The 71,445-nt window shown below is 47.7% G+C and overlaps 4 protein-coding genes across 4 annotated transcripts in view; 3 read left to right on the top strand and 1 right to left on the bottom strand.

Annotated features, from left to right (window-relative positions):
* LOC119382936 (serine/threonine-protein phosphatase 2A regulatory subunit B'' subunit beta) overlaps positions 1 to 2,248 on the bottom strand; it is a 16,704-nt gene extending 14,456 nt beyond the window's left edge. The window contains exons 1-2 of the mRNA XM_037650853.2: positions 2,091 to 2,248; positions 290 to 380 (exon numbers count right to left, since the gene is read on the bottom strand). The gene's annotated coding sequence lies outside the window, so the exon portion shown is untranslated. The remainder of the gene's footprint in view (positions 1 to 289; positions 381 to 2,090) is intronic.
* Positions 2,249 to 31,863: 29,615 nt separating this feature from the next.
* Positions 31,864 to 52,154, top strand: LOC119381577 (uncharacterized). Its single transcript, XM_037649352.2, has 9 exons — positions 31,864 to 31,915; positions 34,047 to 34,132; positions 35,363 to 35,603; positions 37,274 to 37,359; positions 38,101 to 38,232; positions 41,421 to 41,517; positions 44,067 to 44,313; positions 47,830 to 48,061; positions 51,952 to 52,154. The coding sequence occupies exons 1-9, from the start codon at positions 31,872 to 31,874 to the stop codon at positions 52,152 to 52,154; spliced, it is 1,368 nt and encodes a 455-aa protein (XP_037505280.2). The 5' UTR covers positions 31,864 to 31,871.
* An 8,345-nt stretch (positions 52,155 to 60,499) lies between these two features.
* LOC125757342 (uncharacterized) lies at positions 60,500 to 65,816 on the top strand. Its single transcript, XM_049412830.1, has 4 exons — positions 60,500 to 60,737; positions 62,381 to 63,964; positions 64,530 to 65,674; positions 65,793 to 65,816. The coding sequence occupies exons 1-4, from the start codon at positions 60,566 to 60,568 to the stop codon at positions 65,814 to 65,816; spliced, it is 2,925 nt and encodes a 974-aa protein (XP_049268787.1). The 5' UTR covers positions 60,500 to 60,565.
* LOC125757138 (uncharacterized) lies at positions 65,674 to 68,787 on the top strand. Its single transcript, XM_049412348.1, has 2 exons — positions 65,674 to 66,848; positions 68,629 to 68,787. Exons 1-2 carry the CDS (start codon positions 65,846 to 65,848, stop codon positions 68,781 to 68,783), a joined length of 1,158 nt encoding a protein of 385 aa, XP_049268305.1. The 5' UTR covers positions 65,674 to 65,845; the 3' UTR covers positions 68,784 to 68,787.
* The last annotated feature ends 2,658 nt before the right edge of the window (positions 68,788 to 71,445 follow it).

The raw sequence follows: 71,445 nt of genomic DNA, 5'->3' as shown, positions 1-71,445 counted from the left end.
TAGTTGGTTGAATGCTGAAGGCTGGGAATTAAGCTGTTGACACTTCGCATTATCTTGAGAAGTTAAACATACAAAGAAACAGAATGGCTAATTTTTTATATCGCTCAGGTGAGACACTCAGGACCAGTTTTCTTCACTTGGTCTGTAAGTTTTATAGCTTAAATTTGTAACTGAAAGAAGAGTTTCTATTCGTGGACTCTATATTTCCTCTGTGAGCAGCACTTCGTCGTATCTCGAGCAGCATGCAGACAAATGCTATCAAGGACACTTTCGCCCTCCGTGCACTCGCCTGGATTTAGTGTGTCGGTGCAGCAGACACCAGAAGAGGGGCTCATGTGAACGCTCAGGCGACGAAGGTGCGTTGTGCGAGGCCTCGCCTCCTTTTGGCAGAGTCAACATGCGGCAGAAAGGAACGTAGAAGTACACGGCGATGGAACGAAAAAAGATGTGACATATACTTAACCGTGCCCTTATTTTGCCAAGCATCCAATACCAATACAGTAGACTTTCAGCGCAAGGACACGACGACGAGAAAGGAGACGACACACTGCGCTGGGTCGACACACAGCGCACACAGAAGACGACACACAGCAGAGTGTGTCGTCTTCTATCTTGTCGTTGTGTCCTTGCGCTGTAAGTCTACTGTAATGAATTTCGAATAAGCCAAAGCATCTACCCTTGTCACCCAATACAAACATGTTCAAAGTCCGACTAGTGCAGTAGCCGTGTATGACTTCATCTAGGGAGCCAACCCGCCGTGGTGCCTAAGCAGGTAAGGCGTTGCGCTGATATATGCTCGAGGACACGAGTTCGATTCTCGGCGACAGCAGCCGCATTTCGATGGGGGGCGAAATGCAGGAGGAACATCCGCGTAGTTAGATATAGGTGCACGTTCAATAACCCCAGGTGGTCAAAATTCATCCGGAGTCCTGTACTACGGCGTGCCTCCGAAATCAAGTCGTGGTTTTAGCAAGTAAAACGGCAGAATTTAAATTTTATTTTGAAAGCGCGAGCAGTAACTGCAGATGCATTAGGTCCCTAGATGAAACAACTTTTAGGGACCTTAAAAGTGCATAGTGATCAGCGTCACCACAATGAAGCAATTGCTGCCAGCTGTGACGGCGCCGTAACAAATTCGCGCCGTGAAATGCAATCAGCTCGGACACGCGCGAATAGATGGTCCGAGTTCTCGGAGCCCACACTGCTAATTCGAATACACGCGTAGCCGACAGCGGCCACCCAGCCGTTATTGAGCAGTTATAAACACAGGAAAAGCACCTTGAACAAATGATAAAGGACTAAGAGAGTGGAGAGAGAGAGAAAGAGAGAGCGATTGACATAGCGCCACCATCAGTGACTACATCACTCTGCTTTATAGAATACTCAAAACGCACACACCGACGATGACGGAGCGAAACTAGGTTCCCTAATGGTACATTCGGGTGGTTGTTTCAGAGTGCTCCGGATGTTCTGAAAAATTGATGTAAAAAAGCAACTAAGCATTACAACTAAAATGAGCGGGCCAATACATGATCGGGAAGGAAGAACATGACTTGCATACCTGCTTCTTCTCGTTTTAACGCATTAAAGCTGTTGGATTCACCACTTTCAAACTAGAGCCACTGTATATGCTACCTTTAGGTAGCAGAGCTGCGCATAGGCCTGGATAGCAACCACAGCCACGCTGTGAAGTCGCACTCCGTTATTTCAGGCGCCGTGCCTACCGTGTCGCCGATTAACATGTCTGGCATGTCGAAGACCGGTGATAAACATTGGTTATCGATGACTAGTGTTAATTCGGTTGGCTGCAGCGGCGGCGTCGAGAAATACAAAAATAGGCCCGAGCGTCAGCTTCTCCGCAATGCATGGTTGCTAGCGGCGTTTGGAAGACAGATGCGCAACTCTGCTACCTAAAGGTAGGATATACAGTAACTCAAACAGGGTCAGAGCGCCCTCAAAGGACAACCCTAACGTGCCATAAGTCAGCGTGGTCAGCCTTTCCGAGCTGCTCTTCTCTGGTTTACGCCCATTTGCTCGGTCGGCTGTACAAATTACAACTCGCACCATAAAACCAACATTTTCGGACATACCGTAACAGGTGGAACGTTCTTTCGCGGTTCCAGGATCATCCTCATCGGAAAGAAGGGGCGGATTCTTCATAATCCCGCGAGTGGTCGCTTAGCGCGAACATCTCAATTAAGTATAAGGCAAAAAGGAGCCGGCGTGCGCGCAGGGATGTTCGACGCGGAGAGCATGACGACAACGGCTAGGAATTTCGACACGCGCAAGTACCTTTTCGACTACACCTGTGTATTTCCGACAAGCTCGTGTACACTTCGTTTGTTTTGCGAAATAGCAAGCAAAAAAGTAAAAAGAGAAGTATGCAGAAAAGTAAAGAACAACAACGAAGTTTTCAGGATGCCGGTTTATCGATGCAAACCTTTCGGGTTTTCGTCCGGCCTAGATGCGTTTGTTATTATATTTTTCGGCTTTATTATTTTCTTCTGGAAGTATTGAGCTGGCTGAACTACGTGGTTGTAAAATATTTAACAGCGAAGCTGTTTAGGCTGTCAGTAACTTGTGCTCCGTCGAAAAAAAAAAAAACTATCATCATCACGAACCGGCACGCGCTCTCTTCATTCTCTTTAAAGTGAAGATGTTTAAGCTGTCGGCACCTTGTGCACCGTCATGCAAAACTCCTCAGGTGGGTATGCGCGCCACAGGAATTGATGGGCGAGCCCCACTAGCGTGCACAGCAGGTGCGAGTGTCAAACTAAAACGAACACGTAAAAAGAGAGAGCGAAAGAAAGAGATAGAAAACGTAGAGAAAGGAAGAGAGAGAGAGTGAAAGAAAGTGATAGAAAGAAAGGGTGAGAGAAAAATAGAGAGAAATATAGGGAATAAAGACATAAAAACATACAGAGACAGAGAAACACATAGACGGAGAGAGAAAGACACAAACACGAAAAAGAAATGAAAATGTGAAACAGAAAGCAAAACAGAAAGAAAGAAAGCGAAATAAGGAGAAACAAAGAAAAAAAGAGAGAGAGAAAAACCGAAGAGAGAAATAAAAATAGAAACAACGAGAAAGAGATATAAAATAGAGAAAGAAAGGAAGAAATAGAAATGGAGAGAAGCAGGTTCAAAGAAGAGATACAGGAAACAGAGAGAAAGAGAAAGAAATAGACGAAAGGAGGAAAAAAAACAGAGAAACAAGGAAGGCTACCTGCAGCCGCGCTCTTCCTTCACTCTTGGCACCACTTGTGCAAAGCTGCCATAATTTTTCTATGGAATACCATGGTGCTTAAGCGAAGAAAAAAGAAATTGTTGCATAAACATTCCCCCATAGAGTACTGCGTTTATTGCAGAGTAGAATACATTGAGTGACACAAATACTGAACTTTTAAGCACAACATTGTATGTGTATGTAAAGACGTTTCACCGTTTTGTACCGTCTTTGTACGCTCTCTGTGTTGCACTTAGCCTTTCATACCACACTGCATCGTTGTTCAATTCTGTGCAGCAGAAATAGAAAAATGATTTTGAGGTTTTAAGTGTGGGAAAAGATTATCGATGTGTTATTGTTCTGCATTTTTTTTCAACGTAATACCAAAAGAAACCTACGTATGTCGCTGGCCCCACTTTTCAAGTTGCCTGCCCTTCACAGCGGCAAATGTGGCAACCCCAATAGACACTATCGCTTCTCACGTGTTTGGTATTAGGAGACGCATTGGTGAAGGATCGTATGGCCGTGCAAACGGGATCTGTGTCTTAAGACTCCCTCCCAGAAAGCAGCTCGTCTATCACCGAAACAACAAAATTTCGTTCTCTCGTCTAGTGGTCATCATTATCCCACGAAATGGAGCGGTGACACTTCGGCTGTTGCGTCACACGGCTGTCACGGGGCTGTGCGCTTGCGCCACGTCGACGACGTCGTTTCGTCACACGCGACGTGTAATGCCTCCTTCGAATACGAGACATCGTGCTTTATCGCGACAAAGAGCCTTCATACTGATTGAAGACTCCTCAGACAATTAGTATATGAAACCGTGACACGAGAAAAAGCGGCCGGAATATAAACGCGCTACTTTGCTCTCTGTTGAACTGCTCCGATATCTTGCAACTTCGGCCACCGCAACTGCGTAAAGCGAAGTAACATCTGGTTACAGGTCTCGTTAACGCCTCGTTAATTGCCACTGCAGCTTTGATTTGATTAGTATCCCCATGTATGTGCCAAGAATTGATTAGTTGAAAGCCCTTTATTGTCAAATGGGGAGGTCCTCTGTGGTGATAGGTGGGACGTCGCCATACTTCAAACAACTGTTACTATTTGCGGATATACATTACCTCTACCCTTGTCGCAATAGGAACTTGTGCTCCCATCAAAGGAAAGTTATTAGAGATTTAGAAGAACAGAAAGTTGGGCGAGTTTGTACTGATCCATGAAGGTACTTGGAAGCGCAAAGCACATAAAATCACAAGCGCTCGTCTTATCTAGTTCTCCTTTTGTATTTTGTATGTTTTGTGCTTCCAAGTACCTTCATTAGAGATGGAGAGTGAAAAATAGAGAGGGAGGGTTTCATGAGCTCACACGTTTCACAGAGCTCGGTATCAGTGCTACCAGTGAAACGAAAAAGCACGATTCGAACATGCGTGCACGTATGAGCAAGGCTAAAGAAGATAATTTAACAACAACAAGAAAATGAATGTCCAAGCCTGAATGATTTCCAAGTATAAGACAACTTCAGGGTTTGCGTTAGTGTGATGATAATCCTTTGTAACTAAAGGTACCATAACATCCAAGACGTTGCATTTTCGATAGAGGCGAAAATATTTGAGGACTGTGTACTAGGATTTAGGTGCACATTAAGGAACCCCAGGTGGTAGAAATTTCCGGAGCCCTCCACTACGGCGTCCCTCATAATGGTATCGTGGTTTTGGGACGTTAAACTTTAGATATTATTATTTAACATCCAACGCGTGTCATAGCGTTAACGTTGAGCCCCGCCAGCCACAACCAGCTGCCCAAAAGTCAAATTTGAGACGGACAACGCTGTCCGCTTATACGCCAATCTTCCCACGGAACAAATTTCTTTTCTTTCACCCTTACTACATTGACTCGCCATCCCGTAATCGGATGGTGTCTATCGGAGCGTGCGACGTTATATACACCCTTTTTCGCGCCTCTTCGGCTGACAATCTTTCGCTTCTTCGGAAGAAGGCTCTTGGCGACCGACGGGGCCCGGGCAGGGATTAGGTGCATACGCTGTCTCTTTTGAGCGGTAACGGCGGGCCCGGCCACACGGTCGGCCAGCTGCGGTGTGCGCTACTTCCGGCAGACCATCGTCCACCCAGCCTCTTGACTATTTGGTAGTTACGCTAACCCGAGCGGCGAAAGGGGCTTACCAGTGTAGCTGAGAGCCGCTCTGGTTGGCTGGCCGCTGGCAGAGCTGTTTTTTCACTAAAGGCCGGGCATGGCAGGGGCACGTCGGCGCGAGGCCCAAACGGGAACGCGCAGTGCGCGTTTCGCCTTGATGATGATTACGATGACGATGATGCTCCTGGGATGATTGGCACCTACCCACTCAGGCGGACCGAGACGTTGCATTTTCGATAGAGGCGAAAATGTTTGAGGCCTGTGTACTAGGATTTAGGTGCACGTTAAAGAACCCCGGGTGGTAGAAATTTCCGGAGCCCTCCACAACGGCGTCCCTCATACCACTCATACCCACTCACGCCTCATACCTCATACCCACTGTGCTCTGAATAAGGTGTTCCGATTACGGCCTGACTCTGTGAAACCAAGCGGTGCGTTTCTTGGGTCAAGGCCTCATACGTCATACCTCATACCAAGAGTAGGGCGGATTATATATCTGAAAGTGTAGGGGTTGCATTGTCAATTACAATGAAGAGCTATTTTTAACGAATCCCAATTTTAGCCTAAACCATGTTGCGCAACGTTTCGTCTTTTCCACGCAAGGCACTTTCGGCGGCGGCACACCGGTGATGATGCCTATGCTGATCGTGATGGCAATGATGATTATCCTTAAGTATGACGCACGTCCGCTACTGAGGACGGCCCAATTTATAGATATCAGTAGAAAAAAAACACCGCCCATGCAGTCAGTACAGATGGTTAACCAGTGAGGTTGATACGTGTGGCCCTTTGTTAGTCATTGGTTACGCCCGGCGGTTAGTTAAAGTCTTATGTCAATTATTGGTTACATCGGTCCAGAAATCTTAATTGGTGTTTGCCGCCCGTGTGTTCCCTTCTTCATTATTAGTGGACCAGTGGTGAGTAGTGGGGCTTGCCCAATTTCTGCGTCACATTCGCGCGAGGAGTTCTGGCATACATAGGACGGACGAATTTTGCGGTTTCGCCTAGCCAAGCACGGCTTCGCTGTGAAGACACAACAATGTCGATGAAGCCTTTCTATTTAACGCGACACTAACAAATATTGCGAGAGAGAGAGAGAGAATGAATGAATGAATGAATGAATGAATGAATGAATGAATGAATGAACCAACGTTTATTCCACTAAAGCAGATGAAGGACGTCAGATGTGACGTCCATCTTGCCCCTGCCGCCTTTACAGACTTCCCGCCCGTACTGATGCGCGCGCGAGGGAATAACTACTGTTGCCGACGCCGGATGAGTCAACGAGATATCCGAGAATGGTGATTTGGCGGCGACCGAAGTGGCGTTTCGAAGAATCTAATTGTATCTCTACGGCTCGATTCTTCGAAACTCCACTTCACGGAACGGTTGCAGAAGAGACTAAGTATACGTTAAAGGACGCTTCGCAGGGTTTACATAGAACACGATTACGCCGTCCAGTTAGCAGATGCAGATGGGGCCATTTAGAGCTGTGCAAAAGAGTGTGCGCCATTCACTCGAATGTGGTCGGCGCTTTGCACGAGCCAAACGGTGTAAAAACTCTAAACTGGTAAACGCCTTCATGTGTAACAGAGCCAGTCTTCCTCCTCACCCTCACTTGCCTTTCCCACCCCTTACTATGCTATACTATACATGACTATGCTATGCTTCACCCTTTCCCTTTCTTCTTCCCGTCCTCCTTCTCATCCTCAATTTCCTTTCCCACCTCTTTGATATACTATTCTATGCGCAGCTATGGTAGGCTTTCTTTCTCTCTCTTTATCTCTCTATCTGTATTTCTTTCTCCCTCTTTCTTCGGCTCTCTCTCCTTCTTTCTCTTTTTGTCTTGCTCTCTATTTCTTTCTATCTCTTTCTCTCTGTGTGCATTTCTTTCTCTGTCTTTCCATCTTTTTCTGTCTTTATTCCCTTTCTTTACTGTCTCTTTCTGTCTTTTTTTCTTTGTCTCTCTCTACTCGTTCTCTCGCCCATCCAAGTTATTGCATCCCATGCTGGACACATCGGCGCACGTGTTTTGGGAGCGAAGCAGAACGTGAAGGTGACGAAGAGAGCTTGCGCAGTTCATGATGATGATAGTTTTTGTTCATGACTAACGGGGTTTCTCCGAGAATAAAGGGCTCCGGTGTTAAAAAACTTGTGGAAGTGTGAAGGCAATCCAGAACGTTATCGATGCGTGTGAGCAAACAGACATCTTGATGATCTTGTCCATGTGTCAGTAATCCATACAGAACTGCCGGTGTCTACACAGAAGCCCACGGACTCAAAGGCGGCTCAATAGCGCCTTTTATACTATAAGCACTCTCTTGCTCTCCTATTCGCTACTTGCGCGTTTAGAAGGCGACACGTGGTAAGGCTCCCTGTGAACGAAGCCCCTGACTGCCAGGAAGTGCCATGTACTTGGGCAAGTTTACAACAGGTGGTGCACATGTATCTTGTGCCAAGTTCGTATGCGGTCAGGGCAGGATCAGCGCGTCATCCGTGATGAACATATTTAACTTGCAGGTGATGTGAGGCGATTAAATGGCGAACTTAAACGAATGGACTAAGAAATAAACACACCAGGACAGGTTGTGTTGAGTTCGAGCTGCTGTCACCTCACGATGCAAAACCAGCTAGCCCCCTTACTTGCTGGTGAAATCAGTGGTAAGGACTCCATGAGCCCATATCCTCATAAGGAAAACTTTCCACCGGTGGCGAGTTGCGTTTTGGTTAACTTCAATTCATTTATACTCTTTATCTAATGACACGGCCACTGGAAGGGAACACCTCGTGCGTTTCCATCAAGCGGCCGTGCTTATTGTTACTACACTATAATTGTAAACAACAGATAACACGCCCCATACTTTCTTTGGCTTTATATAGTAGCTAATAACAAAAAGAACAAAAACAAAAACAAAAACAAAACGAAAGAAGAAATGGGCTCCACGATCAATTTTTTTTCCTTCACCACTGTGAGACGAGTTGCGAAGGATGTCAAATGCACATTTCAAATAATGCAAACAAGTACTTTAACAAGCCGTCTTCACGTAAAATCAGCATTTCACCTTTAGAAAAGAAGCATTCGGTCTTATGTTTTCCGTGTAATAGTGTTTAGTTATACATGAAAGCTTTTAACACCTCAGCAGATCTTTAGGTACTGGTACTGGGATCCCACTGAAGAGGACTAAAGCCTGTCACAATGTTTGGGCTTCAAGCCTGTACGACAATGCACATGCGTTTCTCTATAAAAATGCTTCGCATTACGAAAAATTAAGCAAGTTAAAGGGCATAAGCCGCCTCAAAATTCCTCTAGCGAACATTCACTTTCTTCTGCGCTGCCGTTTGCTATCTTACGTTCTCGTACGCTAAACAAATTTGTTCTTTAAGACGTTCTAGCAATTAAGTTACCATCGTGCTCCCCCGTGAATGAACAGTGCAGCAGCTGCTTGGTGAGAGCATAATTACGTTAGTCGAGTCTATAGCTAGCGCTTTACTTATAGGCGCAATATGTAAATAAATATTAATTAGAACATCAATTACCTGCGCGAATGCAGCTGAATGAGAGACTGGGATGTGAGGCGCACGGATTCCGCTTCACATAGACGCACATCGTTTGCGTCATTACTCGCTTTCCTTAGAGCATTTATTCACATCGAGCACAACTAAAGAAAATCGTAGGAGGAACCGCCGAAGCGACGGGCTAGTGGTTCTCCAAAGCGGCCAGTTTTGCCCGGTCAACTTCTATGCGGCCAGGCGTCATGCAGGAGAGCCGTGGTGTTGGTCGCGTGCTCCAGCCCCTTCACTTCTCTGCGACGCTGGTAAGGAACCGGACGAGGTTAGGTTAGCCGTGTCCGGCAGAGACGAAAGCTCGGACATGGTGTCTTCGAAGGAGTAGAATGGCGACGTCAGCGGCGACGCCGTTGGTGCAGCAGAGGCAACGCTACGCGTGGTGTCCGGATCTGCCACGATTTTGGCGACAGATACAGCGTCATTGGGCGTGGTGGCCGGCTCCAAGTGAAGCGAAGCCAGCTGTATAGAGGCTCGCCTCGCATCGAGGATCGCGATCAGATCAGCGGCGTCGGTCACCTCTTGGAGCAGGGAGCCCGACGAGGAACAACAGAGGCTCGAGCGACGCCGTTGTCGGTGGAACTGCGGAGGGGTCGCCGCTTGCTCGGCGTCCATCTGCGAAAGGTCACGCACGGCAAAGGGCTCCGGCGGCGGCTCGAGGGGCACTACGGTCGGCGAGTTGTCGAACGAGACGGCGCGGGACGCCGAAGACGCCCGGCGTGCGGGCCGAGAAGTTACGTCTCCGGGCGCCTCCAGGGTGGTTTCCGCAGGTGGGGGGACCGCCTGAAGGATGGCGTTGTATATAGACTCGAAGCTGGGGTACTCGAGAGCACTCGCCAACCTAAGGTGCCGATTCCTGACCGCGAGCCCAGTCCCTAGGCTGCCTCGTCGCAGAGACGTGGCGCTGGCCGGAGCCCACACGTCGGCTTGCCTGGAACCTTCCGGAAGGCGGATAGCAACGGAGGTATCTGGCAGGACGACGATGTTCTGCGAAGCCGGTGGGCCGATGAATCGGATGGATCCCTTCGCAGTTCTGATCGCTGCCTCCGCATTCTCTTTCCTGGAAGCACTGGGTTCTTGGTATGACCACTCGTGAGTCACGCCGGTTATCACTACCGACTGACTGCGGCCTCGGCGCCGCAGCTTAGTCTCCGACAAAGCTCCTTCATCATGCCCAGCACCAGTCACCGTCGTTTCCGCTAGTGCATCCAAGGAAAGCCGTGCTCTTGGACCTCTCTTCTTAGATGGTGTCTCATTTGGAGAGGCGGGGGCAGTCCCAGATGCCTCTAAGCAGGCGCACGAAGAACACGATGGTGTCTTGACGTCACTCTTAACTGTTGCTGTGTGCTTCTCCTCTACTGTTTCAGTCGATGGAAGCACTTGCGAGCACAGCGTGCGAAGCGAAGGAACGTTGCGCGTCTTAGACATGCGGAGAGTCACGATGCGCTTGTCGACGCCTGCTACTTGGCGCGCGGTCAAGTCTTTCAACTTGAGAGGCTCAAGACTGGTGTCCCGAGTCTCGTGGCTCTCGTTATCTCTGCTCGAGGACGCAGCGTGGTGGTCGTTGAGCTCTTCCTGAATGACTTCGTGGCTGCCCTGTGTTGGCTCGACGTTTAACTGGTTGCGGCTGCCGGGTGCAAGCTGTTGTGGTTTAACTGGAATACCCAGCTGCCCGCGGTCCTCGATGTGAAACAGCACGTACTGCGTTTCCTCAAGCCAGGTAGCCGTCTTGTCTGCGCGCTGCTGCGCCCCATGCTGCTGGACGTAGTGCTCGTTTCCAAGTATCACCACCTTTTGGACGTCCGTCGCAAGCGGTAGATCCGTGGCCATGCTGGACTCGTGGGCGCTCCAGTGTGGCCGTAAGGAAGTGCCGGAAATAGCTAACTGTGCCTGGAAACCGATGTCGCCTCTCAAAGAGGCTGGCTGTTGCAGGCTTTGCGTTTGGCTTTCGGATGAAGCCCTGATCTGCAACTCCGCACTGGGGTCCGCGCAGTCATCTGCCTTGCTCGTTGCCGCTTTAGTCGCCGCCGTAACGGAGTGCTCTGACTTGCAAAGCTCATCTAGGTTGGACGGGTGGCTTGAGGTGTTGCAGCTCGTGTTGGAAGTGTCGAAGGTAAGCGACGGAGATTTGGACGATGGCATCGAGTGCTTACTGGATACGCTTTGGGCCCACAGTACTTTCGGCTTGGACGACTCATCGCTCTCCTGGGTCATCGCTGTCGTCGTCAGCGTCCTTTTCATTGCAGCATCCGCAGAAGCCGGGCAACGCCTGCTGTGCACTTTTGCTGACTCTGCGCTGGTGCACGTCTCAACAGCTTCATCAGTTGCAGCGTCAGGCTCAAAATAAGTTGCTTCGTCATCAGCTAAAAAGCTCCCCAATACTGTTCCGTCGAAGTTTCCATCGTCCTTGTCGGATCGGTGCGAGCCTGGCCGACCATTTGCTTCCAGTAGCTTGGGCTCACTGGGCGCCCTTTCTTTTTCATCCGGCATATTAACTGCAAAGGAAGTTGCTAAAATACTTAATGATTGTAGAAAAGGCACGAACCCTTCAATCCTCACTAATTGCCTCTGAAACACCTGTTGGTAAGTCAACGATTGATAATACCAATGTTTACATTTGTGCAGCACGAACTATTTAGTACCTTTTCTAAGTCGACTGCCGATGGGCATGCTAGTTAAAGATAGTGTGGCAAGCACTATCTTAAAAGTCTCATCAGGAATCCAGCAAGGTATTTTTTATGTCTCGAATTTGTGAGAACAGCTGTGAAAACTTGGCAAAACGGAGGAGCTTACATCATCGTTATAGGAATAACAGCAACTGTAAGCTAATTATATGCGTACATTATTTGCTGCGTCAGTGCTTTTGCGATAATGGTTTTAGCACTGGCGTTATTCTTAGCCTACCAGACTCAAGTAAACCAACATATCCGACTCTGTGACATTCATGATGACATGACCGCCCACTTTTTACTAAAATCCAAGATCCCAAGCACATATTTCAATTTCGGGCAGAGAAGATAGCTCCTGTAATAATACGGCAGGTAGCACAGAAGCTTTGCTCCTGCGTCACCTTTTTACCGCACAGGTGGTGCCTCCACATTGACGGCTCTGCAGTGACAGCGCAGTGAAGCATAATAAAGATATATAGTTTGCATCGCACAGTTAAGCAGAATAGAAAACCTTCAGCTGCCTAGACAATCAATTGTACTGACCTTTTTGTTCATCTTTGACGATACTTGTGAACTCGCTCTCCAAGCTGGCAAGGACGTCAGCAAACGGTCTCTCCGCGAAGCGAATCTGATGCTCCGAGATTTTCGCCATCAGTTCCTGGTATGGTTTCTGAAACGATAGTGATGGTGCCGTCTCCGAAATGACAGAAGGTGTAGATGACCGTCTTCGCGATGTGCGTCGAAGGACACCAGTCTCTGGGAAGCTTGGTGAATTGTCTCTCGTTTCAAAGATGCTCTCGTCAGGCTCTCTGACGACACTGAACTTGCCTAGAGCGTCTTCACTGTTGACAGATGCGTGGCGGTCTCCCAGGGTGCTTTGCTGTGCGGTATTTTTGCTGGTCTTCCCGATGTTTAAGTTTGCATCGTCGGCAACCCTCTGGTTCAGCCCATGCGCGAGTGGAGAGGGGCCGGAAGGTGCGAACTTTACTCGCGGCCACGTGTCGACTGATGCGTTGTCAATTATCTCGACCGAAGAAGGCGCGGCTATTTGTAGAGGTTTGAAATGGCCAGAAGCACCCTTTCCGGTGCGCAGGTTTGCGTTTGTCGACTTCAATACGCCAGTGAGTACAGCGGAATCTACTTGTGAATCACGGGATTTTTCGGAAACGCATTCCTCACTGACGTAATCTCTGGGTTCGTCACTTGAGCTGTAATCGAATTTGGTTGGAGGACGATGCATCCCAATCTTGACATCGTGATTGATAACTTTTGTGGTTATGTCAACCTGTTCCTTGACCGTAGGTTCGGCTCGTACCTCGTTGGAGCAGACACTCACGCGAGCTGGCTTCGCTGTATCACAGGACCCGCCGGGAGTACCTGCTTCTAGCCTCGGCACACTGTGCACATCTCTGTTCGCGATGCCGTCAAGAGACGAAGCTCTTGCCTCTTCACTATGTACCTCGACCAATCCGAGGAGCAGCTGATGGGCTATTTCTCCCACTTGTTCAATGCTGATTTGTTCGGCTTGAACAATGTCTGAATTCTCGGAGCGTAAGAACCGGCCATCAGGTGAGGTCCCGACTACGATGCAAGTGGTATGAGGATCGCTCACACTCCTCGAGGTGACAGCTGTCCCGATGGCTGTTTGACTTTCATCACTTTCGTTAACATTTTTCGCGACACTGTGGTGTACCTTGACCTCGTCTGCGACGTCAGTTTTCGTAAAGGCAGTAGGAGGAGACGCTGTGGCTTTCGTAGAACTTAGGCCTGTTTTAGCCATTGTTCTCTGTTTTGCCAGATTCACTTTTTCAGCGCCGCTGGAACAAGCTGCGAGGATGTCCAGGTCGTCAATGACGCACAGTTGTTTTTGTCCTTCACCCTTGCTTGATCTACGAAGTACTGTAGCGCCAAGAACAGTTTTCATGGAGATAGTGCTTTGCTCCGTAGCACTTCCTTTGGAGTTCCCGCTTCTTTCAGTGCCTTTTGGTCGAATTTCAGGTGATGCAAGCGTGTTTGTCAGGAGAGCTGTAGAGGTATTTGACTTCGCTGTTTCATATGTTCCTCTCATTGACCGGTCCTCGCTTTCTTCCTGACTAGGCCGTTTGTTGTTCGTTCTCAGTGGTGTGGATGTTTGCGTTGGGCCATAATATTTCTGGACAGCGCTGACGCACTGGCCGTTCGCGGCCATTTTAATTGTAGATTTAGCAGAATCAACGTTGACAACACGCTGGTTCGCGGGCTCCGCTGACATGGGTAAGCCATGGACAGTCGCGGAAGCTTCGAATACTGTGCCTGCGAAACAAAAGTATTGTACGAAAGATTCAAGGCTTTCGTTTACGGCATAGGTCGGCAAAAAAATTGGACCTCACTCAGACTCACTCAAGATATATATTTTGTTCTGAGGGCTCACTCGAACTCAGACTCACCAAAAATTTCCTCAACCGGACTCACTCCGACTCAGACTCACTAAACGTTTTCTCAACCGGACTCGTTCGGACTCAAACTCACTAGCACAATACTCAGCTGGACTCACTCAAGCTGAGACTCACGGCTTGACCTGAGTCTGAGTGAGCCTGAGTAAGATTACTCATGAGTCCGTTAGGGTAAAATTGGCGGTTCCGATCACGGTGTGAACGTTTTTTAACGCCAATATTTCACATAATCGGTGCTCTAGGATACGCCATTTGACCTTGTACCATCTTATACGAGTTATCAGTGGTTTCAAACCAGTAAGGACATTTTAGGGGCGAAGCTCCTTAAGGCGGCACCCGTTCGTCCCTCGTAGTCGTCGTCGTCGTAGTAGTAGGTAGTAGTAGTAGTCGTAGTCCGTAACAAGTCTTACGCTTTGACCTCCAAGGTGTTGCCGGTGGGAGATTTTTCCTGTGCGTTGTTGAACAATAAAAAATTCGCAGCGTGCGCGTTAACTAAAAGCCGAATTCTTCTGTCTCTCATTCCCCATTAGCAGCCATTGTTTACCTCCAAGGTAGTGCCTGGTGAGATTTCTCCTGTGCGTGATTAAACAATAAAAATTTTGTTCAAAACGCCGTTGATTGATGAAATAAACCAACGAAAGACGCCAGATGTTTTGTAAAAGCAGAACGAAAGAACGCCAGCTGTTTCTAAAGCAAAACGAAAAGACGTCAGCTGCTTAACGAAAGACGCCAGATTTTTCTAAAGCAATGGTTTTCTGAACAATGAAAATTCACAGCGTACATGTAAAATTAAAGTGAGCTGCAAGTCGTCATAACTCATCGAACCTTTAGTATAAACGCGCCCGATCTCACGTCGGTGAGTATGTACTGGGCAGAATTCACGGAAGATTCACAGTTTACCGATGAACCTCCGCAGCTTCGCCCACTCATCATCATTCACTCCGTGGATATGCTGTGTTTTTTTTTTATGAAATACGCGACTCACACGAGATATTTATATTATGAACTTCCCGTGGAAGATTTGTGGGGGAAGTAAAGGCACCCCACCCCCAACTCACGCCTCTGATCACTGCATGTTGAGATGGCGCATGAACGCTAGTGCGTTGAGATATATCTGAGTAGAGTTGAGTATAAACTTAAGCCTATATAAGGCTGACAGTAATATTGAACGTGAGTAGGTAGGACCATAAGTCGGCAGTAACAGGTAGAGCTCACTCAGACTCACTCAAGAAATATATTTTGCGCTTAGGGCTCACTCGGACTCAGACTCACCATTACATCCCTCAACCGGACTCACTCGGACTCAGACTCACTAAAATTTTCCTCAGCCCGACTCACTCGGGCTCAAACTCACCAAATTATTAGTCCCTCGGACTCACTCTGACTCAGACTCACGGACCAATCTGAGTCTGAGTGAGTCCGAGTGAGTCGACTCATGAGTGAGTTTGCCGACCTATGGTTTACGGTTACCTTTATGATGTGCCCAAATAACACATACCCACTTTAATACATACTGAGTCAGTCGAGCTAAGACAGGTGTTTACGGTGCCCTCCCCCCCCCCCCCCCCCCCTCCCATTCGAAAAAAATTCTGCATGCGCCCCTGACGTCGTGCTATTCAGACAGATGGAACCTTGACCTCTTGCACAATATACATGGACGTCCGCCACATAAGGCTGAAACTGATGCCGACGCTACTGCTTCTATTTTGGCTGCTGTTGATAAGCTCAGAATCGTAATAGCGCGGAAGCAACACAAATGACAAGAAGGGACGCAGACAAGCGCTTGTCTGCGCCCCTTCTTGCCCTTTGTGTTGCTTCCGCGTTATTACGATTCTGATCATGGGGCACCAACTAGCCCGATCTGCCACGCTTCTACGTTGATAAGCGTTTAGATTTTAAACGAGGTTTTTTTTTTTTTTTGGTAAGAGTGTCCCATACCTCGTGTTCAAGGGGCGCAGAGCCATTGACTTACGTATCGTACGAGGTGCATCGGCTTGCTGCGCCTTGTGAACCGCAGTCAGCGCGACGCCGTCAGATGGCCGTCCGGTCGCCATGACGCCCGGGGAAGTCGACCTGAGCGTGGATGCGTTGACCGGCGTGGACAAGTCGGCGCTGTGACGTCCGCCGAGACGGCCGCGTCGCCGCTTGAGGTCCTTCATGAACGAGTCGTCCGTCGTGGTTGACTCGTACAGTGGCAGCCCACGCTTCGGTAAGGAAAAGACAGGTGGAGGGCTAGGCGTCGTCAAGAGGCGATGCCTGCAGCGGTCGCGAGCGGGCAGCACAGCGGCGTAATTTTATCGACGTGCTTGTCATGTATATCAGCAAACATGACAGAGAAAGGAGGAGGCTGCTGACAGAGGCACAGCCATTTTCTTCGGGGGAAGATGAAAAAGGACCTCGACACGGGCGTTTAAAATGCACCAAACAAATACGCTAAGTAAGCTTGCTAGGTAAGTCCCCCAAAACCTCTCGTGCACGTATATATTGCCAAATTTTAGACTATAGCTAAAAAAAAAAGAGTGCCAAACTTCATTCAGCCTTTTCAATTCTGCGCTGAAGGCCTGGAACCAAGGATATCAGTTGGATGAAGCCAAAAGTTATATTCACGGGACTGGGGAAACTACTGCTGTGCAAATATAGTGCCAGATGATTTGCTGGTTAAGCCTCTATTTACTGGCGGGTGGAACTGTATCCTCGAAACAGTGATTAAAGTATATAGTTTCACTTTTTTTTCTAATAAGAGGGACGCTGTCTTGTAGCCTTCTGTTACGCCTGAAGGTAGCGCGCACGTTAAAGTTCTCGGAGCAATTTACACTTTACTTCAGCGTCATACGTCATGGTGCACGTATCGTAACGTGATGTCGTGGCGTAGCATCTGTGTATATTGCGCTGGCGCCCTTGTGTTATATACTCCACATGATGTAAACTTTAGCGTAGTATTAACTCATGTTTCGGATTAAGAGTTATTTAGTGACAAGAGTGTCGGTTGTAGTTGAAGACATGGACCTTTGTGAAAGTTACTGTAGAGACGGCAACTCATCGAGAGAAGTCAGTCCGGCGTTTTCACGAATATTTTGTGATTTTTTTCCTGACGTGGAATAAACCTGCAGAGAATTTAGAGACACTGTGTAGCCACCTTACAGCGATTGTGCGAATCTCTTAATTACATTCAACGTATCATTATCTGCCGCCGAACTAGTGGGTTCACACTCAACCTTATCTCGAGTCCCATTACACCGTAATTGGTTCCTTAAGTCGCGAAGGCAGATCCACGCACGCACCTGCCTTTCCGTGTTTCGACGGTGACCACAATCTCCTGATCGGGGTTAAGCAGCTTCCGCATTTGCTCGTCCTTTGGCAGCATCATGTGAATGGGTGTCGAGCTGCTTTGCACGCTGTGTTCCGGCTTCGCTTCTGAAAAACCAGCGAAAATACGTGCATATTCTAGAAGAGCACGAGCTCTCGTGAAAAAAAAAAACAAGGCTTAAGCTCTTCCTGTAGGTTCGTTCCGGTGCTCGTGTGAGCGCTATGGTAGCGAGCTGACATAGATATTATTGCGCTGCATATTAAAGACAAAAGTATTCACTTGGGAATGGAAGGCAACGGTGTTGGTTGCACTATGAAAAACTGGTGCTAGCCAGTTTGACTTTTTTTTTTTTTTTGCGTGCGATGTGGAGACGTTCGTGAAGTGTCAGTCTCGGAAGATCTGTATTTACTGTATGTCTCTGACAATATCCTTATACCCTTATATGCCACTGCCTTATACGTACAACGCGACTGTAGATTATCTATTTAACCGCTCGCATGTGCCACATTGTTACGGAGCTATGTGAAAACTACGATCACGCGCAGAAAAGCGACCGAAAAGTAACAGGTACATTGCTCGAATTGTCAGCGTATCACCTTGTGTTGGATGCCACTGCGCTTTTTGCACAAATAATATGTAATGTTACATTTGGAGCATATAAATTTTTTCTCCCTGACGATATATAACATCAGTGAAAGCGCATATAGAAGACCGATTTCAAAGCGTTTGCTCTCCTGAAGAAATGTTCATGTCGTTTCATGAACATTTCACATCGAAATGCGGCCGCCGACCATACTTAGTAGATACGCAGGATGTTATAGATGGTCGCCTTTTATTATTGTGTCAGCGTGGAAGCTGGTTGACTGACGTCCCTGGTAATAGAGCTCACCGATTTCGCCCTTCTGCTGACAGGCGAGATCTCGCTTTTCGGACGTCCGGCGCAGCAGCGGCGCTTCGACTCCCCCCTTCTCTTCCTTCGAGACGCCGTGAGGCTCGCTCTCGGACACTGACGAAGAACGCTCGGCCTGCGAGCAGCACTCGTGCAACGTCGACAACCCCATCACCTGCGACCGTCGGAAAGGCACGTTCTTCGCATTGGCGTTTACAGGCCAGAGGTGCGGACGAGCTCATCGTTCACAACTTTATACAGCGCTGCGACAGCAGCCGCGTTCACAGTTTTTGCGCTCCACTTCGATTGACCAGCAAGTTCGGGTGAAGTTGCCAAAACCGGCTTGCACAGACTTTTTTTTTTTTCGTGGATGCAAAGAGGACGGTGCCGGAAATTGAGAACGCCGCTGCCGACGGGTCTCTTTTTCTAATACCTTATCCAGTCTGATTTCATGTCATAATAGCATGGTTTTAGGATATTTAATGTACGATTTCTGGTATTCATTATGTTATATTACTGCGCTCTGTGTGGATTCATTCGGCTTTTCAATGCTAGCCTCCTGGTTAGCTCAGAGGCCGTCCCAGAATGGGGCTTCTTACTTTACTGCCAGGACCGGAAGAAATTTTTATTCAGCTACGAAACAACCGCCCCTAAGATTGGTGTGAATATGACGCATGCGCATTGGTAACAATCCAAGGCGACTGCGTACGCACACCCTATTCTAAGTCTGTAATGTACCTGCTTGCGTTTCGCGAGCTATTTCTCATCGCAGGCGCGCGCCATGGAAAAAGCTCGGTGTCTGCGTACCTTGCGCCTTGAAGCCTTGTAGCCGATGTAGCGGGGCGGGTGGCGAGGCAGGCTTATTTCGCTCTGTGTTCTCAGTCGCCTGGGCTCATCTAGTATATCGCTCTCGCTTTCGCGGTACTCGCGCCCGCGTCTCCAGGCCCAGCCTTCACCAAATGCACGAATTGTCGATGACATGGAAGACGTGTCGGCTCGTAGGCTTGGGCCCGCCTTGGTGCTGAGGCTGCTGGAACGCTCACGATCGCGGAGCATCCTGCGTCGAACAAAAAAAATGGCATCACTGCTGTAATTTGGTGCGATAATATCGTGTCTACGTCATAACATTTTTAAGCGAGTTTTACAAGAGCCGAGATATTGACAGCTAATTAGAACAGAAAAAAATGAAAAGTTATACAAGAGACAGAGCCCGTTGGACTAGAAACGTAACTCAAGAGTGCGATTCTTCGGGCAAGATGGTTGTTCATATCAAGATATTTACAGCGCAGAAAAAACGCGGACAGAAGAGAAGACACGACAGACGTCACTCTTATTTTACAAGAGCATTGTGAGAAAAATAGTGGGATATTTCTGGTATAAGTGCGTAATCCTGCTTCCCGAACGTACACACACATGCTGACACAATAAGTCACGCACTATTTTGAAACGTGATCATTATCAGCGAATCAGACACTCCTGTTTCTTGCTACTGATAATTGCAAGTATACATTACGTAAGTTTATTTCCGAAAAATATCGCACCTGAGTGCGTACACATTCACACGCACAGATGAAAATTCGCATAAACTGATGTGCATACTTAATTGCTATGACCCTTTGCACAAAATCGTTCAATGTTCGACTGCACACGCCGTGTGTATGCAAACATTGGGTGATCTCATCGTATCATCTCACTATTGCTTATATTGCTGAGAACCGCTTAAGCGCAGCGTTGCTGGGCAGAAAAGTTCATTTAGGCGACGTTTCATACCGTTATTTCCAAGATTCACGAACGCCTAATTTGTCTCGAGCGCGGACTTACTTTTGGTACGCGTATCCTCCGGCGGCAACGAGCAGCGCCAGCACTAGCATAACGCTGATGGCGGCCGGGAAAATGTTTGTGGCTGGGCCGGGCGCTGTAAAAGAGGAAACGACCGAATACAACAGGCGTTATATTGGAGCAGGTTTCACGGGCACGAAAGGCATTGGCCACTCTTTATGCCCGAAGAAACGCAGTCACGCGCCTAGTTCACATGGATGCCTGTTAGCCCTGCTAGTTAAAGCGAAAGCCTTAGATGTTTCATCAAACGCGAAAACTGACCGTCGGCGTCAACACGAGTCATGCAAGAAACCATCACGCGATTACGTCACCGTGTGACGTCATTATGACGTCATCGCATGGACAAACGTGGGCCGATCACGGAGGCAGTGCAAAACCAGGTGAGGCGCCGAAGGCTTCCAAAGCCTCCAATCCTGGAGGCAGTGCAAAACCACGTTAGGTGCAGAAAGCTTTCGGAGGGGGGAGGGGGAGGGTTGGTATATCGACTGAAAAGAAAAAGAAGATAGCTTTCGTATTCGAGTCGTATTAGGCGATTGCATACGGGGCCCTCTGAGTTTGATCAATAATTGATAATTTTGATCAATCAATCAATCAATCAATCAATCAATCAATCAATCAATCAATCAATCAATCAATCAATCAATCAATCAATCAATCAATCAATCAATCAATCAATCAATAGACGAGATAAGGTGCACACAAGGAAAACAATATCCGTCTTTTACAGCGCTAACATCCCATAAACGAAGGCTGCTCAACGGTGGTCTATGCAGACACCTTGCATTCCTCTCTCGCGGCCACTCTCCTTCCCTCAAATCCTGGATGCTTGTCGATAACTATATAACTCCCCTATGTAATGCCTACCCAGGCCTTTAGGGTACTTGAATAAAAAAAAATAATTTCCTCACTTCGGGCGATTGGGCAGTATATTCAGTTACTTATATAGACTGCTGTCTTATGACGGGATATTACAGAATTGATTGTTTCACGAATCAGCGAGATAACAGAAGAGGAAAAAACAGTGAAATACATATTGCGACAGTGTTCTAGGCGACCCAGTAAATGCATTACGTTAGGACGTATCTACGTAACGTGCATAAAACAGCGTACTTATATTCGTTTTAATTGCTGGGTATTAAATGCGAAGCATTTCTTAGCGAACCTAAGGTACTTTGGGCGTTTCTATCTATCTATCTATCTATCTAGCCGCCTACGTCTGGGCGCTCTCCCGGCCGTCTCCAAAGGTTGTAATGTACCAAAATTTGCATAGCATAGCATGAGTGTATGACGAACACGAATCACCAGTGACGACATGAATAACCCAAAATACCTGTCGCGTACGTCATGAAACCCTTTCCCTCAGTCCTGTGTGGCACATACCCGCATACCAGCGTTCATGTTATGCGACTATGTGCCACAGGTGATAACAGAGTCTCAATCAACGCAGTAACCGCGAACATACACATTGACACGGAAGGAAAGTGATAATAATAATTGTTGCGGTTTTACGTCCCAAAACCACGATATGATTGAGAGACGCCGTAGTGAATGGCTCCGGAAATTTTTACCATCTGGTATTGTTTCACGTGCACTGACATCGCACAGTACACGGGCCTCTAGCATTTCGCCTCCATCAAAATGTGACCACCGCGACTGGGATCGAACCCATGATCTTCGGGTCAGCAGCCGAGCACCGTAACCACTACACCACAGCGGCCGACGCAAGGAAAGTTAGCGAGCTGACGACAGAGCACCCCTGGAAGACGCTGGGCTACCATCCACTCGTCCACGTGGTCAGCAACGTCGACCATGTAGATTAAGCAAAAACCGGGGTCAATGCTTCTTGCAATAACTCTTCTGAGAGGACCACGTCCCTCATGATTACCGGTGACTTCAGCATTGATTTATCAAAACCCAACAACGCCTGGCTCTTAGACGGCGTGAAAGACGGCTTGGATGTGGGCAGAGCATCACAAGACCTCGGTGCCACGTCTAGGACAGGAGGTATCATAGATCATTTCTTCGTAATAGCCATCCGCGGTTTCCACCATCTCTACTATAACTCGCACTTCACTACACTTAGACCGTTCATAGCCGCGATCACGAACGAATCCGACAAAAAGTCCTGTCCAGCTGCTGGTGCTCACTGATCACGGTGGCGATATTCAAGAACTACCAAGAACCCCTTCCACACATGCACATGGGTTCGTCAAACGTGCGTTTGTTCTCCGTCATAACGGACAAGTATAAGCATAACAACTGTAACGCAACTCTAACTTCAAATGTGACTGTAACGTACGTGCACTGCGCCTGCGCGTGCCACTCGGCTGTGTATATATCTATGGAAATTTTCTGAATAAAGCTTAGTTGCGAGTGGGGCGCCTGTCCTGCGCATCTCTGTTCCTTCATTGTGCTATTCGAATTCGCGCTATCCAGTATTGATGAATATAAGCACTACATATCAGCTTACTGCCTCTGATGTTCGCCACACCTATGTTGCTGTTGGCATCGTTAAGCAATTGCAAAGAACTGGTCATATAACACATGTGACATGTGCGACTCTTGAAAATATGTGTGTGCGTATACCATTTGCACATTTTTCTAGCGTCATTCCGTAACGTTTCGCACAATATAAAAAAAAATCACAGCATATTCACGGGGTGAATGATGATGAGTGGGGCGAAGCTCCGGAAGGAATCATCGGTAAACCGTGAAACTCTTCCGTGCAATTCGCCCCACAATTAAAAGTGAAACACTTGAGTAAATGTTCCTCGCGGGCTCGCACATCGGGATTCTGTCTGCGAGCGCGCGCTGCCGCCGCCTTGCGCGCTCGCCGCCCTGGAGCCTTGTCCATCCGGCGACTCCGAGCGCGCGCCAACAGCGAACGGGTTTTATTACACCGCGCCCCCTAGCGTACGTCGCCGAACGATTGCCTTCCACCAATGACACGCGCCATATGTGACATCATTCCTATTATAACATCTCGCATCTTTCATCATCAACAACAAGTACCGCCATCTAGTGAACACTCCAAGAACTAAACTAGAGGTGGCTACCTACTGCTACAGCTACATACATCGGGGGCGACCGACCCACGCCTTAAGGAGCTTCGCCCCTAAAATTGCGACACTGTCACCTTCCTGCGCATGCTTCGCATAACATCGATTCCCACGGTACGTGGGATCTGCCGAATTTCTTCATAAGAGGTACCTCAACAATGAGGCATTCTCTTGGCATATGCCTGCTTTTACTGCGGTGTCGAATAGAGAGCCTGAGGCGTTCCGAATAAGAAAACGACGCTGTGCAATCTTTCCAGCCTAGATCGCCATCTTCGCCGCCGTAGCTCGATGGGCAAAGTGCGATTACACAATGCACCAAATCGCACCACGAGTTCACAATGCAGTAACTCGGACAAGAACGTCTTAAAAGCCTGCTCTTTTTCGCAGAACTGTTTCAGAGGCACTTTAAGCGTTACACAATAGGAATGGGAAACGTAGTCGATTAAGACGAAGAAAAAATAGCGCCAATGAACTCACGCAGTTGACAGAGCCTCGCCGGTGTCAGTTGAAAGGGTTGCGAGCAGTTGCAGAGAAAGTTGACGCACTGCACGTTCGGATTCTTGAAGCTGCACTCCTGGTTGCTGACGCAACCTTCGTAAAGCTCCTTGGCTAAAAAGAAATAGAAAAAAAAGGAAAATGAATTAAAAGCTTAAGGGCCCTTTGCACGAGGCTGCGAGTGAATGTTGTGATAGCGAGATCGGGTCTATTTCACACGGGAATACTTATGTACGAGCTTTTGATCGTTTATCGCTAACTTTGGACGCACGTTGACGAACTTGCGCCTTCTATGAAGCCCTTGTATTATACAGTGCCGTATTGTGTTGCCATCTAGCGTGCACTGCGCCATCATGCAAATGACTGCTACCTCCCGAAATACGGTCCACGCCTCCGCATTTCACCGCCCGTCTTCCGTTTTTTTTTTCTTTTTTGTCTGATAAGACGCACGGCACACAAGAAGCTTCAGAAGACGTTTTGCGTGAGGAGACTCATTTTATACCACAAAGTAAGCTTCTCATGAGACGTTTACGGAATTATACCCTTGCAAAAGCTACCTCGGATATTCAGTTGCATTCTCGAAGAATCTTTGTAGGAGGCAAGAAAATATCAATAAGAATTCAGCATTATTTCGAAGAATTTTTGTAATACCAGTAGAACAGCCACCACATTGTCAGTTCTCGGTTGGAGAGGGCTACGTTAATATCGAAAGGTCAGTATAGTTGCAATTTTAGCGTCGCGTCACTGAGCCAGTAACCAAATAAATTTCTAAGCTGGGATAGTTTGAATTGAGAACCCGCATTAGTAATCAGCGTGGAAATTCGCATTACCAAGGGGACAAAAAACGAGAGGAACATAGACGTATTATTATAAACGTGGAAATGTTAATCAGAATTTCTGCGCTGATTACTAATATGGATTTGCAATTCCAACTCAGCCAACTCAGAACTTCATTAGCTTACTGAAACAGCAACGTGACACTAAAAAGCCATTCAAACAAACCCTTAGATGCTAACGTATACCTTTATGCCAGATAATCCATTTTAAATATGAAATTTACTTACGTCGGACGCACTTTTGGACTCCACCTTCGTTTACGTAGACAGGCGTCGATGGAGCGCAGGCACAGCGGGACATGCGATTTCCGTAACTGCAAGACGAGCGGCAAATGTGCTTCGATAAGTAATGGTTTGATAAGATTAGGCTTCGGTACAAAGCGCAATGAAGTTACGTGTACTTAGATAACTAAGCTTAATTAGCTCCCATTTATTGTGCTTTCGCCATAAAAAAGAGGTGCAAGCTACCAAGACAAGTCACGGCCCCGTTCTTTAAAAACAACATTGTCGCTTGTACAACACAGCACGTATGTTTAGCACGTATGCTCTTTCTGTCGCATTGCATAGATCTTCCATTCATCGAAAGTGCACTGTATCAACAGTCTTAGATAGCAAAAGGTCTGGGCGCTTTAATAACGGACAACATGCACGTAGGCCGACAGCTCATACACTCCTATAGGAGTTAAAGACGGAATGTAGGGCGAGTATTTTTGAATGCATAGTTTGCGACGAAAGTGCCAGCCTGCTTACATGACGTCATATACAAAAGTGAAAGGTCTTCCCATGTATATTAGGTCATATTTTTCGTGTCGGCGCGGTCACAAAAGCGTGTAACATCCGTGGCATTCATCTAGTTCTACGAAACCAGGCCGCTTGGTTCGCGTGTTCTCTGCAGCCTCGACTACCAATCGGCCGCGTATATGCTTATAGTTTATGCGCATGACATGTATAACCTGTAAAAAATTACGGATGTCATTTTATGTGACGAAATGTCTCGTACGTTTATGTAAATGTGTTAACGAAAGACTGCAAGGGTTCGGAATGGCATTTCAGAAAGAAGTGGGCACTACTGCGTTTTAAATTTTTTATGCGAGAGGCATTTGAGAAAGGCGGAGAAGCACGCTTTACAAACAAAAACCAGAGGTCGACTTCACTAAACTTTTTCGTGAGTGTGTTTTCCCATTAGTCGGCCGGCTTCGCTAACAGAAAGTACTGTAGAGTGATTGGCGGAAATATTCCCTAACGGAAATTTTCAGCGTTCGATGTCCTTGCGAATACGAGCGCAGACGTTTTTGGTTTTCGTAAAGTTTGCCTCTGCAACAAGCACGTATAGGTAACTGAAAAGCACGCTTTACAGGCTGAACTTAAAAAAAAAAAAGAGTAAAGTACTACGAGAGATCGAAATGGCAGTAACGGGAAACTGGGCGTTGCCGTGATTGGTTGAGTTTGTTTCTGCAAAACATTTCTGCGAAACAGAAATGTTCGCTTTACAGACAAAAATAAATTGTATGTTGCTGGGCTTTAAGTTTGCCAAGGTCTCCTGAGATCACGGGTAGCATTGGGCTAAAAGATTACTTGGTGTTGCTGCTGTGCCATGTTTCTTACGTAATTGAACAAACAGCGCAACAAAAAAAAAAACACGGAACCAAGAAAGAGGGCACACACGACACTAACAGCATCGTATGTGTCCTCCTTATCTTGGTCCAGCCTTGCGCTGTTTGTTCCAACTCGCCCAGTCTGCCGTCCTTCAGTTTCTTACGTAAGATAAACAAGAGACGAAGAGAAAGTCTATCACTGAGCGAAGAAGACCTACCTTGTGCATGCTAGGCCAAGAAGCGCATTGCACTGGTGTTCAAGAGAGCATTCTGAGCCGAAGCCCCGAACCACGTGAGTGCCGCCGAGGATCCCTTTGCCGCTCCTGAATATGTGCGCTGACCGGTTTGTCCGGCTTGTACGGCGGTCAACTGCCCGGAAAAGGCACGACGTTAAAGAAACACTTCCAATACCGTTTTTTATGACAGGAGCAGACCGAGAAAAAAAAAATAAGCATGCGAAGAAAAGTAGCACCAACTTATTGCTATATTTATGAAGAATGAACAGCGCGTAAGTAAAGAACATTTTTATGTTATGGTGGCCCGAGTGGTGTGTATCCATAAGAGACCGCTGGGTTATACACGACAAGCTAATATTCACGTCTTTCAAGAATTAATGGGAGAGAAAGCCCGTAAACCAAAAGCTTATGTCAATGCAAATGGCCACGACACTTGCGCTTGGTGTGCGTGCGTAGGCCTTAACCATTATCTAGCAAAGCCATGGGACATTCGTGCAGTGGGTTAGAAGGCTGACCGATCGCGACAGCGCGCGTAATTTTACAAGATATGCTTCAAAACTGACATTTCATCAAATTTTTCGATTAAAAAAATTGGTCGCCATCTCGTCCTGCGAAAGGGAATGTCAAACGAAGCTGTATCAAACACCGCACATGCTGATAGGAGGTGGGGGGGGGGTATGCTTTATTATTGCTTTAGAGTAGTGGTAGTGACAATCACTTAGTGGTCGCTTTGGTACACCGTAATTTGCCCCGCAACCATTTTCAGCAAGACGAATTTGTTCCTTTAGTCAAGCATTGTATTCACGCTGTTTTTCTGGTGTCTTTAATTTCCGTGGTCTACCCGTGGCAGTCTTAGAACGAACTGAACGAGTTGCTAGACGGGTCTCCTTTTTATATATAAAAGCGGGAAACACACGCGGGGAGAAGGAAGGGCCAATTGACGTCATTCGAAGCCCTCATGTGAAGTGCAAAGCAGCTGCAACCTAATATTTACCGGGAACGCGTGGGAGACTGTTACCATTGTTCGCAGGCGCCTTATCACCCATCATGCGGTTTGGCGTTTGTTTTACGGTTTTCTTTATTGAAACGAATACTGAACACTTTGCTATATGCCTGATTGGAAAGAAAGATATGCCGTTTGCATTCAATTGTTAAAGGGCCCCTAAAGCACCCAGAGGTCGAAATTTAGTTGTGGCGTTGTAGTTGCGCACGAGTCTACAGCGAACACGTTCGTCGGCTCGTCTGTCCACCTCTCCGAATGCCCTTCCTCAGCGTCCGAGGTGAAAACGCAAGGCTGGCACACATCTGCTAGCAGATGAGCACGCTCAGCAGAGGAGCAATCTGTGTTGCCACCTTTTTATTTTATTTTGGTTTCGTCGTGGTGTTTTCATGATACGCGTAGACAAAGTTAACTTGAAGCAGTTCTCTTTCCTTGAGGATGTTTTCACAGGTTAGAGATTTACAGGTTTGCTGGACCCGGGTTTACAGGTCATGCCATTAACCCGGCACCTAAGCGGAGCAGATGCGAAAAAGTAGAATAAATATTGTTTTATGTGCAAGAAAGTGTTATACTAGATGTTTTTGCTGTAGGGCATGAAAATAAGAGCCTTCGAGCGTAACGAGTGGTTGAAAATAGGAATGCAGGACATTTCCACAGCTGCACCTCTTTAGAGAGTGATATTATTAATAAAATAAATAAATAAGTCCTGCAATGGTAATGTAAATACGGGATATTTGATAAACTGTATAGCTAGAAAGGAGAACTGGACGAACCTGCATTTGAGTTGCTATGACTGCCAGTCGCCTCTTGAGAAGAGTCTTGGAAGGAATCAAACGGATCGCCAATGCTGCACAAAATAAAGAAAACAATTGCTAGTACGAACAAAGCACATCACAGCACCAAATTACCGGCCTATATACAAACGTTTTTCTCGATCACAATTCCGTAAACATGAGCACATTTTCTTAGATGGTTTCATAAATTTTCATATCGGAATGGTGAATGGATCAACGCAGACTATCACATTGCAGTCTAACTATAAATCACAGGTCATAGGAATGAAAAACTGAGCTTATGCAGTTCTAAAAGGAAATATATAGAGATTAAAAAAAGTGCACGTAGTATCTGCACGGTGAAGTAGCAGCATACCGAGGGTCTCGATGTTTCGCTTGACTGCGGAAGAACGCAGATAGATTACCGGAGGTTTCTACGACGTGAAAAAGTTGCAGCAGCTATAAGACAGTTACGTAATTTTATGTTCTTTGCAATATGCCGCACAAGTTCGTGCGTGTCAAGCCAGCGTGCTTAGTCGTGCTGCGCGTTCCGAAGGCACGGTCACATCGCGTGCTTATTGGTAGCCTGTCACCGATATCGAAGTCTAGCTGGCCATTTTCACGTGCCGATCATGGCCTCCGCGATCGTTCGCAGGCGCCAGAGGATGATCACTTGGGTCTACACCTCTGCCACAGTATGCCCCGATCATTCTTTCGGCCCCCGAACTTTCGGACCCCTACGTCAGCGACATTGCTGGCTGTTGAATTCGACACCGGGCACCGAGACCACAAGAACAGTTGTGCAACCCTCCCTAGGTGCCTCTCAGTAGAATTAGGTCGGAATGCAATCGTGGCTTACCCTATGGCGGCAGGTTGACCGGCGACTGTTGGAACTATCGCAGCTAAAATCAGACAGGTCAAGCTCACGGCGAGAACAGCCATGCTCCTCTTCCAGATAGGAAGGCTCCGCGCTTTGCCAATGTTTCGAAGCAGTGTTGAGAGCGCGTAGACGAAGCTATAGGTCCGGAAGTGCCCGCCTCGATCGTTCTTCTTCCGGTGGCAACTGAGCACCTTGCAGCGCGTTCACGTTCTCGCACTGTGCGTGCTCGCGTGAACGCTTGCTCCTTAAGCCATGAAGCTTACCCACTACGGTGAACCGTTTAAGAATCCAGCGATTGGTTGGTTGGTCAAACTTTATTAAACTGTCCTGAGAGAGGCGACTAGCGCGCAGTGGGCTTCTCCCTCGTTGAGACGGGTTGAAGGCCAATATAACGCTTAAAGGAGCTAGCAAGAAATGGTTAGGCGGAATTAGTGCGAGTAATATTGAAATGTACGAATTCTAGAGAGACTACTATTAGTAAAAAAACAGACAATTTCTGTGTTCGCTTCCTATGCGTTCTTCCGTTATTTGTGCGCTGTTTCAGACGACCACGAATAACGCACTAGCCCGAATAACCGCCTTAGTAAACGAAATGTGCGATTAACGAAAAGACTCTGGTAATTGAAAGATAGTGCAGCATTCTCAGTGCCATGGAAAATAGTATGAAGGATACAATTTTCATTTCAGAAAATTAATATGAAACTCATATTAATATAAAACTATGATCACATCTCATGGCTGCAGCTTGCACAATCTCGCCAGTGCACAGATATTCGAAGCATCCGGCATTAAACGTTAGCTGGAAGTTGGCGCCCGTGTATGTTGTGTATTCGTGTCCTTCTTACAATTTCTGCGCTAAAGGAGTTTGTTGTATGGAGTACCAGCTATAACGAACCAACGCCCTTCTCGGTTCTGCGAAACTTTCGGATAATGTGACCTGCAATGTTGTACTCATCGGAAGATTGTGTGCTCACTGATTCGCCCAGCCTTTTAATAACGCCCGCAGCAATATATTCATCCCTTTTGGCCGACTTGGACGAAAGAGCTTATCAAGTGGCACGATCGCTGTTGTGGTTTTGTTTCCTGAGCTAAGACTGCTAGGATGCCCTATTATCTTAAAACAACCGTCTCCCTCTTTCAGTATGGCCGGTGATTAAGCCTCATCTGTGTTTCTATAACCACGGAGCTGTCTATATCGAGCCTATACCGTCCGGCGTCACGCAGGTCACGAGACCGGCGGGAGGGGGTGAATAAAGAAATAAATCAAACGAAATGAGGATGACATGATGACAATGCTTGAAATTATGACGATGGTGATGGTATTCGAGATGATGATGCTAAATTATGATGCTCGAAATAAGTGAAACTAAATGATGATGATGCACGAGTAGTGATGATGATACTGACGATGATGCTCGAAATGAGAGTAAGTTGTCTTAGCCTGCTCTCACGTACACTCGCCTGCTTGCAGCTTCACTGTGTGACCGTTTTCACGGTGTAGAATTGACTTTTTTTGTTTTAGAGAACTAAAAAATAAAGAATGTTAACGCATGCATTGATATTGCTGCGTGTCGCGTGACATAGGAAGGAAACCAAAGAAATCCGCACCGGCACTGCCGTCGCGTGCGCACGGTTCGATGACCTTTGATTACGGCTCTGCAAAGGTGAGCTCTTTGTGCTTTTTTGTTGACAGTATTTAGCCCTTAGCAATATCTGAGGAGGCGCTGCAAAAACTGTGCGTAACGCCAGGGACTCGACGTGGCTTATTTTCTGATTCCAAGCAGTTGGCCCGTTGTGGCGGTGAAACACGCTAGACATGGCGGCTACTGCTCTTGTTCATCAGTCGTTCGGGGGCTCAATGCCCGGTTGCTGCTGCGACGATCCTTGAGGCGAAAGTGCTCCATTGTACATTTTGTTTTATGATAGACCCCTAACGAGACCGCTAACTTAATACCTTGCCCTGGATTACAGCTCACGTATCGTAGTGGCTCAAACGCTTGGCTATCGTAACAAAGGACAGAGCAGACGGTAGTGTGACCATGAAAAATATGCCATTGATACGAAAACATTTACTTTGTACATTATGCATTATATACAGGTATTCTAGGAAACCGGAACGCGTACGAGTACGTTTCTTTATAGAAAGATTGATGAATGCAGGAAGCACGTCTCGCCGTGCAAGGGATGTTATCCATACCTGAATGCCCGAATGCCCTAATGTTGACATCTTGCAGCCGAAAGAGGTGGGAGGAAGCGTCGAAACGCTCGAGCCATCTCTCGTCGTAGCGGTGAGACTAGTTCCTCAGTTCCCGTTGTCGCGTATACCGGACGCCAGGGGACGGGATAGTTGTGTGGAGACGACCAACATCTGTACCCGCAATATTGAAGTGAGCCTATACAGACTATTTATATGCGTAGGTGTCGTCCTATCGGTACATACGAGGAACCAGACTCTTTTTATCGCTGAAGTTGAACTGATCCTATCCCCTTTGCTTAAATTGCCGTTTAAGGAAGACGCGTACTCAAATTTTATAATTATGAATAATACTACCATTGAAGTACTGCACTCTTACCTAACAGCATAGTACCGAGTCAGCGCGTTTCCGAATGCAAAAATGCGTACTTTCAACTTATATAAATGCTAATATCGGTGCGGTGGACGAAGCTGAATCAGCCCACGGGCTGATGGAGGGATAGATCGATAAACTGTTATGATGCAATTGGTTTATTACTGTACACTATTTTTTTATTGTTGAAGGATTGGTAAAGAAGGTAACGCGGTCACTCATGAGAAGAAGAAAGAGAAATTTGTTTATAGTCGTGCGTCACGCTTTATTATCACAATGATTATCACTGAAGAACTAATCTGTCTTTCCTGCAGATGATACCCGCTGATCTTCTAGCCGTTTTTTGTCTCCTCATGGTTTCGGGTCAATGTAAAGCGATGCAGTTCTCCGTGCTTCAGTAAGTTTCTTGCAAGACTAACATTCTCGCGATAGAAGCGCGTAGGTTGGAAAACACACCTGCCGCCCCGTTTCTCAAAATGCATATGCCGCTTTTGGCAATAATGGCTGCGGGTTTTAACACGAAAGTGTTTTATGCCGGGGTCCACCACGGCTCCACTGACGCATTTCCGTCACGGATATGACGTTGTAAAATATAAAGACTAACATAGGGCAAAGAAAAAGTTCCGTCACCGGGAGCTGAACTTACGACCCCTCGATCCTCAGCGCGCAGCGCGAAACGACTCCGCCACAGACGGCACCACAGACGGTTCTTCGTCACACTAACGGCGTGCTATTTATATACACCATTTGCTGGTGGCGGTACTCAAAGATTGGTGGTACATCAGCGTGTTTTCGTTATCACTAGCGAGATGGCGCGAAGGGCTCGAAGGGGGCGCTTTAAAGGTCGTCGCCCCACGCGTTGAGATGAGCGTGCGCCTCTACAGGGCGTGGTCGCTCATGCGCGCGCTTATCTTGTACGTCTTGCGCTCTCACCACAAGTTTGCGTTGAAGTTACAGAGAGCACGAAGGTCACTTCGCTCACTGCAGCGGCCGCTTTTGCGAAAGGAGCGCGCTGCTCACAAACAAATAAGTTACAACTGTGACATTTCGCACTCATTCTGTGTATACTTGTGCGTTCGTTTCGTGCGTCCTCCTTTGTATTTGACTAGCGCGCTTTAACTGTCGAGCTGTGACAGTTGTTAGTTCGCGCTCATCCTGTGTATGTTCGTTCCGTGCGTCCTTTCTGCTTCAGCAGCGCGTTGCAAGTTTCGAGCTGCTTGCCGTTCTTCGCGTGACATTACAACTTGTTGCTATAGCGTTCATTCCTTCGCCCTCGGGGCGAAACAATGCACAACAAACGCTCAACTACGTCTGTGAAGACACGTTTTACTTTCGTGTTATACCGATTCCTATGACAGAGGGATCAGCCATGTTTTTTTGCACCTATCTCCAGTTTTTAAACTGGCACGTATCCGGCTTTCCTTGTTTTAAGTTAGCTCCTGTACGAGCACAAACCCCTTGTAAAAACGTTAGCTCCAGGATATTTTTTGTTTGATCTCTGTGAACAAATTTAAGCAATGCTACTCGGTGGAGCAGTCGTATTTATATTGCGTGAAGTGAACAGATTTTTTCATGCATTCTCTTATTAGTTTTTGTACTAAAATAAAACCACGAATTGGAATTACTTCATTGCCTGGCAATTTCAGAATCGAAACTGTATTGCCAACAATTTTGTTACAATTTGTTTGGTGAGTCTTCAAGCGTAAAGCTGTTGCGAACAGCTTGAAAGTGCCTGAATGCCCTTTTGACAGCGCTGCAGTCGGCGTACGGGAAAATAAGCGATTGTTTAAGTGTGTCTTTTGTATATAGATTAGATCGTATTAGAATTAAGTCGTGTTTAACAGTGCTAATTGCACAGAGTTATAGAATGGTAAAAAACAATGGACAGCGCAACTCTGTCGCAATCAAAACTAACACGAATACATCAGATATACTAAAAAAAGAACAACAAATTAGTAACATCAACTTTGGAAATCAATTTATTTTTCTGTGCAGGCGTCATGTAACGATTGAAAAAGAAAAATGACGTCCCATTTCTTTCCGGGTAAAGGCATCAGCACTAATGTTCTAGTGTCAACATAATTTACCGTCTGTTTATTAACAAGTCCTATCTTATTCGACTAGGAACATTTTTTTTAAAAGTCTAAACATTTATCATCATAGCTAACCTTATAACCTCATTATAAATACAACATTGTAGAAGCCAAAGGAATGAAGATTGAATTGTAGTTTATCTTAGATGGGTGGTGCGCAAAAGAATAATAACACAGGAGGAAGGAACACGGACACGGTGAAATCCTCTTGTGTTATCGTTCTTCTGCGCACCACCAATCTAAGATGAGTTCTTAACTCGCCCAGCACTCCGTCCTTCTGTTGTGGTTTATAGTAGAAGAAAAATGAATTTGTGTCTTGTGGAATAAAAACATGAAAACATCGTTTTTCTTCTACAAACGGCAATTAGTGTGGATCTGTGCAGATTGTGCGCTTGTGACGCCTTGCCGCGTCATATACGTGGTTGTTCTTTTCAGACCACTGCCTATGGACGACGAAGAGCCAAATAATGTCGCGCAGCTGCCGAGAGACGCCACCAGGTCCGAGTGGGACGACGAAAATGGTTGGTCACTGCTTGTCATAGGAAGTTAGCCGTTGACAGGCGATAGTTGTTTCAGAAGGTAGTGCAGCATGCAACACTTTTGTACTGAAACAGCTAGCGTTGCTGCCAAATGCCGTCGTGATGTATCAGTGATAATGTTTCAGTGCTGAAGCACATGGTCAAGGATTTCGATTCCCAACTTTGGCAGCCGCTTTTATAGAAGACTCTAATACAATGAATTTTCGTGCACAGCACATGTAGTGTAAACTTACTGAAAGCCTCCACTGAAGCTTCCGATAGTCAAACTTACGCCTTGATTTTGGACCCAAAACCAAGCTTCATAATTTTTACGAATGAGCAGCATCTCATAGTAGTGTTTCAACAGATAACTTGCCCGCAAGACACTTAATATTGGCTTACCTACTTAAGGGCGTCTGGTTGTAGTGCTTGGACTCAAGACCACGGCAAGAGTTTGTTTTTTTTTCTTTTTGCTATCAGCAGGGGGCCTAGTGCAGTACTTATGCATCTGTCTAGCTGCTCTAGCATATGCGGTACAATTCCGAGCAAATTTCTAGAGACCACGGCAGCACGTGCCAAACTGAATTGCTGCGCCTCCTGGCGGCTTCACGGCTATCTTCGAGAGTGTTTACTGCGACGCGTGCCCTCTTCTGTCTGACAGTCTGCTCGTTCGCTCGCTTCAACCGCGTAAACACCGTAACGTGGGACGCGCAAGGTGTCACTTCCGCAGTCGCATGGAAGCGCCCGAGTGATGAGATCGTAACGAAGACAGCTGCCACATTGACTGCATAAGTGGTATCTTGCGCTGTCTCCCACGTTACGTTGCGCGCGTGGTTGAAGCAAGCGAACGAGCAGACTGCCAGGTAGGAACAGACGCGCGTGCGCAGTACACGTTCTCGAACAATGCCGTGAAGCCTTCAGAAGGCACCGCGATACAGTTTAGCACCCACTTCCACGGTCTCTAGAATTTCGCTCGCGTGTCGCGACTGTACATTAACATACAACGCACATTCATAAAGCTCGATTATTGACTTGTGGTTGCCACGCATTAATTTCGATATCCATCACTGCTCAGAACCTTGGTCAGCAATACATGGTCAGGGCAAGTACGATGCTTGAACACACGGTAGTTCTTTTGGTGCTGCTATCCATGGCGATATCGATGCGTCCTCGTTTCGTATGCTCATCGCGTCTTCTTACGTCCTGTCTTCTTCGATACCGTGCGTGCCGCAGTCCATGGAAAAGTGCGGCCCGGCTCGCCGTGGCAGGGCTGGCGCTCGCAGGTGACTGCCGGCCGCGAAACACCGCCATCGCCCACGTCCTTCTTCGAGCCTCCGCCGCCGCTGCCCCGAGACCCAGAGTCTGGACTCGACGATACCTACCGCAAGGACATGGGCACGGCGGGGGCTGGATTCGGTGCGCTGTGCGGACCGGGTGAAAGCTGTAGCAGTTCTCTTGGGCTCGCCTGCATCCAGTAAGGGAGACCCACGATGCAACGAAGGAAAGGAAATTGATCAAGGGCTCATTTTCTTTCTTTAGGCGAAAGCCTTAGATGCCTCATCAAACGCGAAAGTTAACCGTCGGCGGCGTCAGCACGAGTGGTGCAAAAAAAATTATCACGCGATGACTTCACCATATGACGTCATCATGACGTCACGGGCCGCAAAAGCTGGTGACATCATCATGACGTCACTGCGACGTCATCATGACGTCACATAACGTGATTTCACACGATGGCGTCATCATGCGACATCGTCCCTTGGTCAAAATTGGGCTGATCGCGGATGCAGTGCGAAACCACGTCAGGTGCAGGAAGCTTTCGGAAGGGGGCGGGGAAAGATTAATACATCGGCTGAGCAGAAAATGAATAGGAAGATGGCTTTCGCCTTTGAATCGTCTTAAGCGGTTCCATAAGGACCCTGTGATTTTTTATGTACATCCTTATGAAACCAGCATACATTGAAGCCAAGGAAAGTATAGGGGCGTCGTTTGTTGTCTTTAACTGTAATGTGGTAATCATGATATAAATGTTAATAAAATTAAAGTGGGCAAAAATACAACTTGCCGCTGGTATGGACTGAACCTAAAGGTTCGGGTAATGATCCGATGCTCTACCGATTGAACTACAGCGGCGATCGTCCTTCCGTCCACTATTTTGGTGCCAGCGTGACGTCAGAGCTGGTAAAAAAATGTGTTCTACACTCGCCGTCATTGCTGCGGGCGGTGCTGGCGGTCGATCACAGGTTTACACGCAAGAAAAATCACCGAAAAAGACTGCAAATAATGCCCCTATACTTTCTTTGGCTGCATTGTCTGTTGGTTTAATTAGGTTGAACCCATAATGCAAGCGTTGTTGATGTGCTGAGACGAACACACATCAGTATAGGTGAGCCAAAAATAGAAAAGTGCGTAAAGTGGGGACGAATATTGGAAGGTGTATAGTTTAGGTACCACTGTATACGGACGCCTGATTGGCTTCGGCGAATAAGAGAATGAGCGAATCAGCACAAACTCAAAATGAAAATAAAGATTATTTTGATTTTAATACCGCTTGTCAGTGTATACAGCAAGCCTTTCCATCGTCAGGTGGGATGTTGTCAATATAGCCAATTTATTTTCAGATGTTTTTCATTACGAAGGAGGATCATATATACTTAATTAATGTGTTTTGTTGTTAAAAGGGCAACATCATAGTTTTAGGGATTGCGATATAGCTGTACATTCTTCCCTTTGTGTCTTGTTTCTGCAGGCTACTTCACACGTCTAGATCGGCGCAGTTACATGTTTTACTCGCATAGCACAATTATACTGTGGCGACGCTAGTTTTATAAACCCGACACAATTAAGTTACCAGCACGAGACCCTTAGCGAAAAGTCCTCTGCTCATAGAATAAACCGTACCTGTACACACCCTGAATAAAGTGCGATAGGCAATGACCATACCCATCCTTGGAGCGCAAGAAACGGTACTACGTAATACAGATTTTACGCTGCTGATATAATATTTTATTCTTTATTCGTCATTACTTATTAGCTACTGTAATAACGTCATAATGCGGCAGCGCTTGGTAGGCGCTGATCGCAGTGATGCTCTCCAGTCATGGACCTTATTTGACGGTTAATGTGTCGTTCTCTTCACCGAAGGGCCGAACACGAAGAGTATCGTTGCGGGTGCGGCCAGGAGACGCCCGTGTTCATCAACGAAGGCGGTGTGAAGAAATGTGTTCGAGGTACGCTTGCATGAGATTCTCGAGTTATGCGATTATCGAAGAGGATATAGCGTGTTTTACTGCCCAGTGTCCATTCGGCCATGGGCTGGCATGATGTCGTGGCCGCGGCATCATTGGTATCAGCCACTCGGTAACTTATCCGCTCGGCTGGACGTATGATACAAAATGAATGGAATATATAAAAAAGGTAATCCTTAAAGGGTCCTTAAAACGAGTTTGAAGACGAGGGAGTAGTTTGTTTCTCATCTTCGCTACCATGCATTCCTACGGGCGTTATCTTCTCCTCGCCACTTGTTTCTTAATAAACACGTGGACAACGTAAGCACTAAGCGCTTCACCTGCCAAGGTTTCGCGCTCTTCGGCTACACGCTGTTATCTTCGCTTGCGCAGTCAAAAACGCACAAAAGGAAGTGAAATCAGTTGATAGCGCGCGGTAGTCACACGAGACAAGGCAGAACGGGCGTACGACTGCATGGCAAAGCAGGGTAGGAGACAATTCACAACTGATGTCTCTCGTATATGGACCAATAGAGAGCCTATTTCCTGATGACATCACGTGAAGACTGCTGGCGTCACGAGCTGTGCCGAAAAGACGGGATACACCGGGAATAACACGCTCGTTATCTGTATTTGCAAAGGTATGGGGGCCCTTTAAAAGATGCGGCCCCCTTTTCTTTCCTCAGACACTTAAACACGCAATTGTCTCAAACTCTTCGCCGCCTTTTTTTTGTTTTTGTTCAGCCAAGTCAATGTACGAGTCGTGTGTGAGTCACCAGGAGTGCAGCTTCCGGAACCCCAACCTGCAGTGCGTCGACTTCCTGTGTTACTGCCCGCTGCCTTACGTTCTTACGGAATCGCACAAGTGTCTCGAACGTAAGTGAGCAATGCCAACACGAGGTTTCGTTACATAGCGTCACCGCACCGACACAAAGATTTAGGCTAACAACGCGGTTCCTCGAAATGTGTTGTTTGCACTGTCGTGTTGCGAAAGCTGTCTCGCCGGTTAGTCTACTTTCACGGGATTATAAGGCGTGTTCAGAAGCTCTACAGGCAAAAATGAGATAGTTAAAGAAACAGAAAAAAAGAAGAATAATCAGAACAGTAAGCGTGAGCGCACAACTTTGCGCGTGCTGTACTGTTTCCGCTTCTCTTAACCTCGATAGAATACGTAGGTTTAGGTGCACACAGGGCTGGGCAAAGATACTTTGAAATTGTATCGCGATACGATACAAGATACTCAGGCTAGAAGTATTTGAGATACAGATACAAGATACTACAACACTGATTGTATCCGATACGATACATTCCAATTGTATCTTAAGATACTTCGATACATTCGCAAATTTGTTTTTATATATCTATATGATGTAGCACTAAGTGCCTCTACACGAAAATGTTCACTTGAAAATGTATTAACTGCGACCAATTTTGTTTCATTTGAATGAATCTGCGTGAGTATCTCAAAAGTTTTGTACTTCTTGCTCAAGGTATTTGGTTTCATTCCGAAGCAATTTAATGGCATTGCTTTAGCTGCTTAACTTCACATCTCTTTACACACATCGCTGATAGCGGTTTTTGCTTGTCGCTTTTGTAATTGATGGGACTCGCTGCTCTGCTTGCCGACCAGCTAGCGGGTTGCCATGTAATCATAAGGACTTCAATAAGAAGCCGGCGCATGATGGTTGCAAATACCACTTTGCAGTTCTACCTTGCCCGAAACGTATTACGGTTTTCGCAATAACGGATCACCGGACGTGTACGTCACTAAGAACATGTGCCGCCTAGAAACGATTTTGCCGTATTGTACAGTGGCACAAAGCGCCACCGGACACCACCGCTATTCATACTAATGCGACTTATAGCTCCGATTACCTGGTGATTAGTAACAGTAAAAGAATTTAGGGAAGTCTAAACAAGGAAAACAGAAATATCTAAGTAAAATAGAAAAGCGGTTGCATAACAGCCACAGCGAATAAGCATAGAAACACGGTACAGGCAGCAGCCCCAAGAGCTAGTGATAATTGTTGCGTTTGACGTCTCAAAACCACGATATGATTATGAGGGATGCTGTTGTGGAGGGCTCCAGAAATTTTTACCACCTGGGGTTCTAAAACGCAAATATAAGTACACGGGCCTCTAGCATTTTCCCTCCATCGTAATGCGGCCGCCGCGACCTTCGGGACAGAAGTCAAGCACCATAACCACTAGACCACGGTGGCGGGTAACCCCTAATAGCTATGAGAATTAAATTCAGTGCCTATGGAAAATAGCGTAAAACGGCTCGTTCGGACGCTCATGAGAAAAACGGAGCATTTGGTAGAACAATGCTTCTCGAATACATTTGCTAGCATACTTAAAATGAATCCTAATAATTTGTGTTATTATAATGGAAACTCAGTTTCACGATTTTACTTAGTAGTAAGCAGAACTTTTGTTACTGTGCACGCCAGGCGCGCCCGGATTATAATATATTTGCTCCCAACATCGCCTTTACATAACAGTAAATTCAAGTGGACTAGGAGTATGTAAACAGTAGCAGAAATGACGCAGACAGTTAACAGCAAGAATAAATCAGAGAGCTTACCTTGGCAGCGCGTTAAAGGCATATTGCAGTAAGGAGACCGGAAAGAAACTATATAGAATCATATGTAATGTACGGATTGTAAAAGAAGGACAGCTAAGAAATAACTTCTGCTAATAATCAAATTATGATTTTAAAGCTCTTTGAATAAAAGAAGGAGAGACGTACGCCAAGATAGCTGTTATGTGAATTCTTGTTCTGTTAGATCCACCATCGGTACCGGTGGTGCTATAGCTGTTGGAATATTATTTGCATATAAGTTAATCTTAGTGCATGTAAGTCAAACTTACATCCACGAGATCCTTCAAATCTCCGATGTGTGAAAGCCACTAGACGCAATGCGATCCCCAATGCTTGCATTTTTCAGAATTCGTAACGAAGCACCGCGCAAGACAAAGTTCGCTAATGGCACAGAAGCATCAGGTTGTGTGCGAGAGGCGCCGTGCGCATTGGTGTACGCGGTACAGGACAGTTGCTAAGTGCCAAGTGTCACTCGAGGAGAACTTCTTCTTGGCCTAGTTGGTATTGCTTGCTGTATGACATACTACCGCTTTTGTCGTCCTGTTCGTGTCTCTCTTGTGTGTGTGTTTTTACTAGCGGCAGTATGTCATACACCAAGTGTCACGGTACTGACACAACTAAAAAGAAAAAGTGATAAAACAAAAGGTCGGCTGGGCGTACGTTCGCGCGCTTGTCTATCGAGACGACGCGAGCGCCACTGCGTGACTCTGCTCCGCCAATAGGGACGCTCAGAGCTGATCCTCTATTCTCGCGGCAAAACTATGATGGAAAGATGAAATAATGTCACTGCCTTTAGTTTTATTCTGGTGATTTAGTGGCAGCCGTATCAGCTTGAGAAGCGTCGTTCAGCCAACGTTTATTGTTTCGCACGGTGATGGTGCGATCGCAGTATCTTGTATTTTAAGATACACGATACATTCTTCAATGTATCGGACATGCAGATACTGATACACCTCTTGCGAGACTTATCGCGATACAGATACAAGATACCCCAAGAGTATCTAAGATAGTATCTAAGATATATGTATCTTCGATACTGCCCAGCACTGGGTGCACACGAAAGAGCCGCTGGTTGTCGAAATTGTGTGGAGCCCTCCGCTATACCACGATATGATTATATCGTGGTTTTGTCACGTACAACCCCAGAAATTAATGTTACCGTTAGCTTACATATTCACCGTGAAGGTGTACGGCATTAGGAACAAAACCTGTAATACGTACAAGAGAAATTTCACGTACTAGAAAGAAAAGAAAAGGGCCGTGCTCCCAGGGCAACCGCGTGACTCTGCAATTTTCAGGCCAGGCATAATACTCGGTTTTTGCAGCATTACTATTAACAGGCATGTCGAAGTCTCAAATAATCGACTGAAGAACTGGCGAAAACTAAACTCAGGCCCTTTCACTTTTGTTTCAATGTACACACGAGTTTCTCGAATTACGTTTTTTTTTTCTTTCGCAGCGTCCGGTCCGCACAACAACATGATGTTCGCCATCGCTCCCACTGCTGTTCTGATTGCCGTGCTTCTCTTGATTGGCGGCGCTTACACCTACAGAAAGTGAGTGCGATTGCATATAATTTGACGGCTTGTGCTCACTGGAGTGCCATTCCTCTTGAAGAAAAACAGCCTTTTATCGTTCCGCGACAGGAAAGCAGCATAGGCACATAATTTTTACGTTTGGTTTTTGTTACCGCCTTGCATGTTTATGAACGTGGAAAAAAAAAGTTTATTCCTCAAATACAGCGGTTGCAGATGAGTAGTATGTTCATTTGCTTGTGCAAGATAAATCTCTCCTAGTGTTAACGCAAAACATTTTCTCTCAGCCTAAACGCGTAGGTGAATAAGAGCCATAATGGAGTGTGTCGCAATTAGCGTGCTACATTCATTAGGTATTGCAAACATACTGCATAGTTGCGTCGCATCGCCTGTGACGATAAAGCACTCCATGTCTGTTTAGCGTCATTTTTTCTCGGAAGCAGATGGTAAGCATAATACATTTCTATATGTATCCGAATCCTAACTTATAATGAATATTAATGTAATTGTTTGCGAGTTAACTTCGAGAAATGATTGCAGTATAATTCATCGTGGGCCTGTTGTCTGTATCACTTGACACCGACAATAAAGTATCGTTAATAACTGAGTGTACAGGTAAAATGAAAGACTCTCACCATTTTGACGTGGTTGCCATCAATCTCGCATAAGTAATATAACTGCCAGCACGCACTGAGATAGGGCTAGTCGGTACTGATCGATAGTTTCTGAAAGCGCAAAAAAAAAAAAGAGAGAATAAAAGTAACACGAACCACGCAAGAAACTTCACTTTGCAGAATCCGCGTATGGCGCAGTTACATACTGTACGCAGTCCTCATATATTGATGCAGTTGGAGGTAACTATGTATAAATTTTTATATTTTTTGTACTTTTGCTGGTGCACGTTCTTGACACACATTTACATGAGTGGGTGCCTCTCAGGCGATAGTACGTCCTCTTTGTCTCTTTCTTGTTTTTTTTTTGTTCTTTAGCTCTTTCTGCTGTGGCTTTCCTGCAAGGGGCTACACGTATACTGGATATTTCCTCGCATTAAAGTCTCAGTTGACAGTAGCACTTGTCCTGTGATGTTCTTTGGTGGTTCGTGTCTTTTATTGCTCTAGCATTTATATGGACACTCTCGGCTGATTTTTGCCGTCGCCGTCATGCTCCGGATATGTATATGTATTTTTATATATATATATATATATATATATATATATATATATATATATATATATATATATATATATATATATATATATATATGTATATATATATATATATATATATATATATATATATATATATATAAAGGCACAAAGAAAAATAAAGCAAAAAAATTCCGAAGCACCCGACCGGGGATTCGAACCATCGACCCCTCGCTCCCCAGCCCGCTGCATTAGACAACTCAACCATGCCCCATGCATGCGCCGGCGAAATCACGGCGAGCTATTTATATACACAATTTACCGCTGGTGGTAAGCAAGTCTCGGAGGAGCTTGAGCGTGTTTTCTATCAGGCAGTGCTCCTAACGTTCTTTCAATTTGAAAGCTGCCCCTGAGACGCGCACGACAAAGTGGCCCTTTTCTGTACCCACTCGTGATATGGAAGAAGAAAAAAACAAAGAACACCGGGCGCACCTTGCACCAGACGCCCCCGTCTGGCAAGAAACGCAGGGGGTCACTCCACGCGCCGCAGTTTAAAAGAATAAATATCTAAGAACATCTGATTCTCCATTGTCGACACTTGGAGCGCGTTGCTGTGACAGGCGCTGCAAGTACCGAGCTTCTTCTCGTTCTTCGTGTGACATTCCAATTTCTTGCTATCGCATTCATTGCTTCGCCCTCGCGGCGAAACTGTGACTTTTTTATTTTCGCTTACAGAACCTATGTAGCAGTTAGTCGATATTGTGGCGATGCTGAAGCACACAGGCTAATAAAACAAACGCATTTATTAAGGGCGAACCTGTGCCCACAACTCAAAGAGACTGCGGTCGTTAAACTGCGATTCAGTCTAGCTCCAAAGATGTCGTTCAGCTGTTCTCCTCTTCTTTTTCCCCCGAGAGGCACACGAGCGCGTGGCGCGTGCGAGCCGGGTCCGGCCAGGTGCTCGTGCCACGATGGTCGCTGCGCGGCACTACGATACGATGCGCAGTGTCCGGTATGCATGTTGACGGGCGCGCTATTTGAATGCGGCCAATATGTCGCGGCAATATAAACTGTTAACAAGTCGTTAAGGCGTCCATTGGCTGTCAGAGATCTTGACTCGATTGCCGTCAACGGCACGTGAGGTCAAGTAGAATTGCGAATCAATCAATCAATCAATCAATCAATCAATCAATCAATCAATCAATCAATCAATCAATCAATCAATCAATCAATCAATCAATCAATCAATCAACACACACAAACAAATAAATAAATCGATGGGAATATGTGGCAACAGGCACGCGTAGCCATAAACTGTTAATGTGTTTATTGGCTGTTAGTGATAATTCGATTGTCATCAATCGAGCGTGAAGTCGTGTAGAGTACGTAATTTTCGAGATATCGAAACAGTCGTTTTGCGCGCAGAGTATCCGGTGGCAGCGCTACTTGGTCGTCTGGCAGCAGCGTGGTTGGACTGCGCAGTGCCAGCGAGCGTCGCCAGTCGGAGTCCACGCGTCGCGTCTCGTCGGCCATTCGGTTGGGCCGCAAGGCCGAGGCAAGCAGGCGCCTACGGCTTTCGCTCGACGAGCACGGCGCGGCGCTCAGAGACGCCAAGGCACCCCGGCACCCGCCGCGGTTCATCAAGAGCAAGCCACGCCAACAGAGCATACAGGTGCGTGTATGCTGTACGCCGAGACCATACCGCTTTGGTTTGTTGTTTCACTATATGGTGCCACCAGCAGCAGAGACATTTATGCTCAGAGAAGGGTCAGGGCTTTTGTATGCAAGAAGTCGGGGATCAAGTTTCCTGCTGCGATGACCCCATCTACAGTGAGCAATACACCCCTCAACTCATGTCTAGGAGCACAAAAAAAAAAAAAAAGGCTGAGTACTCTGAGGCTGTAAAAAGCCTTCTGTAGGCTTCCTTTCTATGCAAGGAGACTCAGCCCGAAGTGTTGGAAGCAAACGTTTAGAATATATTTTAATTCGCTTCCAAAGTGTGCCTAAATGCTCATTCTCGCGATAAAGACCCATCGCTAGCGCGACTGACACCGACGTCACTGTGTAGGAAGTGTAACGAAAGTTTTAGTGACGTCAGTCCATATTAGAGTGACGTGCATTGAGCGGTGACCCACGCCTCCGCTGCACCAGACAAGCCAAGAGAGTATCGCTCCGAACCTACACGCCTACGCGATACTTTTTTTTTCTCAGCGTGTTGCCGAAGTAGCCAAACTGGCTGCATTTTGCAAAGTGCTTTGCAAACCTACGAAGGCGGCTTTCGAGAATTTTAGCATGTTCGTACACTTTTTCGCTTTAGCATATCGGGTTAGACCGGATAGGTGGGGCCACCTGGCGGCGCTAAGATGAACCAGACAAGCACAGAATTGTTGCAGAAATCTAGTGTATTCTACTTCTCTGCTGGTGTAAATTCTCAGCGGCGACGTCGTTCCGAATACGTTGCCTTTTCAAACATTTTTTTCGCCACGTTCACTCGGCGAAAACAAAGCAACGCACCTATTATTGTGGTTGCACGAAGCGTCACAAGATGCCGGTACCATCGTCCGGTAACCCAGTACTGCGCAAAGGTATCTCTGCGTTTACCGGAATTCCGTATACGCCAGTATTCTCTATTAGAGAATTTTAGCGGGGTTTGAAGGCATCCGGACGGTTTCTCGCGTGTGTGTACGAGAGCAGACGATGCACTACTGCATGCGTCACAGCTTTGTGCGCCCACGTGTTCAAGCTTCCTACACAGTGACGTCACTGTCCAACTCGGCGCTCGGAAACCGAAACCAAAAGTCGTGCATACAAATAAGGCGATATCACATTATTTAGCGAGAATACAGGAATCTTGGAGCGTGTGTCATGCTTCCTAGAGCAATAAGAAACGTTTTCAGCAAAGAACGCGCAAGCCGCAGATTTGATGGCACCGCCCCTTTAAGGAGGCCGATGATGGTGATGTTCCTTCACATATGACTCCTATCCACACTGTGGGACTGGCCAAGAATTGTCCAGATGAAATTTTAAATATGTGGAGTATGAACTAATGATTAAACAGAAAAGAAAATCAAACGTATATAGAAAAAAGTGCCGAATTAATTTGTTTTTCAACACAGAGAATCTGGAAACACCACCAACGCCACTTCATAGCGCCAAGCTTGCTGTACAACGTGAAAATGAATGAATGAATGAATCGGCATATGTGTCAACAGGCACGCCTCGCCCTGCCTGGCTACGCACCCCACGGCGGTCTCTTATGGGTGAATTAGAAAGGCTACAGTCCGTCTCAAAAATAACGAAGTGCATAGTTTTAAGTTCTAATGTGTAATATATACGTCTAATAAGTAATCATAGTGCAGAAAAATGCACGGAGCTCGGGATCTTGGTAACTTGCTTGTTGCATCCCACACAAACAGTTTAAGTATATATATATATATATATTTACGGTTTCTGATTGTCTGCAGTAACTCAATTTTGCAACCTAGCGCTAAGGTTGCATAAGTGTGGGGCGGCATTCTTCTTCTCTCGGCTCCCGTGCACGCCTCACGGCCTCCCAAGCAGGGCTGGTGAATAGGGGCCTACGTTCAAAGCATTTATATGCCTACACAATGTAGTCATGAAAGTGGGGTTTACTTTTCTTGAGTGATTTGAGTGATTTCCGCTTTCACTCGTACGTTAACCTCAACGAACTTTCAGCGTCGTGCCGGCGCATGCCTCTCCGACGCGGGACGCTCGCCGTGAGAATTCATTCACTGTTGGCCCCACTGTAGAAGTCTTTCAATTGGAAAGTACGCGCGGATTGAAATGCGAAAACTTAGGGCTAAGGAATGCTTGTACCTTCCGTTTCCAGCCTCTACACTTCGTGCCTTATTGGCATAGTCTTGACTCGAATGCTTACGTCAGAGCCATCATTGCCTTTAGTGGCCACATTTCCAGTGAAATGACGCGGTTATCACGAGCAATCGCTCACAGCAGTCGTTATACTAAAGAAAAAAAATGTAAACACTCATTCGAATTCGGAGGCTTGTTCCGAATGTCACCAATTTTAGTGTTTTTTTTACTTGCGGGAAGGCAAAATCGTGCTCCAGTCATCTCACTCGCGTTTTCTGTATTAAAAAGTCGCATTAACCACATTATTAATCCGTAGTTGGCACGAACAAAGCGGACGCGCCTGTCGAGATCGAAATTGTATTGAAGTTCAGCTACAGGGAGAAAGCCGTTTAAAACTATATGCTTCGGACGTGTCACGCCGCGTAGGTTCGTATATCCCCTCTCGAACAAACTCCCCAACGCTTTAATTACGGTCGAACTACGGGCTACGTTTCGAGCGTGATTAGACGACGAGGACCCATCCTATTGGGAGTTATAAAGCGTAGTTAATATACCATATATCATCGACCAAATGAATGCAGATATTTGCTCAGCGCTCGGTCGCCGCTTACCGTGCGACTGCAAGGAATAATTGCGGCCATGCTCCAGAAGAGTGCCTAACAAGAAGCCGTAGAGTTTACTACAAAAATGCAGGGAAGTAACCAGGTTGAGGAATATCTAGTACTGCATTTCGTTCGTCTGACTTTAAGATGACTAAGTTTTGTGTAAATTTATGATATTCAGTAATATATCTCCCTACACGTGCCATAATTCGCAATGACAGCGCTTGTTCTCAGCTACTGCCAGCACTTCTGTGTTTAGAATGACAAAGTGTAACAACTAAATTAAAAGAAAATATATTGGAATCGAGAATTATGTAAATACCCAGATTAGTGAAATCCACGCACTGAGCATGATTTCAACTGTAGCTGTACAATTCCGGCATCATGGTTGTATTGTAGTAGTTTTCGCAGAAAGTCCCACGCAAAAAAAAAAAGTGACGAGCTTTCAAAAAGGAATTGTCGTACAGCTCAAAGCTTTTAATGTATGGCGGCAGCTACATAGCATGTAGAGCGGTGTCTAACAAAAAACAGGCCTCTCGATTAATTCTGTTTCTTTCTTTAAAGGGATAATTCGTATGTTTTGCTTTGCATCACTAGAGAATTTTGTTCCCAATCTTTCGCTTTGAAAATTATTTTATGCTAACCCAGGAAACCGCTTCTGAAACTCCCGTTTACTTCCCTTAAAGTACGTCACATTAAATAAAAATAAAAAAAAAAGAAATTAAACGTTGTCTAACGTGTTTTGCATTCGCCAGCGGACGCAGAAATCGTCGTGCTCGCCAGACGTCATCCGGGCCAAAACTACTAAGGAGGAGTCCACGCCCTCCTCGGAGTCATCTGGCGCGTCCTCGTACCACGGCTCACCTCGCCAAACAGGGACGGCGACGTCCAAGACAACCGTCGTGCATACAATACTGCCCGTGCACGAAGAGGTGGCCGTGCACATCATCCGCAAGAGTCCGGCCTCGCCCTCCCAGGAGCTTTCCAGTTGAGTCTCATTATACTCCGTTTCACGCGTCGAGTGCAACGCTGTGGAAGCTAGCGATACTTCTTGCAGCATAGGTGTGTTCGCACCAAGTAGTTCAATGATTTTACCAACCGTTATGCGGACTTCGAGCACGTCCTGTTAGGCTGCGCCTCTGCCGGTCTTCCCTTTCACTCAAGTTGAAATGAAGAAGCTCATGAGGGCCCAGGGCCAAATCTCTCAAATCCTGGCCGTTCAGGGGGCCCGCGCGAGGGCCGTCAGGTTTAACCTGATGGTCCCCGAGTGGGTCTAGCCAGGTGCCGTTGAATTTACTCGCGTCTGTTGTGGACCGAATAAAGTTGTTTCACTCACTCACTCACTCACTCACTCACTCACTCACTCACTCACTCACTCACTCACTCACTCACTCACTCACTCACTCACTCACTCACTCACTCACTCACTCACTCACTCACTCACTCACTCACTCACTCACTCACTCACTCACTCACTCACTCACTCACTCACTCGCTCGCTCGCTCGCTCGCTCACTCACTCACTCACTCACTCACTCACTCACTCACTCACTCACTCACTCACTCACTCACTCACTCACTCACTCACTCACTCACTCACTCACTCACTCACTCACTCACTCACTCACTCACTCACTCACTCACTCACTCACTTGTAATGTGATTTTTTGTTTTTAGACTGAGTAATAAATGAAGATGCTTTGCGCCTTAGAAATAAACAAACCCTGTTATTTATACGGTTGTCATTGGGTTGTTCTGGGTCGCTTAGTGTCTCTTCCTCCGCGATTAGTTCCAGTAGAGCGCAGCCGGAGCCAATCGCTGAGGCCACGCTTACAACGACGGTATCCAAGTGCGAGACATGCAGACTTGCACATTTTGCTGGGCGAGCTTCTTGCATAGCTTCCACAGGGTTGCGCCTTATGTATGAAACGGAGTATAGCCCCTGCTCGCGCCAATCCTAGCGTCTGAGGCATCGTAGCTTTTCAGTGAAGAACGAGTCAATGTCATCTACAGCAAGATCCGCAGAGGGAGCAAGTGTTAGATGGAGAGCATAGTTTTCTACCATAAAATAAAATAAAAACAAGGAAAGGAGGTGTCCATACTAGTTTCTTAGCGACTGTTTCCTCAGAGTGGAAGCTGCAAATCTCAGTGGCTATGATTTTGTCTACTTTCGAGCGCTAGATTCCATTGGAGGAGCCAGAACCACATCATTTCCGTCGTGTTTTAGACACCTCCTATCAATAAAGCAAGCTGTGACTCTAGCGTATACGAAAGCAGCGAGGATGTAGAGTCAGCTGCCGCGTGTATGATGGGGATATGCGTGTGACGTACCTTAAACGTCGTCCCTATGGCATTAAATGGCCTTGTGATTTCGCAGAGTCATCGTATCTAACAAAACATAAGTGGTGTTCAATACATAACAAATATGACGCTTTTCCGGCTGTGCCCTTACTTTTCCTGCCCTTAAAGCTCACCAGAAGCATCACCTTCGAGATCGATTTCTGTTACTTAGAAAGGACACCGCTTATTGCTCTATAAGTGCAAGAATTCAGGAAACTAAATTTTGTCACTTCAGAAGAATTTTCTTTGAAGCTTAGTAAGGTAAAGCGCTACAAATACGGCAGCAGCGTTTGAAGTCGTTGTCCCGATGGTTAGATAAAGTCATATCCGGCCTAATATTAGTATGATAGCTTAACTATTGCAGCGTCAGGATTCTCTGTTAACTTTTACTATACACTCTAAAAAAAGTCCTTAGACTTTTTTTTTATGAGGCCTACGTTGCCGCTTCTATGACTCTCTTTAAAGAGACGCGGCAACATTCTTAGGAAATTATATAAACTCTAATGGGAGAGTCGGGGGACCCAAAAGAATGTTGACGTGTCTCTATAAGTTTATAGAGAGTCGTATAAGTGGAAAGTAAGGACTCGCCGAAAAGAACACATACAAAGTGTACCTGGAGGGAGTGGGGCAGGGGTAGTGTGTTATTACTGGATGTCTAAGAAAAAAAAAAAAGATGTCGGACTCGTATCGGTGAGTCCTGACTTGCCACGTATACGACTGTCTTTAAAGAGACACGTTAACTCCCTTATGAGTCACGACTCTCCGAAGGGAGTATAATAATCTCCAAAGAGAGTTGACGCCTCTCTTTAAAGACAGTCATATACGTGGCAAGCAAAACCCTCAAAAATGAGTCAAAGAACTCTTCTTTTTTTTTTCTTAAAGTGTAAGAGTTCCGTCATAGGAGGTACTTTTACTTGCGAACTCGGTCGCGAGTGTCTGCTCTTGAGATTGCAAGTGTCTTGGTGGAGAATGTCTCCGACTATTGCGGCAATAACGTTTCGCGAGGTAACAAAGCCACGCGCGCTAAACAATATGCACCGCGAACAATTCTCGGTAGAGAAATATTGAACGAGTGGAGCGTCGGTAGAGAAAACAAGGCTGTATTTATTTTGACGCCGGCTAGTCGGCCAGAACCAGCCACTACCATCACAGGACGCAAAGTGCGGAGTGAGAAGTTCTCCTTCTGAAGGAGCATGGCAGGGCGGTTACCTCTGTAAGGAAAGCACCTAAGAGGTCCCCAGGAAAGTCGCCTTAGTAAATAATGTTTCAGAACTACCGAAAGCCGACCTAAAGCAGCCTGGGTATTCTTATGAATGTGAGGAGTGTCTGAGAATCATGGCAGTATGCTTGTGTTATGGTACACCCACAGGACATGAGGAATATGTGGCAACTAAGGTTAAATTTCTTTCGGCGAGTTCGTCGTGCAGATTCACGTTGTTCGCGTCATGCCCAGTTGTGCTTCTGCCTGCGAAGGAGACTACGCTATGGAAAGCTGCGTTAGCACAAATAAGCGCGAACAATCATAATCTGAAAGCCAGCTTTGCGCTGTCACAGAAGTCTTGAAGCACACCGCGTTATAATATAGTTACAGCAGAAGTTGACCGGTCCTAGCTATCGCTGTCAGTGCGAACAGCATAACGGCGAATCGACGACGAGCGTTGTGAAAACGCGCCAAGCGTCTCGACGAGCTGGCTTACACAAGTTATATTTTTGAGGAAACTAGCAGCGTTGTGCAAAGCTCGCCAAGCGTCTGAATGCGCGTGCTTGCACGAGGAATACACCACCAGCTGAGGCATGCGGGTGTGGATAGGACTTTGTACCTGAGGTCTGTACCCGCCGAAGTGTTCTAGTGGTTATGGTGCTTGACTGCTGACCCGCAGGTCGCGGGATAGAATCCCGGCCGCGGCGGCCGACTTTCGATGGAGGCAAAACGCTAGAGGCCCGTGTGCATAGATTTATGCGCATTGGCGTCCCTCATAATCATATCGTAGTTTTGGGACGTTAAGCCCAGGTATTATTATTATTATAGAGTTAGGCGCACGTTAAAGAGCCCCATAGGTGGTCGAAATTTCCGGAGCCCTCCACTACGGCGTTTCTCATAATCATATCGTGGTTTTGGGACGTAACAATAAGAATTGTTGGGGTTTAACGTCACAGATATCAGGGACGCCATATCGGAGGGGGCTCCGGAAACTTCGACCACCCATGGGGTTTGTTAACGTGCGCCAAAACCCATGCACACGGGCCTCTAGCATTTCGCCTCCATCGAAATGCGGCCGCCGCGACCGGGACTCGATCCCGCGACCTTGGGATCAGCAGCCGAGCACCATAACCACTAGACCAACGTGGCAGATACATTTTGGGGCATAAAATCCCAACAACTATTATTATTACTTGAGGTCCAGAGTTCGAATCCCGCCATCGGAACATTAACATATTTTTAAATGTTTATTCGCTGTACATATATCCTCTGCGCTGACGTCCGGCACATAGCTTTACATGCGCTTTACACTCACCACCTCGCAATGCACGCGCAGCCGAGGTTCCATGGCTGAAACAGGCTCAAAAGGAGGCAGCCAGGCAACCATCACCGACCCGTCTACTGCTTCCGCGGGACGACGCGCTATGCAGAATTCTCAACGATGCCGAGGTAAAGGTCAGCGTCGAGAGGCACACCTCGACCGCCAGTGACGACATCGAGAACACCGTACGTCCGTCACCAAGGTATACGCGCGCCTAGTGTGATCTATATACTCGCGCTTTTTCTGCCCTTATGCCATTTGATATGGGTGGTTAGTGCTGACGTCATCGTGGCCGCCATATCTGGCTTCCACTCGATAAGGTGCGTAAACAAGTGAGAGCACGAGCGCCAAGCGACAAACTGATAACGGCGATATCCTCGCGATAATTTCCTGTTTAGGGAAAAATGCGGAGAGAAAATTACTTCGCAGAAACCATCAGGAGATTATACAAATGCATGCGAGGAGGCCTAACAAAGGAATGACGCAAGTGAAGGTGTACATTTGTGGCAATGAGGGTATTAGGTAGTGTCTTTTCGTTTCTTTGTGTACATTTGCAATATGCAGAAACTTTAATACCCTGATCTGCAATGACAGTACAAGTGAGCGTAAGCCAATTCGTAATAAGCCTACACCCACCGCAGTGATCTAGTGAGTATGGTGTTTGACTGCTGACACGAAGGCCACGGGATCGAATCTTCGCCGCGGAGGCCGCGTTTCGATGGAGGCGAAATGCTAAAGGCCCTTGTGCTTAGATTCAGGTGCACGTACGTTAAGGAACCCCAGGTGGTCGAAATTTCCGGAGCCCTTCATTACGGCGTCTGTCATAATCATATCGTGGTTTTGGGACGTAAAACTCCAACAATTATTATCATAAGTATATTGTCTCCACTAATGATAATAATTACTGGTGTTTAACGTCACAAAACCGCGATATAATGAGGGACGCCGTAGCGGACGGCTCCGGGAATTTCGACCACCTGGGGTTTTTTAACGTGCACCTAAATCTAAGCGCAAGGGCCTCAAGAATTTTCGCTTCCATCGAAATTCCGATTCGATCCCGCGACCTTATCGCCTCCACCGGCGTAAGCGTGGACTTGGAACGCCACCGCAATCTCCCTCTATCGCACCCGCGTCAGAAGGATGGCTGCGATTCCCGCGAGCGCTCTACCAAATCCCCTAAACCTTCTGACGCCCACACACACAAAAACAAAATCTTGGACGATAGCAGATGCGTCTGGAAGAGCAAAACGGCGTTTCGCGACCGAGGTGCCACGGAACACGGCTGCGCCCTTCGCATTATCTAGCTTTCGCATTGGGGACAAACATTCTAGCACCACGAAAAGCGACCGAGAGAACCAAACAAAACCACTCGCTTTCTTTGAAGATGATTTACATGGCACCGACACGGTTTAGTTTTTTTTTTCATTTTAAACAAACTCGGAGACGCGCATTCGTTGTCGCATTTTCGTGTATAGTTGAAAGCGCACTTTGTTGACAGCTTGCTCGAGCGTGTCGACATTTATGCGCGCTCTTGCGAAGTGAAATCGCAGCGACAAAATCCTGCGAGGATTTTGGTTCTCGCAGCTTCTTGGGTGGAACGCGCGTAACGCGCATTCAAAACAGCGCTGTTTACGCGAGCACATGGTACTAATGTAAAAGTTGCGAAACACGAAACGTCGCCAAAGCGGCAGCATTCCGCCGCGAGTACCGTGCGCTCAAGTTTCTCGACTATTCCTAAATTCCAAAGCACGTTTGCTTCGTCGTATCTGTTTACCTGCTTGCTACGTATTTACGAATAATCGCTAAGCACGATGTTGCCATGGTGACCTTTTGCCGTTCGAACTGCGCGATATTGGTTGTCGTATGAAGCTTGCGCGGAGAGCGATTGGAAATTTGATCTTACACAAGTGTAACTTGCATTAAAGTTCTGTTTTGTTTACGTCCTTCTTGCGTATGCATATTAGTTACGCATATGCAATGAGATTATGTTAAGACGGAGATGTCGTTGAGGCGAAGCTGCATCTTCGGTCTCTAACAATTTTGGGCACATCGATGCAGCGCGCGTCACCGTGACATAAAAAGGAATGTTGCAAAGATCAAAAATGCGCATCCCATTTCACGAGCTAAGAAAAGCTGGTAAGTACAGGCAAAGCGTACGGCGCGCATAGCGTTAGCGAAAACCAGCTAGTGTTGCGCTTCTTGCATGCGAACAGCTTTATGAATTCGGTTTCTTGTTCTTCGAAAAGCTTTGTCACTTCCTTTAGTTGCGAAGCAGCTCAATGCGAAGCAGTTCAATCCGGTGGTGTGCGGCGTGACTACCCTTGCTGCGCATGCGCGAGCCCTCTCCACACACCTCCTCTCCGCTCCCCCTCTCCTCACCCTATCCCCCTCTCCACTCTCCATCCCCCTCTCCACTCCCCCTCTCGCGCGCCTCATTCTCTCCTGCGACGAGTAGGCAGCAGCGACGCCTCCGGCGTCTTGACGTGGCACCAGCGGCCGATGGCCGCCTCTGCTTCTGTGGCTCTAGACGCGGGGCGCTCTCGCTCTCCTTCCCTCGCTGAAGAATCCCACGACGACACCAATGGCATGGACTGCAGCGAGGCAGACGCACATGATCTTGCGACTTTGCGGGAGTCGAATACCTCGGACGCTACCCTCACCGCCCAATATGAGCGGCTGTCACTCACACACGCTGGCCGAGCGATACTGCAGCAAAGTTGGGATCTCACCAACGAGGGCGGCCCCAACTATGCAGACCTAACACCAGAATATCGTCGAAGTCTCTACATCCCTCCCATTCCCAAGCGGATGCATCCGCAACACCATGCTGAGAGACGGGCCGACCGGGCACGTCAGTTCGAGAAACGCTTCAGCGGACGTCCGGACGTCACGTATACGGACGCCTCTTACCACCCCTCAAAGTCAGCGATGGTGGCGGTAGCCCTCATCCCCCACCGTAGCTGACTCACAGCATGCAGCATTCGCAAAACAGAAACGGTCACCGCAGCAAAGGAGGTTGCCATCGCGCTTGCGCTAGCTGACCCTGCTACCAAGTTGTCATCAGTGACTCTCAACAAGCGATCCGCAACTACAATGCCTGCCGAATCTGTCGCCAGGCCAGGCCCGTAGCCAGGGGGGGGGTGCCCTAGGCCACCCCCTAAAAACATTTGGTGAAATATGTGTTTTTACTCAAAATAAATATTAGAAATAGGTGTTTTTCTCAAAAAGTCAAGGTTTTCAGCAAGTGCCCCCCCCCCCCCCCCCCCCCCGAAAGAAAATTCCTGGCTACGGGCCTGCGCCAGGCATTACACATTCTAATTTCTGATCCCCCCCCCCCCTCTTCTACATTCTACATCCCGCTTACTCCTTAGGGCTCCAGCCACGAGTCGCTGAGCGGAAACGCCCAGGTGCACACACTCGCCCGAGATCTTAGCTGCCGAGCCGAGTGTAGGGTTCACCGCGCCGCTTCCCCTGACACAAGTATGCCGCGCGACGCACTACTCACCACTTATACGGACATCCTCCACTACTACCGGCTCGGAAGATGCGTATACTCTCCTGCGCACCACGTTTTAACAAGACGCGAGGCCGTACAATGGCGCGAACTACAGGCAGGCAGCTTCCCACACCCCCTCTTATACAGCAGAATTTTTCCGGAACAGATAGCGCCAAGGTGCAAACATTGCTCATATGCGGCGACACTCATACATATGGTGTGGACGTGCACGCACTTTCTAGAGTTCATTGTCAAGTCGTTATGTCAAGCCGGAGTACAGCTTCCGCTAAACGGGGGAATCTCACCATGTGACGTGACGACGTGCACGCACTACAACACAGACAACACAAGCACCCCACAGTCGTGGGAGTCCCTCTTGCGTGCCTCCGAGCCTGAAGACCAACGCCGCTCATCCAGCGCGTTGTGGAGGCTGCGGTATCCGAAGGGATCCCCGCCGACCTCCTCTGAAATAGCGCGACCCATCTTCGTACTGGTCCCCTCTATCTTTTAATTTTTTGTTGACGTCACATTCGTGAAGCCTCTACATCGCAAACACCCGCATCGCCTCCTAGCGAAGGAGCCTCGAAACATTTCACGGTTTTCGTCGTGTCGTTTGCAACCGCATGCATGATTCTAGCTTTTTTTTTTTTTTACGCATGCTGCTCCTTGTGTGTAGGAAAGCTACGCAATGCCCAGCTGTTGCGTATGGTAGCGTATACCCGGTGCAAATAGCATGCACTGCGGAAAGTACCGGATGTCACTTTTCATGTGTACGTACACGTTCGCTTCATTGCTGATCACTAATGCATGGTATTTGCATGCGAAGCTCTCGGATGTGCGCTCTGTTGCTTCTTACTCATTGTGTCAACTCAGAACACACGTGAACTTTGTTTTTGCCGTCCGACGCGTCGTATATAACATGCGCCGAAGGCATCGTACGTTTTTAGAGGCTGTGTCGTTCAACGGAAGGGCAATAAACTTATGTTGTTGTTATCGGACTACGTGATGTATGTATTGTGTGGTGTGCGCTCGCTAAGTGCTTGTTGTTGTGTGCGTACTGGAACTACAAACTTCACGTGCACGATCACGTATACAATACAGCGGTGTCCTCTTTTCGACGTGAGGTTACGTCAACTATAGGTTGGCGTTGCGCCGAATAGCTACTACGCTCACTCCATATACACGAACAAAGAACCGCTAATCCGGCAACAGATCGGGAAATCAGGGCTACGAGAAAGGGAAGGCCTAACGCCCAGCAGAACGCGTAAGTCACTGCTAGGTGAGTTCGAATACGATGATGCAGGGGCTGAACATTTTTGATCACGGCACGTACCGGTATTCTGTACTGTTGCACAAAAATGTTCCACGAAGAATTTCAGCACGCAGCGCTCGGGCTTGCCACGCACGAACAGCCTGGTAAACGTCTGCTTGCAACATTTTACTGCGTGCGAACCGCACAATACCCGCTAAGTTCACGTCGGCACTACAAATGTGCGCAGAGCTAACCACCGCGGAGAGCACGCCGCGGGGCGTCTGCTGTTTTGTTTGCCCCGTACTGGTTTGTTTGCCCCATAAATCTGACGTCACTTCCGCCACACTTCTCGCAATGCATTGAAATACGATAGGGCCTCTCCTTAGTATTCCTTCCTCCATGCTCCCTTGAGCGGGAGATGGTGTAATCTTTTTATGAACGACCCGTCTATCGAGTCACTAAAGAGCAAGCGTGCCGATGCTGTATTGATAGACCTACACACGTTCTGGAGTGTATTGGTGCCCACAACTTAACATTGAATGACTGCCATAAAATCACTCATAGCGCACACTACATCAGGTTCACCACTATACATCTAAAAAAATTTGACACTGTGCAAACACCGGGTTTGGACTTGTTGGGACTGCTTTATGAGGGGAAAAATGTTACTTAAAAACAAGACTTTAAAGAGTAGACTGAATAATAAGCGGTCTACTTTTAATTTCAGTGCCGTTTCGTTTCTTTTTTTTTTGTCCTGAAGCATTCAAATGCTTGAAACTGAAGCGAAGAGACCTTCAAACTTGACCCTATAGCGAACAATGACTGGGAAATGCCCGTCTGTACTACATTTCGCAACAATGCGGCGCTTCAATGCAAGTTCTAGATGGCGTCAGCTAATCAGGAGCGTAATCATGCAAATGTTCGTGTATACGCCACGTGCACGTGCATCAGCTCCTGTGCCTTTCCTATCAGTCTTGCTCAGTTCAAACATTACCGAGAGTACCTTGCCGCTTGGTTTACAGTGCAACATTACCGTAAGTCTCACGTACGTGCTGGTGGTGCGGTCAGTCACAAAATATCAGTCTTTCGGCAAAAGTACTTTCATGTCGTATTGGTGACTCACGTACTAGACACATTGCGCTCAGGGCAGCAGCCGACAGGTGTTCTGGACACCTTATAGATTTGTCGTGACAGCAGCAGCACCGAATCGAAGCGTGCCGCTTTCGCTCCCGCCGTCTGAGCACGAAACACAATCGAACGGAGGTAGTCGGAAATAGCAGCTGCTGGGAACCGAGTTCATGGTACACGCTCAAGTGCCCCTGTGTAGGTCTGCTAGCCGGACTTCGAAAATGCCAGACAGACTCGGGTAGAATATAACCTCCTGATCCAGTTGTAGATGCACATGAATCGAGAGGACAATAAAAGCTGGCCTAAAATCGACAAAGGAGATCACTCACTCACTCACTCACTCACTCACTCACTCACTCACTCACTCACTCACTCACTCACTCACTCACTCACTCACTCACTCACTCACTCACTCACTCACTCACTCACTCACTCACTCACTCACTCACTCACTCACTCACTCACTCACTCACTCACTCACTCACTCACTCACTCACTCACTCACTCACTCACTCACTCACTCACTCAATCAATCAATCAATCAATCAATCAATCAATCAATCAATCTGCAGAGAAGCATTGGAACGCTCTAATGGGTCGTCATCTTGAGCGCCTTCTAGTGGGTCGCCCTTCTTCTAGGACAGCACGCCCCTCGTGCTCGTGAGAGTCGGCGAGTCTGCGCTCAATCGTGACTGTCATCGTTGTGCACCGTCGCCGTCAATCACGCCTTTACAAATAAATAAATAAATAAATAAATAAATAAATAAATAAATAAATAAATAAATAAATAAATAAATAAATCAACCAATCAATCAATCAATCAATCAATCGCTCAGTAACATCAATATTAGGCACCTACATAGCAGGAGAGAGCGTGAAAACTATGAAGCTTTTGCAATTCGTACGGCGTAGCGCACCACGACAGGGACAGAGAAGAGGGACGCACACACACAGCGCTAACTTGCAACTAATGGTTTTATTTTGCGATCACACATGCCTCATATACAATAACAGTGAATCGATAAAACCGAGAGAAACATGTAAAGATACAGCACAAAGCCTGCACGTGTCATCACTAATCACAACAATCTGCACCCGCCAACGTTCAAAGCGAAGATCCCAGATACATCTTTTCTTTAGCTGACAGAGCCAAAGAAGGCACACTCGCACATTTTTCTTTATTTTTGTCGATTTCGTAGGCTTCAATTATTTCTCGCGTGGTTCTGCCGCGGGCCCTACCGAGAATACGGGTATTTGGAAACATTGGGGCGCAACCACACCTCTGACAGTGAATTCCTAAATGACCAGATACAACTTTTTCTACATTGTACTGGTGCTCCCCAAGTCTTTGGTTCACACACCTTCCAGTCTGGCCTATGTATACGCGTTCACATGTCAAAGGGATACAATACACAACTCCTCGACTGCAAATGACAAATTTTTCCCGGTGCTTGATCGCACAATCCCGCTTCCCGCTACTCTCAGCATTTACCTTTCTGCACATCCCTTGTAATCGTTCGGGAGCAGAAAAAACCACGTCCGCACCGGCCTTCCTCGCTATCCTTCGCAAATTATGTGAAATGGCATGCATGTAGGGCACTACAGCAACCTTGGATGCCTTAGTAGCGGCTGCCGGCTCCCCGCCGTTTGCCCTTCCCTTCCTGCTCACATTTTCGGCAACGGTGGTCAACAGGCGCGTGGAATAACCAGAATCCGTTAAACGTTTAGCCTGGGCCCACAAGCTTGCATCAAGCTTGTGGTGACGCGACTTCATCATTGCATTTTGAAAACGGGTATTTATCACTGCTCGCTTTACCAATTTTGAGTGAGCAGGTGTGAACGGGAGGACTGGTTTATTTCCTCGCGGTTCATACCTCCAGCACACTCCTGCCGGCGAAAAATACAGCCCGAGGTCTAAAAATCTTATGAAGTTGTCCTTAGCTACTTCATTTTGACGCGGTAGTTTCAGAAACTCTACCCATGTTTACGACGGAGTTATCTCCCCTAGTCTTCGCCGGAGTTATCTCCCCTAATCTTCGCTTTGAACGTTGGCGGGTGCAGATTGTTGTGATTAGTGATGACACGTGCAGGCCTTGTGCTGTATCTTTACATCTCTCTCGGTTTCTCTCGGTTTTATCGATTCACTGTTATTGTATATAAGGCATGTGTGATCGCAAATAAAACCATTAGTTGCAAGTTAGCGCTGTGTGTGTGCGTCCCTCTTCTCTGTCCCTGTCGTGGTGCGCTACGCCGTACGAATTATGAATCCTAACCAACTAGCCCGGCAACGTGCCTTAGCAAGCTTTTGCAATCAACAAGGGCTACATGGGCGTCTGTGAGCCATCGACAACTCTACATAAAAAGAGACTGTGTACCTGTCATGCTTGTTCGCACGAGGCAGAATTCATGGCGCTGCCGCGTCTTATAATTGTGCTGTTAATAAGTTATATCCATGCTTTCTGCACTTTTACATCCTGTATATTTTCTTGCCGCAGTAAACTGCGCTCAGTTGCTCGTCGGCGCTTACTTTGTGTGCTTCTCTGCCAGAGTCCAGTTTCCGCGCTGTTTTTCTCTTCGAAGTAAGATGTACCAACTAGCCCTTCAAGAAACTCTGCTACAAAACAAAGCCTCCTTTCTTTGCGTCTGTCAGGTTTACCGGGGAACATCGAAATTCCGGTTCCCAACCGTCGGGTCCCCCACTGGGTCACCTCCCGCGACTCGCCAAAGTAGAGTCCACCACCGAGGACTCGTTCATGAGGGAGATTCGGTTCAAGATGAGGGCCTCCTCCGTGCCGACCATCAGCCTTCAGGAGCGCGCCATGTCCACAGACGTCGTGCGTACCGCGGACACCGCTGTGCAGCTCGAGAATGCTGGCCCGGAGATGGTCGACAAATCGCAGCAGATGTCCGATCAGCCCAGCCTAGGTGAGACCTCCTGGTTCACACAAGCACAGGCATGCGTACGAGAGGGGACAGGGGGTGGAGCGCCACCCCTAGTAATCTGAAGATGCCGCCAAGTCTTCCCCATACGTTTGCTCAGTCGGACCTATCTCGTCATTGTTTAAAGCGCAAAGTTATGGCGGTGCACGTTTTTGACAATAATGGCGGCTGAGGACCACGGACGTTGCATTCCAATGCCTGTTTACTTCCATTTTCACCCCAGGGAAGCCGGGAACCAAAGGCAGGTCGTTGTGGGAAGCACACGTCATCGCTTCATTTTTAGTTTTGCATCCACTGCGAAGCTGACCAACGCGGTGGACGGGGGAGGGTTACGCTGCGATGAGACTTCGCCCCCCCCCCCCTCCCTAATGGTTAACCCTGCGCACGCCTACGCACACAACGATCGATCACATTCTGCCAACCCAAGAAATTTCAACCATCACTCAACCATATATGCAATTACTGTGCAGATTTATGCTATCCAATAATCGGTTACATATATTAATGAAACAGACATATAGATTTCTTTCATTATATGTACAACCACTTCACCGTCATCCATTCATCCATGCTGTCTGTTCGAAACAATGCCGCAGTAGGCACGACGGGTCGTAACGCAACACTCCCAGGCACTACTACCCCTGTGACAACAGGCGTCTGGTAAAGGGAACACAAATTGAAGCAGAATCGTGGCATGAGCCAGTTGGTGGTTAGTCATGTTCTATATAAATTCGTGGCGGAGTGTATACGAGGGCAAAAACACAAGTAATAGGACGGACGTCAATCTTCGGACTAGTTTTATTTTTAACGAGAAAATGTTTTTACAGCCAAGCTGTCTTAGTTTACCCTGTGCCGTCGTCGTCGTCGTCGCAGTAGTAGTAGTAGTAGTAGTAGTAGTAGTAGTAGTAGTAGTAGTAGTAGTAGTAGTAGTAGTAGTAGTAGTAGTAGTAGTAGTAGTAGTAGTAGTAGAAGTAGTAGTAATAGTAGTAGTAGCGGTAGTACTTTGTAATGTCTGGATCGGAAGTTTGTAATGGTCGTTACAAGTCACTGGTTGGTTACGTAAAAATTATGAGGGAGCGGACACACTGTCATTTGAAAGGTACAACTGCTAGATGCCACGCGAAAAAGAAAATAAAAATGCTAGAATCAAGATGGCTGCCAAACCGACGAGAAGTAATTATCTCAAGTTAGTTTTGTATATTGGTCTTGTCGAATAAGTTGACTCATTTCACTGAATGTCGACCTTTTTTTTCGCTTGTGCGATGAATGATATAATAACACTTATAACATTAGGTTATGGCGGTCTTCTGTTGTACTTGCTTGAAACCACATACATACACACAAAGATCCCTCAGGGTTCGTTTTTTCCTACGTCCAAGTATTATTGAACTGCGGCATTTAAAATGTTGCATGGACATACAATAAGCGAAAGTGCGTCCATATTTTACAAGTGCGCATACGAGTTTTAGCCTTAGCTAATGCTGGAGTCTTTCGTGCTATCTCATAGGGTATTTACTGAGCATTTATTTTGTTCCAAACTGAGTAGCTCTAAAATGAACAGAATCGTCCAACTGTCCAGCTCTGACAGTGGTATGGAGCAGACTGTTCATATGTTACTCAATTCGCAGGTAGAGAGCTCAAAGTTGCTGCTCCAGTGCACAAGTTGGTCCAGAAGGCGAAGTCACAGCAAGTACCTGCGAATGTGAGCGAACGACAAGCTAGAAGAGTCGCGGAAGATTCACTGGAATCTCGTCAAGTTTCTGTGAAAGACAATGTAGAAAAACTCGACAAGTTCGACGCGGCTTCATCGAAAGAAGCGCAACTAGAAAAACCGAACAAGATCTCCCGGAAGCGCCTGAGCTTCCTAAAACGTATTTTTTCCGATTCATCGGCAAGCAATATGCACGTGAATGTTTCTAAGGAACCACCACCCGTGCCAGCACCGCCAAAGATAATCACCGAGCGTCCGCTGAAGGCGGGCGATGTTTCACGCACTTGGGATGCCGTGAAGCCTACGGAAGTCTCGAGGAGAGACACTGGCACTTTAAAAGCTAAGGTGCCAATTACGATTTCACCTAAAGCCGCAGATTCGGGTAACGTTCCTAACGAGCCAACGAGAACCCCGGCTTTTAAAGACGTCCTCCAGGAACTCGTCAAACATTACGCAGAGAAGAGGGCCTCGAGGGCCTTATCAGAAGACATAGCTTGCAAGGAGGTTGCGGAGAAGACGTCGTCCCGGTTTACGGTGCCCGGCTTGACGGTACCTGAAACCACGGCGCCCATTTCTTCGACGTCAAAGACAGATACCCTTCAGCAAGGAGTCGTAAGGCAAAGTCCGTTTCTCCTCAGGGAACTGGAGACAATGAAAAGTCCGTCGCCGCCAATGTCTCCGCGGTTTTACACAGCGACAGTGGAGGATTCCGACGTGCTTTGCCCGGCAGTCCAAGGAATCATTCGTGCGCGAGAGAGCCGACGAGTCGCGAGCAGAACGCGCATTGACGAACTGAGGAGGCGAATTGAATTCGCGGCCAAAACCCCAACTGGCTCACCCAACTTTGCGACGACGACAATTGCGGAGGAGACCGAAGTTTCGGCCGCCAAGGGCTTCCTGCATCCACCCACCTTCAGGCAAGTCGGAAAGAAGGGTGAGCAACGTGCCGACCCCGACATTGCTGCCAGACCGCACAGTTCGAGCCAAGAGATCACCACCGTGGGCAACAAGCCGTTCAAGGTATGCGCGTGGGGCGACAGCTTCAGCGCAACTGATGAGACACCGTCCATGGAAAGTAAGGTGGACGGCTATATCCCTCCGAACAGTCAACCAGCGCAGGTCCTCTCGCTGAGGCAAGAACTGGAGGCCGCTGATGCTGCAGCTGGAGTAAACTTGGAGCAAACGTTCAGGGCCCCCAGAATGGACGCTAACTGGAGTCTTACGACTCCGGAAGCCGTACTCGGAAGCATGGACGTTGAATCGAGCGAGACGTCCATGGGAGGTCTTCGCGCCACCTTTAAGGAATCCGTCAATGTTGCATCTCGAATGATTGTGCCGTACGAAGAAGATACGCGAATGATTCCTGCCCTGAAGAGCAAGAAAGGCAAAGGGAATAAGGGCAAGAAGAAAGTCAATTTTCAGGAGAAGCCCTTTACTGATGTTCTCGCAGAAATTGAGGAAGATTATGAACAGTTTGCCAAAGAAGCAGCATCGAGGCAAGGTAAGCAGGGCTAGTGCTCGGATATTTTCAGTCTAGCTTGCGAACGGCTGGACAAGTTGTTTACACTGAAGTTGCTTACATAAACATTTTTCTTTGGCCGTATATAGCGCTTTTAATGTAGTCTTAATATACGCTTTTTCTGCAAGTGCAAGACGAAGTAATAACAGCTCAGCAGCGACACAAATGGTCCTTTCTTATTTAAAGTATTCATTTTGCACTTCATTGAATATTCGTAGCCGGCATAAAGGAAAATTTCGACAATGTAAAAGGTGAGGAAACGTAATATGTATAACGTAATCCCGGCCGTGGCGGCCGCATTTCGGTGAAGTCGAAATGCTTGAGGCCCGTGTACTTCGAAGTGCACGTTAAAGAATACCAGATGGTCAAAATTTCCGGAGCCCTCCACTACGGCGTCCCTCATAATCATATCGTGGGTTTTGAAGGTTAAACCTCAGGAATTATTATTACTGACATGAAACGGCGACGAGTATCAGCATATGCACGTTCATAGTAGTGATTGACTACGAAGGTTCTTGGTGCAATTTGGCTTGTTTCTTTCTTACAGATGACTTTAACGTTCGTGCAAACAATGACAGTGTGGCCGAAGCATCCGTTAGAAGCAGTGCAAGTGAAGACGACGATGAAGGTACTGGTTATGCGATGATTGAATCTCGTGCAGAGGCCGCAAAGGAGAGGGGAATCGAACATCTAGAGAAGGAAGCCATCGAAGTACAGACACGCCTTCCTTTGACGCAAGGTGCAGCTAGTCAAAGTACTTGGCCAGCTATTCAACAAAGCAATTTTCAAATCTATCAAATGATGCAAGGCGGAAATCTGGTCGAGCTGGTAGCATCTTCAAGGCAGCTGTCGGTGACGCCGTCAAGAACGGCGAGTTCAAGGAACACCGTCGTGAGCCATCCGTTCTGCCGCTCCGACGAAGGGCCTCTGCTACCCTCAGCGTCGACGACGCTGTCATTCCTGTCCTCCGACTCGAACGTCAGCGTTGGACACCGGGCGACAGATTTGACGTGCTTGCACGCCCTCGCCGAGCTGGCAGCTCCTTATCAAGAGATCGGAGATGGGAAGTCGCAGGCTGGAGTCGCGAACCTTCCTGTTACGCTGAAACCGGAGCCACCTGAGCCGCAGGAGCTTCACCACCGCCAGCTAGAGCCGCCGCTACACCCGCCGCCCCAGTACCAGGCAGGGGAACATCCGCCCGAGCAGCAATGCCAGGGGAAACTAAGACCATCACCATCGCAGTCGCCTTCCGGCAAAGGCAGGTCCGCGCGATCGTCTCGCCGCAGCCGCGGGCTGGAGCAGGCCAGGCGCCAGGACAGCGTAGAAAACCGGAGCGCGCGTCCGCCGAAGCGGCCGAACACGGGCGAGCGCCAGCGCATGGGCCGTTTCGCCGCCAAGGAACGCCACTGGGGCGACGACATCCTCCGGGTCATTATGATGGGCAACAAGCACTACCTGCGCGAGCGGTCGCTCTCGTCGCCGCGCCCTCGGTTGGCCTCGATTCCCGGCGCAGCGCTGCTCTTGGACGAGACGCAGTACATCACCCAGCAGATTGAACGAGCGCACGCCTCCATCAGCGACGCTGACCACACCTGCCCATCTCCCGAGCTGCGCCAAGCCGCCCTTAGTGCCCAGGCGGTAGCGACGCTTGAGGAGAGGGCGACTACACCGGTGCGCTCCCTGGACTCCCGGGCGATACTTCCGTGGCCGGAGCATCGCGCGTTATCGCCGACATCGCCGTCGGGACGGATTTCGCCGCGGTCGTCACAGAGGGCGTGTTCGAGACCTCTGTCCTCTCTGGCGTCGCCAGATCAGCCTGGCGCCAGACATGTAACGTGGGGTCCTTGCGGCGAGCAGCGTAAGATGGACACAATCGCCGAGGCAGTCTGCGAAATCAAACTGAAGGACCCGCAGGCACTCACGGGCGCCCTGGCGCACAAGATCTCGAAGCTGAAGACTGCCGGCGACGTGTTCAGTGGCGACACGCCCGCCAAGAGCCCGATCCAGGTGGTTGTGCTCGACGACGAGAACCTGGCTCCTAGCCTGGCGTCTGAGTTAGGCACCGAGAGCCGACTGACGCCCAGCTGGCTTCAGTGGGATGTGTGCGAGCGCGACCTGATGGCGTCCGTCAAGATGCTGTCAGCGGCCGTCGGCACGCCGGAGTCGTTCGAGAAGACCATCGAACTGCCTTCTCCCGAGGGTCTGCTGATGTCGGAGACCTCGACGATGGCAAGCCGCGTGGACACCGTGGGTCTGAGCTCCGTCGGTGGTAGCGTCGTCCTAGACCCGAGCGCCAGCGCGCTTTCGTACACCAGGACTGGAAGTTCCAAGAACGCGCGCAGCAGGTTGCTCTCGACCAAGATCCTGGAGGGCCCCTGCTTCGAATCCATGTACAATTCCATCCTACAGCCAGGTTCCTCACCGGTCGTTTCGCTGAGCATCCCGGTGCTCAGTTCTCGAGATTTCACCGGCTTTTTAGGGCCTCGAGACCAACCGAGCGTACCGACATCCGAGCAGTCGGTGTTCCCGTGCCGCACCGATGGCTCCAACATCGACAGCGGTTCGGCAGACTCTGCGAAAACGTCGGGACCCGCGAGTTTCGCCCCGGCGATGCAGAAGCACAGCGGCTTCGATGAAGTCCATGAGAGGCGGCGCGCGGAGACTTCCACGATCCGAAGCCAGGAGCCCACGAGCAGCATGCCTCCGCCGAGTGGTAGGCCGAGGCTTAGGGGCACCAGCCGGCGCAGCGGTAGCCGACGCAGAGTGAGCCGGACGCCCAGCTCTGGCATCCTGTCGCAGCGGGGTTCTTCGGCCGCATTGCCTGAGTGCAGTGTGGCAGAGGTGATGGCCTCCGACTCGAAAGGTGGTAAGTGGCCCTTCCCTGGTTAAGGAACCGAATTCACAAAGCTTTTCTTTCGTAAGAAGGCATGTTCGGCCCAAAGTATACACATTCTTACGAAGATGAGTCTGCTTTTATGCTTGGTCTATGCCTGTCCTTACGAGACAGTAGCTTGTGTTGCAGGTCGCAGGACCTGTACTCGCAAAGCACCGCGTACATTAGAATGGTTTTTAAGAACGTACCATTAGTTAGTAGTGAGGCTGACCAGCTATGAATATGAATTCAACATTTGATGATTTGTGAAGAAGCAGATATGCTTTTCGAAAATGAGCCTAAATAGTTAGCGCGGGTTGTCTGAAGTTATTGTAGAGCAAGAGTGACATTTCAGACAAATAAGAACGAAATACAAAACATTCTTTAGGTACCGATATATTTTTACGTTTATGAAGAAAACTGAGCAACGTCGGTATAAAGCAGGCCGTATTGCCTGACAACAACGCCATACTATAACCGAAGCTATAATGGCGATGGTTTTTGTGTTCCTCTTGTTTCCATGAGATATACGAGACTAATAAAATACAGGCTAAGGGTTCATCGAAATTTTATTTTACGCTTTTTAGATGCGAAGCAGCTTTTTCTCTGGGCTTTGTCCGTAGTTCCATTGGAGACCGTCCGCTTTCTACCACCTAGCATGCGCTCGCTCGCGCAAAAGAGTAGTCTTCTTCGTCTTGTTATTCGACCGCCTTGATAATGATACGTGCAGAGCACTTTAGATGCCCGGGCTGCCGTATGCTGTCCTAGCTTGGCGTAACGCAGACAAAACCATGTGTGCTGGCACGCGCTAGCGCGTTCGGGCCTGTGTAAGGGGCTGGGTAAGACCATTTGTAAGACGCTGTGGCCTCTCTCCCTTACGCTCTCTCAGCAGTCATGTGATGGCGTCGGCGAACGAGATTATGCAGACGCGCGATGAACCAACGCGTTGTATCCTAGTTAGAACGCGCTGGCACGCGCTAGCGCGTTCGGGCCTGTGCAAGGGGCTGGGTAAGACGCTGTGGCCTCTCCCCCTAACACTCTCTCAGCAATCACGTGATGGCGTCGGGGAACGAGATTCTGCAGACCCATGATGGACCCGCATGGCATGCTCCAAGAAGAGTTCGGGACGAGTTACAGCAATAGCAACTACAGTGAATTCATGGTGTGCTCCACTTGCAAGGACGAGTTAACCTCGGCCAAGGTGCCCGTGATGAACGGAACTTTAATGCGCTGCCTCGCATACTCATATGGTTCCCTTTAGTGGGAGATGGTGAAATCTTTTTTAGCATCTTGATACTGGCAGTAAGGAAGGCAACCGACTTCAAATTTGCCAGCGTCACCTGCAAATTTTGTTGCGATCGGACAAGTGATTTGTTTACGGCTGAATACTGCACACATTCGATTGTGCATTTCCAGGTGTGCATGTACGCGCTTGTTTAATAACCTAAACTGGATGACCTAACGCAATGTGAAATCTGCCACATAACTTTTATCAATAAATAAAACGATAGCGTAGAGGGTGGTTTCAAAGACTGAGTACTGTTTTGTCGTTACATGTCACTGAAGAATTTAATTTAAACACATCGAAGAGAAACTAAAATGCGAAGAAACCAACTAAAATGTCCCTTATCATGTGAACTACGTTTCGCATGTTCTCCTGTAGTGTTTCCTTTCGTGAAACTTTGACAGTCAATCCGAGAAGTGCAGTAGGATTACTCTAGTACATCGTAGTGCAACTTTATTCTTTTTTTTTTTGCTTTTTTGCTCGCTGAAGGCCCAGTAGCTGCGGAAGTGGACAGCGACGAGGACTGCTCGTCGTTCTTCTCCTTCGAGGAGTCGGCGTCCGAGACGTCCTTGCTGCCGGACGCTACAAACCTGGACTGGTCGGCCACGTCGCACGCCTCGCGCAGCCGCACGGACATTGCGTGAGGTGCCAACGGTAAGTGACATTGCATGAGGCGCCAGCGCCCACTCACCCACCTTGCCCACCTTGCATGCCTGAAAGCAAAGTTTTCCTTTGAGAAGAGGTATCAATCAATCAATCAATCAATCAATCAATCAATCAATCAATCAATCAATCAATCAATCAATCAATCAATCAATCAATCAATCAATCAATCAATCAATCAATTCAGCAGCGTTCACTGTAAGACGAGACATGGTACCTGTGGTCGAAATGGCTTAGCACACACTGCATGGCCTTGCTGACATAACGAAAGAACCTTACAATGTTATCTTTACCGCTACCTCGTAAGCAATTCATAATGGACCCGTGCCACCGTGCAGACTGTGTTGGTCACATTGAGCGCCAGTGGTGGCACGTTATCTCTAATGTGGTCGTTAGCTGTTGCAGATATTCATTCGTACCTAACTTGTATTGAGGACAGATGCGCTTGCCTTTTGAGTAAATTCTTTAACGACTTTAGCGAAGTGTTTCATAGTCGACTACTACGGAACCTATATTTACGATTGGTGCGTAGCGTGGCCTTCATTGGTCGTAAAGTGTGGCGAGCACAACGTCAGCGAAGGTGCGTCGCTGGGGCTTCTTACGCAGCTCACGAGTCGGCCCTTGACGCCGCCAACTCCTTTGCTGCGTGTGTCCCCGGCCCGTGTTTGGCCGGAAGCCCGTGGCTGGCGTCGCACCGGTCGGCCCGAGTCCCTGAGCGTTCGGCTGTCCGGGATATCTGCGGCGGGCTCAACTATTAGCTGCGGTATTGCGGTGAACAACGCAACCTTCTTCAATAAATGAGCCTATAAACTACTTTCCGACAAAACTACTGACAGTAGCACGGGTTGGTACTGATTCACGACTGGCTGCGCGACACAAACACGGACACGTGGTGTCTTTCTTGCCCGTTCTTGTGCTGCGCAGCCAGTGATGAACTTTCCGACAGCGCTCACTACAAGCTTGGCTACCTGTGAGACCAACCATATGAGAAGCCGGCATCATCGGCAATCTTGGCTTGCCAGCGGGGTGAGAATTATGACGGATCAAGGATAAAAAATGGCGTTTCGCCCGCAATTTCAAGCAGTGAAGGGTAAACGTTTATAAAGAGAATAAATATGAAAACTTTAATTGCACGTGTGCATGTGTCACATGAGCACAGAATCTTGGAGGTGGGAAGAAGGTATAACGTGACGGCGCTTTGAAATCTATAGTTATTGTACGGAACGAATTCACGTTTAGAGCTTGGGCTTTGAAAAAAGAATCATCGCCCAAGCACTCCGTACAGATGGTTAACCAGCGAAAATGAAGCATGCGGCCCCGGTGTTTAGCAGTGGGTTAATCCCCTGGCGAACGCGTTCTCGCCATCGACACGTTGACGTTGTTTTGCCCGCACCGCCGCCTCTTCGGCTCGCCGTTGTCGCTTGCGTTCGATCTCACGAGTTAGCTCGGCGTCGTGGTTAGCAGCATCCACATTGTTGGTGCTTGCGTTCCGCTTCGCGATCTAGTGCCGCTTGGCAGGCTGCCGAATCCTCGGTACGCAGTTGCCGCTTGCGCTTGGCCGCCCGGGTCTGTACTTGTGCCCGGACTGCAGCATCGGCCCAGCGAACGCGATTTCTCTCACGATTCTGCTGTCGGCGCTGTTCTTCGAAAGCTGTCTGCTATTCGGGAGTTCGTACGACCCGTGTCCGTGGCCTAGCGACGTTGAAGGTGTAAGCTGAAGCTGCTGCGCGCGAGCTCGGCGGCACGGCTGCGACGGAATGAACGACGTCACTGACGGCGCAGCCAATGGGGGCACGCGCTTGGGTACGACGTAGAGAACGACGTCACTGACGGCGCAGACAATGGAGAAGTTTCTAGCATCACGAGGACTGACGGATTTTCGTTTTGCCTAGCCATATATACAACTTCGCTGTAAAAAACGCCAGGCCTGCGCTGAAACCGCAGCACAGTCACAGCGAAAGCTGGAAGAGCGGCGTTTCTAGAGCCCGTTAAGCTCTCTTGGGGCTACAATACAAGTACACTAGAAAGGCACCCACTACGTCATAAATCACAATTTTTATGATGAAGTTGGGAAGCACCTACTAAGCCATTATTTGTCATTCTGCGGAGAAGCGAGGCACCAGCTACACGTCTGTTATGTGCACTTTGTAGACTCGACGACTGATGACGATGAAGAATTATGGCTCAGCCCTTTGTAATGGGTTGGAATATTTAAACGGCCCACCAGTTATGTAATTTGCATTGGGTGACGCCCGGTTGCTATTTCCCTCTCCCGTCATGCTGTATAACATACGTTGACGTGGGAGAGAGACGGGGGGGGGGGGGGGGCGAAGAACTTTACTGAGACCCGGAGGAAATGGATCATGCGCATTTGGGCTTCCTAGACAACCAATACAAGTGCACTTGCGAGGAACCCACTACGCTATATATCATTGTAATTTTTGAGAAGTAGGGCAGCAGGCACTGTGCCATTTTTCGTCATTCTACGGAGAGCGTTGGTACCTGCTAAACCCATGTAAGGCATTATGCGCACTTTGTTGATGGTGTGCCTGATGACGATGAAGAATTATGGCAGAGTCCTTTGTAATGGGTTGGAAGCATTCAACAACCTACTCGTTGCGCAATTCGCATTGTGTGACGCCT

Source organism: Rhipicephalus sanguineus, chromosome 2 (genome assembly GCF_013339695.2).
Source record: "Rhipicephalus sanguineus isolate Rsan-2018 chromosome 2, BIME_Rsan_1.4, whole genome shotgun sequence".
NCBI classification, from domain to species: Eukaryota; Metazoa; Arthropoda; class Arachnida; order Ixodida; family Ixodidae; genus Rhipicephalus; species Rhipicephalus sanguineus.
This window is presented reverse-complemented; position numbering and strand designations above follow the sequence as displayed.

Excerpts from the sequence above, each read along its gene's own strand:
- LOC125757342 (XM_049412830.1), top strand. The coding sequence starts at position 60,566 with ATGAGGGAGATTCGGTTCAAGATGAGGGCCTCCTCCGTGCCGACCATC. Across the intron at positions 60,738-62,380 it reads GTCCGATCAGCCCAGCCTAG|GTAGAGAGCTCAAAGTTGCT; the intron begins GTGAGACCTCCT and ends CTCAATTCGCAG. Across the intron at positions 65,675-65,792 it reads TGCGCTCCCTGGACTCCCGG|ATCAGCCTGGCGCCAGACAT; the intron begins GCGATACTTCCG and ends TGGCGTCGCCAG.
- LOC119381577 (XM_037649352.2), top strand. The coding sequence starts at position 31,872 with ATGGTTTCGGGTCAATGTAAAGCGATGCAGTTCTCCGTGCTTCA. Across the intron at positions 35,604-37,273 it reads CTTGGGCTCGCCTGCATCCA|GGCCGAACACGAAGAGTATC; the intron begins GTAAGGGAGACC and ends TCTTCACCGAAG. Across the intron at positions 38,233-41,420 it reads ATCGCACAAGTGTCTCGAAC|CGTCCGGTCCGCACAACAAC; the intron begins GTAAGTGAGCAA and ends TTTCTTTCGCAG.
- LOC125757138 (XM_049412348.1), top strand. The coding sequence starts at position 65,846 with ATGGACACAATCGCCGAGGCAGTCTGCGAAATCAAACTGAAGGACCCG. Across the intron at positions 66,849-68,628 it reads GGCCTCCGACTCGAAAGGTG|GCCCAGTAGCTGCGGAAGTG; the intron begins GTAAGTGGCCCT and ends TGCTCGCTGAAG.